Here is a 72,089-nt window from a genome sequence, read left to right on the forward strand (position 1 = left end):
ATTTTCTTAAAATATGAACATATAAATGTGAATATCTCGAACTAAATCACACACACGAAGAAGGAGAAATTGAAGTGATCTTTGTTTAAATGTTAGCTAAGTTTTCCACCACTGTCTACCTCTATCACTACGTCTAAACCCACTCCACTTGAGCCAAAATGCATTTCAAGGACAGGCCAGTGTTTTAGGGCAAACAAGACCTTGCCAATTTTCCATGCGTTATCTTTCATTGACTCCTATTAACTTTAAGGATGGTGTGAAGCTTCTTTCATGAAGAAATAGAGAGAACCCTTGGATTGGCCCTCTGTGACTTCCCACCTGGTCTCTCCCTGCCAGAATCTGAAATGTGCTCTTCAGTCTGCCATACAGGGGTACTTGAGGTCTCCAAGTCTTCTTCATGAACATCTTCCTTATGTTCTCCATGTTGAACCTTACCCCCTCCCTTTATTTATCTCTCCTTCTCTCCTGTCTCTACTCGTGACCTCCCAGGCCCCAATCCCTCCTTGGTTAAGTTTGTTCATTACAGAATGCCCAGACCAGATGCTTTCCCATCCATAAGCCTTTTATGATCATCCTGTCCTGAGGCAGGAGATCCTAACTATGTTTCATGATACTTCTTACATGGCTGCCATCATGTAGCTGACATTCATCCGTGGTATCTTACATGTTTATTGATCTAGTTCCTTACTTAAAACAATGAATTTCTGGTCAGCAGAGAATACATCTATTTAGTTCCTTTCCCTGTTGCTATGATATCTTGCGGGCCGCAAGAATATATTATAGAGATTCAGCTGTGTATTAAAGCTAAACTTTGACCAGCCAAGGGTCTGTCAAAAGGCAAAGCCATTTATTATGAATATTTGGTGATATCCAGCCTTTAATAATCCAGCTATGAAATCTGTGCATGCCCAGACCAATTGGCAAACAGTTCAGCTCCCCAGACCTGCTGAACTATTAAGTTACTAAGTCCCCTGCTGAGCTTAGGAGACAAGCTGGCTGGGAGACCATAGCTTTGTTTCTTGTGCTAATGAAGCTCAGACCATCCCCTAGCCTTAAGGAGGCCTAGTGGTTCCCCAGAGCAATTGACTGAGAACAAAAGGTGTTTTTACATATCAAGGTGAGAGGTAGAATAACATTCCTGAGGAGGCAGAGGATCCTGTGCCTAGGGAAAGAAAGGGCAGGCATTTTCTGAAGAAATGGACAGAACAGCATGGCAAGAGAGAAGAGAGGACCACAGAGGTTCCATAGAGGGTAAGCAGGTCTGGGGTAGAGTTTTCTGAGTGCCAGGAATAGAGAGTAGCAGAGATGGAGAAAGAGGATACAGAGGACGAAGATGTGGCTAGAAGAATAAGAGTTTAGTCGTTAGCAGGACTATGAGCTAGGGAACTGGACGGAACGGAAGCTATGGAAACAGGATTTCATCCCAGAGAAATAAAGTAGATGGATAAAGAACTTGGTATGTCTAGAGTTATTCCTGTCTTGAAGGTCTGGTGGAGCTATAGCTGAATTGATAGAATTTTGTCTTAGAGTAATAAAGTTAACAGACATAAGAACATAGTGTACATAGAAGATTTTTTTCCCCTCAGATAACCCACGCTGGACGTAGCTAAACTCCGGGACCCCTGGGTACCCTATAATGATAAAATACCTTGATCAGAGCAACCTAAGGAGAAAGGATTTATTTTAGCTCACAGGTCAAGTTACAGTCCATCATGGAGGGGAAATCAAAGCATGGGAGTTTGAACATGCTGAACACATTGCATCCACAATCAGAAGAAGAAGGCAATTTATTCAAGTGTGCTAGTGCTTAGCTAGCTTTCTCCACTGTGCACAGGCTCAAATTTTAAGTCTAAAGAATGGCCTTGTCTGGAATTAAGATGGATCTTCCCACACCAATTAACTCAATAAAGATAATCCCTCACAGGCACTGTCAGAGACCCACCTTAAAGATGATTCTAGATTTGTCAAGTTGGCAATAGCATTAGCCTCCCTAACTTCTCATTCCACCTTGTTCTTCTAGAACCTAGATTAACAGTTGGTACATGATGGGGTACAAATCTAGGCTTACTTGAGACAGCAGAAGTATCACATTCCTTTTCTACAGTTCATGAAAGGAGCTATTAAAAATCCCATTTTCCTCATCCTGAGAAAAGAATACCAACCCTTACCCTAACTCCTTCTTAAGGAAAAATAAAAGTATCCAGCTATTGCTATGTAAGCAATTGGGCCTGAGTACAGTTGCCTAGTCATTGGACTTTCTACTGAGAATGGATGACTCTGGGCTTTTCATTACATATAAAACTTCACCAGATTATTTCACAGATAATCAGGGATGATTTGAAAATCACTAGCTTGGATTATTATAATGTTCATTTGCAAGAGGAACTGGAGAGTGCAGCATCAGAGCTCTTCCGTGTTCTCTTTATGATTAGATGTGATGGGATCAAGTGAAAAGTGACATATAAATGTAAGGTAGGCAGTGGCTTAGTACTTTTAACATCATTTGACAGCTAAGAACCCCAAAAGAACATTGGTACAGAAACGTCTCTTTTTGATACATGCAAAATGACTGAGAGGCAGGAATTGAAGGACTAGAAAAGAAATGATTTGGAATGCAACTTGAAAGGCTTTTAATGTTGCAATCTATATTACCTTGCTCTGATTTGCCAACTACCACTAGTGAAACTGAATAAAAGTAGGGTTAACTGAATAGCCAAATTGCTAGATCTTATCTAGCATTTCCATCAATGGGATGGGAGTGCTTTTATTTGCATTTTAGACAGGTATCTTTCTCCATTCTGGTCACACAAAGCTGGTCTGCAGCTTCACACAACACAAGGTATTTTTAAAAGCTGGCATCATTTAGATTTCCAACCTATAGCACATGTGAAAGGTTGGCATTTGAATTTCCTGAAGTATTAATCTCTAATGAAAACAATGTCAGAGCCTTAAGCACTTTGGCATTTTCTGGACACATTATAAATACACAAGATACATTTTATCATGGGCTGTGTATAACAGCACTGGGACAAAGAACAAGCACCAGGGAAAATGGTTTGAGGCAAACATTTCAACACGCTTTCCAAGGCCATTGCAAAAAACTCCCCAGTCCTTGAACTCCCTGGTGATGATTTTAATAATAACAAGAACCATTTGGTAACTGGCCTGGGCTGCAGATTGCATTGGGCTTTGGCCAATATAAAATCTACTCTCTTGTTATTAAGCAAACAACATTCTAGCCTATTACAGAGATATTTAAAGCTCCCCTAATACCTACCAATCAGATCCTTAAATCTTCAAAGTACTGCTAAATACATCTGTATCAGTTCTTTTCTAGTCTTCCTTCTCTGGACACCTCTCCTCTCCTCTCCCTCCACTTCCTCCTTGCTGTCCTTTTTCTTCCTCTTAACCTTTCTCCTCTTCCTCATCCTCTCTCTCCTGTTCATCTTTTTATCCCCTCTTCTTTAAGACACTTAAGGAGCTTTCCATCTTTCTTATGTGAACTACCTGACTGCTGATTTGGTTACAGGAATCTTGTTCAGAGCTCTTGGTCAGCTAGAGATATCTGCTAGGAATAAAAATGGTACTCCAGGTGGACCCATCTTTTTACCCAGTAGGCACAACTGTCTTGTCTCTCCTTTCTTCATTATCTGTCAGGTGATGGTGGAACCAAAACAATTAGAGCAAGATTCCGAGGTCAAAAGTACATGTAGTGATTTGAATGAGAATGTCCCCCATAGGTTCAGATATTTGAACTCTTGGTCACCAACTGGAGGCCCTGTTTGGAGAGGTTTAAGAGGTATGACATTTCTAGAGGAAGGATGCTACTGGGGACAGATTTTGAGAGCTTAAACTTGAGCTGTTTCAAGTTTGGTCTTTCTGTTTCCTATTTACAGTTCAGGATGTGACCCTTGAGTTCTTGACCTGCCTCATTGTTTATCATCTGCTCTGTGCCTCCTCATCATGGTGGTGATTGACTCTTAATCCCCTGTAAACTCCAAATTGACCCTTCCTCCCATAAGCTTCCTTGGTTTAGGTGTTTTATAATGATAACTTAAGATAGAAGTTGGTATGAGGCAGTGGACTATTGCTGTGACAGACCTGACCATGTTTTTGGAGGAATGTAGAAGATGCTGGGGCTTTGGACTAGAAAAGTAGTTGGAGAGTGTAAGCAGATCTGATCATCCTATTAGGAGCTTGGAGTTATGCAGATTGTTGAGACCCAGCTCAAGGGGTTTCAGAGGGGAACAATTTTAGCAACCAATGTAGAGCTCATTCTCGTGCTATGTTATCAAAGACTATGTCTCTTTTCTGATCTTGTCCTGAGAACCTACTTAAATTTAAAAATAATTGACTAATTTCTTTGGCAGAGGAGATTTTAAGACAGAGCCTAATGCTGATTCTGTTGCAATAGTCACTCTTACACAAGATCACAATGAAAAAGAGAAAAGAGAACAGAAGGAAACACAAAATGTACAGTTTGGAGAAGACAAGGACACTAGCAAGCTTAATATAAGAGATAAGGCTTGAAATGGAAGAGAGGTTTCAATTGATAAGAAGATTAATGTCATTAATGCCAAATCTGCATTGGAATAAAGGGAAAGGTACCAAGAAAGAACCCACTCCTGGTACTGTGGTCTGTATTAGTCAGGGTTCGCAAAAGAAACAGGATTGATAGAATAAATATATATGTGGTTTATTATACTAGATTGCATTATGCAGTCTGAGTAGTCCAACAATGACTGTTTCACAACAAAAAGGCAGTCCAATAGATGTTCAGTCCACAAGACTGACTGTCTCTGCAGTCCCAATCTGATGCTGCTGTCTGGGAGAATTTCCGGAGAACCATTGGTTTTCAGTTTGCATAGGAATCCTGAATAAGATTTAATACAGACCACAGCATCAGAATAGACAAAGTTGCCAGCAAATGTGAGAGCAAGCAGATAAAAGGCAAAAGCTCCCTTCCTTCATCTCCTTTGTGTTGTCTACTGCTAGAAAGCACGGCCCAGATTCAGGGTAGGTCTTCCCACAGCAATCAAGAAAATCCTTCACAGGGTACCCATTAACCTGGGTTTTATTTGATTCTAGATGGAGTCAAGTTGACAACCAAAGTTAGCCATCCCAGCACACTTAAGAGCTTTAGTTTCACCTCTGACCTTTCTACCTTTTTAAAGCTTCCAAAAGAGACTAGCAGCCTGATGGTATTTCACACTTGGGTGGTCACCATGTATGAATAGCATTATGGAAATATTGCCCAGAATTCTCTTCGTTTATCAACATCGGGTTCAGTTTTAAGACAGATCACAGATGAGCTATTTAGAAATATATGCACTTATTGAACAGGAGAGCCTCAGTTTGTCCAAGTTGTATTTGTTGGCCAAGGGCCAGCTCGGCCAGCCCTGGTTCAATGTTTCCACTGGTTAATACCATGAGGCACTCAGCTGAAAGCAAGTGTCACGTGTGTCACCATGGAAGCAGTGTCTTCACAGAGCCGTACCCACGAATGTGAAATGTTTAACAATGAGCAACTTGTTTGAAGCTCCTTTTACTCCGCATATCCTTGGAAAAATGAAACCATGGGAGGCATAAGAATCTCTAAAGGGCCTTTCTACACAGATTAATGTGGTAATTCTCTCATTACTATGTTCTGAGGGAGAGCTTCCTGCAGCAGACTCTGTGCTGCACCCCCAGTTAGAACATGGATTTGCATTAAGTGTTTTAATAAAATGTGAAATTAAATGATCATCCCTGGTGTGCCTCAGTTCTTGGTCAAGGCGAGAAAGAAAATGTAGTTTCTGAGGTAGCTGAAAGTACGAAGGAGAATGTTTTGCCCCCAATGAAAATTCCGTTGGTCCAGTGACATGATTCCCATAAGCTTCGTCTTCTCCACTTTGATGTTCTGTTGTTTTGTTTTTGCTTCTGTGCTCTTTTAATCTATTGAAAGTTATGAATAATGTAAGCACTTCAAGCCGTGCGATATGGATTCTGTCAGAACTAAGCATTTTAATTCTCCTCTCTATCTTTTTATTATCTTTTTGCACACTTTAGCAAGATAATATTGCCTGAAAGCAATCATTAATGCTGATGCTTTTCACCACTGCTAACTACCTGTGCTTCTTCCTGTTGTGACTATAATAAAAGTGGAAACTTCTGAGCAACATCAATCTATGGATTGTTGGGCACATTAGGAAATGAGAAGGGAGAGGCATGGGCCAATAAAGGAAGATGGAGTAGGATGCTTTTCTGAGGAAACCAGTGGGACTTCTTTTCACATGGCTTATTTTAGAATAACAAAAGAGTCCTTCAACACTGTCAAGGCTGTGGTCTGTTTTTAAGCACATAAAATACAAAAAAAAAAAAAAATCCTTTCCATTAAGATAGCAGGGAGGAGTAGAGTAAGGATTTTTGCAAACTGATTGTTCATGGTAAGTATTCATTGTCCAGTTGTTTCTTTCATGTTTGGTTGTGAGCCTAGCCTTTAACAACTGAGTCATCTCTCCAACCCTGGATTCTTTCTTAAAGAAACAGAGAAATGCTGAAGCTGATAGGCCCAGCAATAGCTCCATGCTCATCTAATTTCTTCAATGGAGTCCCATCGTTTCTATCCCTCAATACTGAAACAGGAGGAGACCCATCTGCGACCAGTGACCTGAAATGACAGTTTAGGACAAGACTCACGATCAAGAATTCCAGGGTTTAAATCCTGGTTCTACCTCTTATCCCCGTGGATAGAGTTCTTAAATTTTCTCTCTTTTCGTTCCCTCATATACAACCTACCTCATAAATTTCGTTTTGTCATGCTCAGATGAGGAATAACTGAGAAAGCACTGAAAATGCAGTAGGAAAAAAGGCCACTGCTCAGCAAATGGCGGCTCTTGTTGGCCACACAACTTTCCCACTCACTCCATGCCTGTTTTGCTGAGTATTAATTTGATTGATAGTGATGCTACTCTATTCTAACATATATTTCAATAAATGATGGCCTGAGACACTCTACATCTGGACCATAATTTCTGAGAATGCAGTAGAGTCTAATTTATGTAAAAACATTGAATAGGTGGCCTCTCGTCTGCCTTGCATGTCTAGGCTTTTAGGAAGACAGTTCTTCATTTCGGAGTTCTTTATTCTCCGGGTCTGATGTTGCTTTGTGTCAAGTTCCATATGAAGTTGCTCAGTTTGCTCTCTGAAAATGGGTATAGGAGGAAAAGTAGTGGAAAGGCAGAAAAGCTGTCCACTATGTAACAAAACCTCTTGTAATTATTTCCTTCTCTTGGTTCCAGCATTATCCAGTGACTTGTGGAATTTCTCAAGAGAGGTCTGTAAAGTAAGCAAATGGATATGCAGTGTAGCTGTGAACAAGAAGCAGCATGAGTGGTTATGCTGTTTAGACTGAGTGTTAAATCAGGAGCACGCCCTTGGTGTGAACACACACACACACACACACACACACACACACACACACACACATACACACGCGCGCAGAGGTTCTTCATGTTTTCTGTCACGTTCATGTACCAACTGATGATTGACCAAGAAAGTCAGAAACTGTTCATTATAAACTCATATAAAAATGCAAAAGTCATATAAACTGCCCGGTGATGGTGGCTTTTAATACTAGTACTTGGGAGACAGAGGCAGGCAGATCTCTGTGAGCTCGAGGACAGCCTGGTCTATCTACACAGTTAGTTCTAGGACAATCAAAGCTACACAAAAAAATCCTGTTTCAAAAAAAAACAAAAAGCAAAACTAAAAATAAATAAATAGACCCTTTCAAAGAAAGCCATATAAACCAATGTATGGACTTTACATATTTGAATATAAATACTACATACTTTGGGAGGTTTTAAAAATTTATTTATTTTGTGTGTGCATGTGTGCATGGGTGTGTATGTGTTGTGCTGCATGTACATGCCCTGCATCATGGATAGACTCAGAGGACAACTTGCTAAGTTGGTTCTAATCCTCCATCATCTAGGTCCTGGGGATCAAAGTTGGGCTTCAGGCATGGCAGTAGGTGCCTTGTTCCATGAGCCATCCCTGCAGGTCCTTGGTTTTGTTATATTCTTCACTGGGGGCGGGGACCGAAAATAAACAAAGAGAGGCAGACTCCAGTGAAACTCCAGGCTTAGCCCAGACTGCTGCCATTTGAGCATCCACCCCTGCAGGTAATATTACTATGTACTTGTTTTCCCTTCTTGGCAGTAAAAACTGAGTCAAACCTTGTTAGAATCTTTAAAAATGTGTGATCTTTATTTCTTGACCCAACATGACAAACTAAAGGCACATTGTTAATCTTGTTTTATTTCTCACTTCAAAAACATTGACACACAATTTAGTTATTTCCAGGAAGTCTGATAGATTTCTCTTGTGTTAAAGGGTATTTCTACCACAGTCTTAAAAACACTGGGCAACATTACAAAATACAAATCAACAAAAGTTCAAGGTACCTTTCACATATCAATCACACATTGACAAGTTCCTCCCTTTCAGATTACAGATGGCAGAGAGCAAGTAGAGGGTTGCAACTGCTGATGTTCTAAACTCGGGTTTTCAGTGGACTCACTGAGTCTCTGAAAGGAAGGTTTTCTTCTTGTGAGAAAAAGTATCTCAATTATAATGCATGTTACATTGAATCTTCATAGATTATAATCATAACCTTTGTGATATTTCCTTGTAAAGATAGTTTGTTTGCTTACTTTCTGACAGTATTTGGAGCATACTTTTACTTATTTTAAAAGTGCCAAGAGGAAATCTCTGTCTTCCTTTCTAATGAAAATCTAGTTAATGCTCAGTTAAGTGGCCTATTCTTAAACATGGCAACTTCTGCCCATTGGTAAAGAACTCATTGGTTAAACCCACTGCTGCCACCTGGTGTCCATCGTCCGGCACTGCTTCAGCTTGATGCCTTTGTGCATCAGAAAGACAATCATGCTTTGAGGAGATAGAGACTGGGACAAGATACTAGAGACACAAAGGCAAAGGAAGACAGAGGCAAGGAGGTGGGGTAGAGAGCAGTCATTAGCAATGACACTTGTCATTAATTATTTAGGAAAACTTTGTCCCTTCCCACTGACTCGTATTTGAACAGCCTGGGTTCCAGGCATGGCTTTTTAATATGTTTGTCATTTGAATTCTTTGAAGGCTTTAAATTGATGAATACTAAGGATAATGCTGTAGCTTAAGGCAATCATCCATATTGATGAAGTTCACTATAAATAGATTTGTGCTGCAATAACCCATGTGAAAAAGTAATGTGTCTTTTTCCCCCCATGCCTATTGATTGCAAACCTTCTAAGGATGCTATTGTCAACTGTTCTGCCTTCATCAGAGGAGAGGAAAACCGCAGATCGCCTACTCATTTTGCTTTACAAGTCAGAGACAAGTCCAAAAAAGAATCCATTGCTGTATTCTAACTGAATTGATTAAACAACTACACTCATTTTTCTGGCATGAGAAAGCAAGGTTTTATTGAATAGAAACTACCTTTCAGAGGGTCCAAAATAATGATTTTAATGACATTAAAGGTCCATGCCCATATTCTAGAGAATATGCATATATCTAGTCATGGAGGGTACATCAGAGCCCACTGACTATCATGTGTAATAGAATTGTGAATTTGAGGAATTTGGAGATGGAGACTATTGGATAATTCTGTGTCTTGTTAACCAGAAAGCTGACAGGTAGATGTTCATGGAGAGGCAGGAATTCTCCTTTTGACAGATGGAGAGTTCTGCCAGGAACACAAGTAACTCATCAAAATCATCAGCAATACTGGGTAGGGATCTTTTGAGAATTATTTCTCTGTGAATCTGATCTGGATTTCTGAGCCTGCATCCAGCAATACCGGGTAGGGATCTTTTGATAATGATCTCTCTGCGAATCTGGTCTGGATTTCTGAGCCTGCATGCAGCCCTGTTGAATCTTTGCTGTTCTCACCTCTTTTCAGAAGCCAAAGCTTTGCAGAGTGAAATTGGGAGTCTGCCTTACTGCTGTGGCTGAAAGGAGTGCTAAGACATTCCTTTCTGAATTGCCGAAACGCAAATACCATGAGCTACAGCCGATGTCTCCTCATGGCTGCAGATCTGTGGGTCCCCATTTTCTTGCTTGCCTGAGACTGTCTTCAGCAGCTACAGGGAAATATGGTGGCTCATGTAATATATCAACCTGACTTGGTCACGGGGTGGCCATGCATTCAGTCAAACTTATTCTAGGTATGTGCATGAGGGTGTGCCTGTGGAAGGTTAACAACTGAGTTAGTGAAAGGAGAAAAGCAGACTCCACTCTCTAATATGGGTGGGCCTCATCTAGTCAGTTGGAAGCCTGAATAAAACAAATACGCCAGCCTTTGAGCTGGATTAATGTTTTGATTTTATTGTCTGAATATTCAAATTAGAATTATTGGTTACTTTGCTCATTGCTGCAAATAAATGCCAGTCAAAAGACAATTTAACAGAGAGAAAGATTTATTTTGGCTTACAGTCTGGGATAGCAGAGTACATGCTGTTGTAGAAGGTGCGGTGGTTGGAGTCCAATATGTTGGATCACATGACTCCATAGTCAGGAGGTAGAGAGATGAATGCCGGAGCTCTACTAACATTATCCTTTTTCAGTCAATCTGAGACCCCACCCACAGGATGGTACCGCCCACATTCAGGTTGGATCTTCAGGCTTCAGTAAACTATCTCTGCAAACTCCCTCACAGACATTCCCAGAGATGTGTCTCCCAGGGGAATCTAAATCAAGCCATACTGATAACGAAGATTCACCATCACAGCACATTGGTGCTCCTTAGTTTTCAAGCCTTCCAGATGTTTTTCTGAATCTACATGATCATCTCTCATGGTTCTCGGGCTTGTAGACTCAAGCTGGAAGGATGCCAGTGTCTCTCTGGGTCTCCAGCTTCTGCCTGTATATCTGGGGACTGGCTGGCCTCCATAATTCTGTCATAATTGTCTCTGACTCTTTAGTATGAAATACAAATGTATGCTTTATAACCTTTATCATGGATAGTTCACACCGAGACTGAGTTTTCAAGGCTGTCATAGTCTCATATAATACAGTCTAATGAAGAGGGTGACCTTCAATGTCTTATCTTTGTTTATAGTTAATGGAAGTTCACCAGTCCTGCCTGCACTAGAGAGAAAGGAATTCTTTCACATGGCTTTACTCACTGGGTGTTTCCCAAGGGTCTCTCTCCCACGGGACATTAAGAAAGAGAGAACCCAAGAGGTCTGGAGAAACACTAGGTTACAGGAAGCCATGGCCACCCCTATCCCTGAAGGAGAAAGGAGACAAGCAGTTCTCAGTAATGTGTGAGACTTTCAGCCACAGCCAAGGCCCATCACAGTGAGGTGCACAGCCTGTAGTGAGGTCCACAGCCTGTAGTGAGGTCCACAGCCTGTAGTGAGGTCCACAGTCTGTAGTGAGGTCCACAGCCTGTAGTGAGGTGCACAGCCTGTAGTGAGGTCCACAGCCTGTAGTGAGGTCCACAGCCTGTAGTGAGGTCCACAGCCTGTAGTGAGGTCCACAGCCTGTAGTGAGGTCCACAGCCTGTAGTGAGGTCCACAGTCTGTAGTGAGGTCCACAGCCTGTAGTGAGGTCCACAGCCTGTAGTGAGGTGCACAGCCTGTAGTGAGGTCCACAGCCTGTAGTGAGGTCCACAGCTTGTAGTGAGGTGCACAGCCACCATGACCCCCTGGTCTACCAGGAGTACAATGATGGTAAGTAGCTTTTCTTCCTTCTAACTTTCTGTCCACTGTCTGAGCCTCCCATGAGCCAATCTGACAGAAAGACATACAACAAAGGTCTAACAGATGTGATCCACAGACATCAGCCAAGGAGGGCAGAGAGCAAGGAAGATACAAGTTAAGAGAGGATTTGGGGACAAATAATTACTCTGAAAAGGATGTAGCTTTTGACTCTTCCAAATCTCATTGAGACTAGTAATGTCTAGGAGAGCAAATGAGAAAACCGTCTTTTATTTATATTCCTTCTTACTTGTAAGTAGTGTATATACAGGTCAGAGGACAACTTACAGGGGACAGTTCTCTCCTTCCCCCATGTGAGTCCTGATCAGACTTGGCATCGAGTGTCTTTAACTGCTGAGTCATTTCACCAGCCCAGATTTTCTCCTTATTCTATATCGAAAATAAATATTAACCAAAGGATCTACAATGGTGCTCAGAGAACCAAAAGGCTATTCTGAACCATCTGCAGAACAGCGCAGCTTGGCTTCCTTGTGGATAACCTGAGAGCAGAGTGCATGGCCGCTGTTCTAACTAGAACAGAAGAATCAGCAGCATGCAGCATCCTAAGCATGGAATCTCTTCTAACTAGAACAGAAGAATCAGCAGCATGTAGCATCCTACCCGCATGATGACATGAGGAGAATGTGCTTTATGGAAAAAGTGAACAACTTCCCCTCCCCCAACACAGGGACCCAGTGACACCTGGCAGTCCTTCACATTTGAATTTACAGCATAGTGTCCATTTATAAATGAGTTGGGAGCTATAGAAACAGGGGCATGCTCCCACTGGGGGTGGGTGTTATTTTAGGGAACAGTCTTTCATTAGGCAAATTTACAAAAGTTAAAGCCAGTTGACAACGAGGTCAGCATTTCCAGACAGCTGCTCAGGAGAGCGTATTACTGGGAGGGGTGTCCTTGGAGAGTAGGAGCTAGCTGCCTCTGGAAGGGCTAAGAAATGAGTGAGGACAGGAATTGAAAGGAATTAAGGCACACATTCTTCATTACGTCTGGGGTGTTTTCAGAATATAGGAGAATGGGTTGCAATTATCCCACAGTGAATTTAAAAGTAATATCAGTCTTAATAATACACTCATAGACTTTAAGTACATCACATAATTGAAAAATGCTAAAATTATAAGAGATGTAGAAAGCAGGGAAAGATCCTAGAGACAGAAGACCTAGGCAATAATCTATAGCTAATAAAATTTACCTGACTGTGAAAGCTGGTATTGTCTCAAACTTCTATTAACTATTTGTTCATTAGAATAAATTACTCTCCAGCCATGGAAGGCTCATCTGAATTCCAACCTCACATATGATCACTGGGTATGAATTCATAATGATGAGACAGGATATGGATTCACAATGATGAAATAACTCTAAGTCTCTCTTTAAAATACATAAGCTGAAAAATCATTAGCCACAGCGTTTCATCCTCTCTGGTCCATCCAAGCATGCACTCAGGCAGAAAAAAAAAAGGAACTCATTAGGGGATAGGTGTGAGGGAAAGTTTTGAAAATTTCTCCATACAAAATCTTATTTAATATAAGAGGAAACTTGTGGTTTTTTTTTTAATGAGACTCTTGAGCAGTAGATAAACTATAATGGGAAACTTGTTTTATATTAATAAAATATAGTGGGAAATTTATATTTGTTGAAGAGGACTAAATGATATATATTAGATAAAGAAAGTTTTTCAAAAATTCCTTTCACGTTCACTTTAACAGCGAAGAGGCACTATATAGTTATGTAATAGAACATTAAGGGGAATTTGGTACTTATCTTTTTAATATGATCATCAATCAAAATACTTCAGGGAATATAGCATTGGAAGTGTATTTTATAGAATAAAATTTGTATCAATTTCCTCTAAGAGTAGTTAAATTCTATTATGTAAAGGAGTCATTTTCCATTGAATAAGATGGGATGAGAACAAGCACGGTGGGATTTAGAATATCATCCCTCCATGGTTTTCCACTCTCTTTCTATGCGTGTCCCATCTGTGGTCTGTAATCCTGATACCACACGCAGTGTAGCCAGCCTCTTCCCAACTCTCTTTCCCTGTCTTCCTCATTTAACTTTGTTCCCTGAGTACAGTGGCACTGTGTGTGGAACCCAGGGGTCTGCTTCCATACATTGCATGTAAATTTGCACAAAAGGTTCTCTCTATTTGAAATGCCTTCAGTTTTTCTCGGTTGTCACTCTTTCCTGTCTTGTGAGCAGTCTCCCGTAGACCTGGTCTTGCCCACACCTCACCTCTAGCACACTGGGCTACCAAAGCTTGCTGCGTGTGCATTTATCCTGTCTCTCTCCACTGACAAACTGCAAGACACCCGATTCCTGCTTGGATTTACCTCAGTACCAACACAGAAACCCAAAGACTTCAGTAATTCTTTGTTTAATGAACAGATGGTTAAATCAATGGATGAATATTGGAGTTGATCTATTGAAAATCAATAGTCTATTTCATACACGCAGGAAAAGAATAATGAATTTAAAACTTCCTGTGCCCGTCTATAAATCTATTCCAATATTAAAAGCAAACAACGGGGCTGATACGTCCTTCGATCTCGCGTGTCTACCAGCTCCTGCTGTCCCAGAATCACATTCAAGCCTTACTCTGCAGACAGTTTTGCCAAACCGCAAGTTAATTGATAGTGATGGCACAGGTAGACGATCAGAAAAGACACCAATAGCTCATAAATGTATTCTTGGAGTAAATATGAGAGGAAGAAGCCAAACTCATTGTAAATCGGATATACCTATACCGCAGGTTTCAATCTTCCTTTCTTGATTTTCAGAACCAGCACAAGACGTGATGTAGTGCTTCGTCTGCGCCGGTAGAGGGCAGTCCACACTTCTTTAAGCGAACTGCGTGGGAGCCGCGGGAACTTGGCAACACAGATCCCAGGGTTTTGTTTGTTTGCTTATTATTTTTATTTCTTTAGCACAATCCTAAATCTCTTCAAACATCTCTACTCTTTAATCTATTTTGCTGTTATCATCCTTTCATAGACTTTTACAACCGATTTCAAACTGAGTATCCTCATGACATGACGTGCAGACTGGTGGAGGGGACGGCAGGCTGTGGGGCGGCCAAAGAGCGGAACCCAGTCCTTCGATGCCATGCCACCAAGTTGCTCAACCTTTCCAGTCCTCCCTGTTCTTCCCCTTAAAACACAGATAATGGATATTTGCTTCTCTATTCAAAACAGAAGCACCGGCTTTCACGTTTCTTCATGTGTGCAAACGTCTGTCCAACCCACGTCTTGAAAGGCGTCATGGCAGAAACCAAAAGTACATACCCTGAACAAACCTTGTCAGGTGAGCGGCATTTTTTCTGCCCGGAGTTTGGAGTGGACCCAGTCAGAGTAACCTGGAGGAGGCCGGGTGACAAGAAAGGGCCCGGCCTGGTGCAAACCTCTCGGGCCTTCTGTTAGCTGCCGGCTGGAGGATTAACAGGATTAAGTCAGAATGGCTGCCCTGTTGTGAAGCTCAGCAGGGCTCTCAGGATGAGAAATAAGAGGCATCCACATAGATTTTTTTGCTTGTTTGCTTGTAAAGGTTTCTGCTGCGGTCAGCTCAGGGTTTTCCGAGGAGGCCCGGGTTGCTTCCAGAGGCTGTAACAGTACCACAGACCAGCGGACTATAAGGAACAGAAATTTACTTCCTGCAGTCTAGAGACAGAAGTTTTAGTTCAAGGCACTGATAGACCCCTGGTCTGTCTATTTATTTGCTGAAAACTTTGTGTATGTGTGTAAATAGCTGTTTATTATTGCACTTTGTAACACCTTACCAACTGAACTTGCTTGGGCAATCCCTCTGCTGTAAAATGAAGACAGGAGACTGTCATAGACCCTTTATTAGTGTGAGAAAGCCCAGCATGATGACATCTTGAGACCATATAGGAATGAGAAATCTCAGTCCTCATCTTCCATATACTACTCATGCCCTTTCACGTTGTACATAGTGGTATGTCTTTTACTTCAAAAGAAAATATTTTCTTACAGTCTTTAATGCACTAATATTAGATGCAAATTAAACATGGTTGGACCTCATATCCACCTACTCCTGCAGAGGCAAGCAACTTTGGAGTGGAAATATTTGAATGAAAATTGAAAAAAAAAAAAAATCGTTTTTGTAGTGAACAGACTAGTTTTCTCTGCTATCATCCCCGGGGTGATTTGAATGAAAATGGCCCCCAGAGGCTCACAGGGAGTGGCACCATTAGGGGGTGTGGCCTTGTTGAAGAAAGTGTGCCAGTGGGGAGAGGCTTTGAGGTTTCAGATGCTCAAGCTAGGCCCAGTGTTTCTCTTCCAACTGCCTGTCAATGCACATGTAGAACTCTCAGCTCCTTCTCCAGCATCGCGTCTGCCTGTGTGACCCCATGCTTCCTGCCATGACAATAATAGACTAAACCTCTGAATCTGTAAGGCAGCCCCAATTAAATGTTTTCCTTTATAAGAGTTTCCATGGTCATGGTGTCTCTTCACAGCAATACAAACCAAACTATGACAATCCCCTAAGCACTACACCATCCCAACTATTGACATAGCATTTACATTGTACTCTGGATTATCAATAATCTAGAGATAATTAAAATAAGGATGTGTATATGGTGAATGCAAATATTATACCATTTTTATGTAGGATGTGGGAATCCACAGATGTGTGTCTGCATGGGGGAATTCCAGAGACAGTCCCTTGTGGATTCTGAGACACAACTGTGCCTTGAAATGTCTGAGTCCTGTACAAATCTTACATACTTCATCACTTTAAACATCGATTGTCATTTGGTTTCACGTTTTTACTTTTTGTGATGCCTTAGTTTTACTCTAATACATTCATGCAACTCTACCTACTATTGAGAATTTGTTTCTGATATTATAAATTGTATTAATAGATTGCCCTAGAATGAATTCCAGTTGATTGGTATATAATACTTTAAATGTGTGGTGCTGAGTACTGTGAGCTACCATTTCATGTAAGATTTATGCATCGATGGACTTGAGATGCCTCAGCTTTCTCTGTGAGGTCAGCTTTACCACTGTCAATATTCATGTTGCACTCATCCTGAAATTAATTAGGCATTTCCCTTTCTTTTCTGCTCTCCATAATTCTTTCTGTGGGTTTAAAATTGGTTGGTTTGAAGTGTTGGTATTGTTAGAGTTTCACTGGAAATCAAGCTGAGTGTGTACTCGGGGCTGCTCTTCCACATTCTTTGTTCTATAAAAATGGTCCCTTTAGACTTCCTGAATCTACTGGGATCTTAGTCATTATTCTTGACTGTCATGTTTAATTCCACGTAGTATAGTTTTATATATTGTCTATTATTATCTAAATATCTTCTTATTTATGATATTTTTCTTGTTATCATTTCCTCCTATTGTGTATCTGTGCTTCTTTGTCCTCTCACCCTCACGCTTAACTGGGTTTTCTTATCACTTTGTCTTTTGGATGACTTTTTCAAATTTTGATTGTTTGCTCTGTCTTTGAGGTCTATTTGTATCTTTTTAATTCCTCCATTGCTGTTTTGTTTTCACTGAATTTTTTTTAAATCAAAAACAGTTTTATTACATTTAAGTATTTGTGTACATGTGTGTATGCACATGCTTGTGCCATGGTGCATATAGAGGTCAAAGGGCAACTAGAGGGAGTCAGTTCTTTCCTCCATCATGGAAGTTTTGGGATCTCAACTTCAAGTTATTAGGCTTAGTGAGAAGATCCTTCCCCACTTGGTGTCCTTTCTTTTATTTTTACAGGTTTGACAGTCATGTTTGTTAACTCTTCTAGTAAAGTAATTGATATCTATTTAATGAGAAACTTGACTTGAGCCTCACCTCTGCCATGAGACTGTGATATGCTGAACTTTTACCGTGGGTTCCAAGAATTGTAATTTTGATTTTCTAATTTCTGTTTTGATTCAAATCTCCAACTCTCCTCCTGAAGGCAGATTGTAAAGTGGTGTTAGATCTAATGGTCTTTTCATTCATAGTTTTCTTTCTTTCAGTGTGGTCTGAACTTTGTGTTATTTCTGCATTTTAGAATTTTGACTCTTCCGTTAATGCCTACTATGTAGTCAAGGTATTCAGAATATTTCGTGCTCTCTGGTAACAACAGTGTGTGTGTTATTGCTGTACCACACAGTATACAGAGATGTACAGTGTGGCCCCATTGATGGTTTTCTTAGGTCTTCTCTATTCTGCCAATATTTGTGAACTTGATTTGGTTTTAGCTTGTGATATGTATGACAAAGTGTGTTATGATTTGGGGTGGTTTTATCTATTTTTCCTGCATCTCATAAATTTGTAATTTATAAAGAACATCTCTCAGCATTCCGGCATGTCAATACGATAATAATTGCTATGTTTCATGAATCATGGTCTTTAGCACTAGGTTTCGTTTCTCCTTTAAGCCATTTAGGGAGCAGTGAGGTCAACAAGATGGCTCAGCAGGAAAAGACACTTGCTACCCTGGGGCCACATGATAGATGGAGAAAACTGAAGCCTGGAAGTTGTCTCTGTGTCCTCCACATGAGTGCCATAGTATACATAATCACCTTCACATTTGCACACAAAATAAATATATAAAAATATAGTAAGATTTTGGGGCTAAATCCTTGCCCAACATCAATTATTGAACTATTCACTTTGTTCCTCTGCCTTCTTTTGTTTTCTTTTCTCTTATATTTACTTTTTTAAAAAATGCTCTCAGTTTCTTTTTTTCATGTATAGCCTTGTAGACAGTGCAAATTTGAATTTTGTTATGTTTTTTTTAATCTGAAGAAATTAAAGACTGAATTCCATATATTTACATTTATTTTTAAACTAGTATTTTTGTTGTCAATTCCAAGGTGTTTATTTCCTTTTTTTTCTTTTCAGAAGATATATTTCAATTTGTTAAGTTTCACATTTCAGTTCTAAGGTCTAACTTTATTATTTCCTTTTAAAATTAGTTATAGTCTTCTAATTTGAAGGTGGTGACTACTGGCTCCCTGCTATGAGCAAAAGTGAAATGACTAAGTAACTTCTTGTTCACCTCTTTCCTTTGCTCCAGCATATAACTTAAGGTAATGGCCGTTTGGACTGAGATCCCACTAATCCAGCAATCAGTGCGCATAGTCTACTTTTCACATTCTCTCCACTTTTTGCCTTATTTTGAGTCTTAAACTTTGTATTTCCAGACAATGTAAAAACTACAAACTAATCTATCTAGTCCATTTGATGTTTACTTAATTTAAACATTAAGCAATGCCAAATATGTGAGTCATTTCTTAGGTATCTGAATCTCATCTTGCAGTGTATATAATACTCTCTCTGGAATAAAGTCAGTTTTTAGGGTAAACAATAGGATGAAAGGAGACCCCCATTTGATTCCTGGGGACACATAGCAGTTTCTCCAAGTAGGCATCAAACTGACGAGGACTCCAAACTGTGAGATCATCTCCAATGGCGTACAGACACTTTCAAGAGTATTCTAAGTGGAGGTGATCACCATGGAGATAGTGGTTGTGTTAGGTAGAAGCATGGCATCCTATGTGACTGATTAAAAGTCAACATGCAGCTTTTTCCAGTTGGTAGTTGGAAGCTTTGGGAGTGAGGGAAACTGTCAGGCATCACTTAGGTATTATGTAATTGTCTCATGAGTTCTTGTTTGGGTTCCTAGTTTTGTTGCTAAACAGAGTGCTTTGTCTGCATGGACTGAGTGCTACACATAGAGTGGCTGCCTGGTCTGGTTGCTGTGTTAAGGATCAAAATTCTGTTTTCACACATGCTTGGGCAACACTTCTTTTGTACATGCTGTTTCTTACAATAGGGGAAATAAACTCTCAAGCCAAGAAAATGTTTTGGTCTTTGACTGCTCCACCTCTGCTTGCTTTCTTTGTAACTTTGGGTGAGTTACTTACTTACTCTATTATCCAAGAAAAACAAAAGGCAGAATTTATCAAGAAAACAGTATTTGTCCTCTTATTGTAAGAACATGGATTAATGAGCTAGCATGACTCTGAGGAGGTGAGTACAGGGAGTGATAAAGAATACACAGAACCCACAGATGATATTACCTGTCCACCAAACTCAGGTGACTCGAGACTCTGTCAAGTTGACAATTAACACTAAATGCCACAGTTGCTCTTTACATGGCTGTGACACATGTCTGACAGAAACAGATGAAAAGAAGGAAGTTCATTTGGCTTTTGATTTCAGAGGGATGTCAGGCTATCACAGTGGGGCAGGCATGGTGACCCAATGCCGAGGCAGCAGGAGTGTGGAGTGGAGGCAGCTAAGGCTGGAACCAAAAAGATCTAAACTTCACAGACCAACCCCTAATGACGAATTTCTACCAGTGAGTCACAAAGGTTCTACAACTTCCAAGAACCGTGACACCTTCTGGGACCAGGCACTCAAACGCGCGAGCCTATGAAGGACATTTCACACTGAAACTAAAGCGGTGATGTTTGTAATTCATGTAAATATCTGGCAGGTGTCTTGCTGAGGAGAAAATTGGTTAAAAACTGCTGATCCAATGAATCTGTCAGGCTTAGTCTACATTAACCATGAGAGGAACCAATGCTGAGCTGCACTCTACCCAACTCAGGCTGTGCAGGACTATCCCTGGCATTTATGAGAGTGAGACTGAAAGCTAACCTGGTTCTAAGGAGCTCTGTGGGGTCAACTGACAGGTGCATGTTGACCAGAGACCAAGTTCAAATAATAATATTGTTTGGTCCATCTGCTCTTCCTGGTTTTCCAGTATGTCTGATTTTTATCCCTTTTTCTTTCTTGGGTGCTTGATTGCCCTCACGTGGCCACTACCCTGGCTAAAAGTTAAATTATCATTAATGTTTATTTCTGAACAAATTATGAAGTGAAATGCAATAGGCTGTGTTCTTCAGTCTGTTGGAATAACAGATAACCATCCATCCTTGTTAGAGGTTTTTGTCAGAAATCACTATGAACTTCCTATGACTTACTTAGTTTTTCAGTCTCATTTATACAGCTCCGTATACACAATGCTTAATCAGTAAATATTTTTCCTAGCTATTACCAAGCACGCATCCAGGTTCAGGGAAGCCAATAAGTAAAGGTGATAAATCAATAACTTTCATTGGAGCCCACATCCCAACACTCGAGGTTGGGCTCAAACATCCAGTGATCCAAAGGTTATCAATGATCCAGAGTTATCAACCAATAACTCTGAGGATAAAGAGACATAGCCTATGATGAAGGGAGGAGCATCCATGAAGTATCATGGAAGACTCTTTGGATAAGTTGATATTTAAGTAGAGACCTAGAAGAAGGAAAGAAAAGAACAATAAGGATAAAGGTAAAATTGTTTCTTGTTAGAAAGGGAAAGTGCAAAGGGCCTGAGACTATGGGATGTTTGGCCTGTTCCCAGATGTGGCAGGGAAGCCATTCTGGTCACAGGTGTGTCAGGAAAGATGACAGAGTCTGTGAGGCTCAGAGAAACAAGACTGCGGGAGTCTTTGGAACTGTGGTACGAATTGTATTTATTCTAAGGCAAAAAGGCATGGGGACTGCCTTTTTCACTTATATTTTAAGATATCATTCTACTTTCTGTATTGATTTTTTAAAAAAGAATCAAGAGAGAAAAGATACAAGCTGAGAGTTAAGTTAGAAGGCCTTTACATTGGGTAAATATGAAGATACCTTGGCTTAGGTTAAAAAGTGGTCAATGAAGAAAAGTGAAAATTCATCTCGTTGTTGTGAGCAAAAAGAAAAGAAAATAAGAAGCTGCCCTTGTTGATTGGGATCCCCACAATGATAGGATGGGATTGATAATGATGCGGAAGGGGGGGCACCGTGTGGGAGTGGGTTAAGCAAGGATGAAGAGAGTACAATTGAGATCACAGAGAGGTCTGCCGACTAGACATCAGGGATATGTCCAGTACTGAGAACACAGAGAGGTCTGACGACTAGACATCGGGGGGATATGCCCAGTACTGAGATCACAGAGAGGTCTGACTACTAGACGTTGGGTGATAATGCCCAGTACTGAGATCACAGAGAGGTCTAACTACTTAGACATCGGGGGATATGCCCAGTACTGAGATCACAGAGAGGTCTGCCGACTAGACATTGAGGGATATGTCCAGTACTGAGAACACAGAGAGGTCTAACTACTAAACGTTGGGTGATAATGCCCAGTAGATAATCACACAAACTTGTCAGGGTTCAGGAATTAGGCCCAAGTGAATATGTCACATTTTGGAGTCAGAAATCTATACACAGGACTTATTACAAGGTGAAGGGATAGAGTCAAGTAGAAATGAAATTAAGCAAAAATGGAGATTGAGCCTCCAGCTCTTCCAATATTGGATTCTGTAAAATATGATGGATCAGAAAAAGGACTTGGGAAGGAAAAAAAAAGAAAGAAAGAATCAGAATCCAGCTAAAGAAAGTGCTTCAAAAATCAAAAGATTACCTTTTTCAAATGCCTAACAGGACCTAAACAGCTCTGCAATGGCAACAAGGCAGCTCTAGCGTATCTAGAGAGCATAGGTTTCAGTGAGTTGTTGAAGAAGAAAGAATGGCTTAGAGTAAAATCGTAGAGAGCTAGAAGAAAGAAAGCAGGAACCTTGGATACCAACAATTCAATGTCTGTTGAAAAGGAATTAATAAAAACTGGTAACTCTTCACAGATAAATGTTGGAGGAGTTTCTTTTTTCTTGAAGAATTGTAGCATATTTATAAGAGAAGGGAATGATGTCACAGAAAAACACTAGTGTATGGTCGAAGTGACGGAGGGGCTGTGGCTGGAAGGCTGTCCTTCCATAACTAAAAGGGAGGTAACCTATGTCATCACCACAGGACTAAAGTTAAGTTAAACTCAGTAGGAAAGATGAGGTATGTGTGTAATGCAAAGTGGTTGTTAGATATTATGATGGAAAATTGGGAAACTTTTAACTTCCTTTTTTTCCCCACAGACATACAAAGCAAGGATGTCAGGCAAGACTAAACAGAAAGGTGACAGTAGGTGTCCTTTTTCTACCATTTGAAGTATAACTTACAAAATAACAATAATAAGGAAAATAGAGTTGCTGACATGTTTTTTGTGTTTTGGAGGTAGAGAATACTTGTACAGACCAGACCACTTGTAAGTAACACAGCTCTCTCTAAAGCTGGTCTCTGTTTGAGCTTACTCTTTGAGCAGCAATGTAAAGTTTGTTTATCTCAAAAGGCAATCATTAAATTTAGAAAATAAGAAAAAAATAGAGTTTTGTTCTTAATAAAAATCACTTAAGATATGCTATAGGTTAGATGAGCCTGAATGATAGCTTCAGAAACTTGTCTCCTTGCGTGGTGACAGTAAGAACCAATGGGACCTTGAAGAAATGGGACCCAGTGAGACATAATTAAGTCACTGGTGATGCTGATCTCACAAGCCATCAATGTAGAATGTAATTTCTATGGAATACCAGTTAGATCTTAGAAGGGATGGAATGTTATGGAATGCCCCTCCAATTCACAGCCGTGTGGGTGCTCATTCTTGTGCACAATCCTGCTATGATATGCTCTGTCATAATATAATGCACAGTTGACACAATGCTGTTTAGAGTTCTAGGCACCAAAGTTTTGAGCTAAGTAGTTGTCTTTTTCTTATGTGACTCTCAGCTTCAAGCATTCTGTTGCAGTAATGGAAAACAGACTTTATAAGGACACAAGCCATGCAATAAACACACGTTCATAAAAAGCTGTACTAATGTGTTCATATTTTCACTCATACATTCATCATTTATTCTTGAATGAGCATGTATTGTGCCTCTAAAATGCCCTAGACCCTGTGAGCAGCCTGGGGAAATGACAGACACTAAGTCATAGTCACCAGATTGTAGTGGAAATCAGTGTGCTAAGAGTGATGGACAAAAAACAACTTCCCTTTATTTGATCATCTTTAGTGACCACCCTTGCTGGGTATCTTTGAACCTTACCCACCTTAGTTCTCTGCCCTGTTCTTCTCATAAGCACAATTTAATAATAGTGCTGCTTGTTGCCATGGCTATTACTGGAACATGTTCAAAATGCAAGAGCACACAGAACAGTGAGCAAGTTGCCTTGACAAAAAGCTAATGGGACAGCCAAACAGACAAAGCCTTAAAGGGTAAGTGGAAAATCCAATCACGCAGAATATCACAAAGTCCGCGAATGAAGTCCTAGAGACTGGAGTATGGATGAAGAAACAAAGAGGTACTTGCTAACAGCTATAGTCTTTTTCTTCAGATGAATAGGAATCACTTTGCTTGGGAAAGTTAGGGGTACTTTTAGTGTTGGGGGGTTGTTTTAGAAAGAAAAAGAATTGCATATTTACAGGTTGTTTCAGATGCAATGTTTAGGTAGTTCTGTGAAAGTGGATGAAAGAAAGTGAATGGGTAAGGTGTGCCATATTATGGTTGAGAGGTCCTGTGACTTGCTCTAGAACAGTGGTTCTCAACCTTCCTAATGCTGTGACCCATTAATATAGTTCCCCATGCCATGGTGATCCCCAATCATAAAATTATTTCACTGTTACTTCATAAGTGTAATTTCGCTACTGTTTTGAACTGTAATGTAAATAACTGATATGCAGGGCATCACGGCCCACAGGTTGAGAACCACTGCTCTAGATCATGGGCAATTATGGGAGAAAACATGAACGGTACAATTTTTGTTTGTTTGTTTGTTTGCTTGTTTTCTCCAAGTGTGCGATTGACAAGGCTTGCCGAATGTTTTGCTACACACAGTGTGGAGAAACACAATGGAGTGACGGTTTCAGAAGCTCCCTTGTGTATTCCTGGGAGAAAGGTAGAAAGTGACACGAATAACAGAAATTAGAATTCCAGGAGAAACTGAAAACTTACCTTTGTTTCCCATTTTCTTCCTTCCTTTTAGGAGAAAAGTTAATTGGACTGGAATCAGGTCCGATGTTTGGTTTGTGGGTGTGGGCTGGACGGTGGAAATAAACAAGGACACTGCTCAGGAGACAGACACTAGAAGTTTTCATTGCAAAGTGCCAGTTAAAGCCTTGAGAGATGATGAGCCTCCAGGTGGTAATATCTGCAGTGAGACAATGGATGGAGGATGCCAGTAACTGAGAGGTCAGCCAGATGAAACCGGGAGAGAAGGACTTAGGGAATTTGCAAGTATTCCAAGACAAAGCTCCTCTGCTAACCCTGAGTCACACAGTGGTGACTTTTTGAGTTCAGCTTCAGAGGACATAGCACATATAGGAGAATGGAGACAAAACAACAAGTGTATAAAAATAATAAAGATTGGTCACAGATATTATGTACCCCAAGATACAGAGTAATGATTAGGAAGCATCACCCTGAGGTAGGTGATAAAATGGATGAGGTTGGAGAGATTTTACACTCCAAACAGCTATCTCCTGCAAAGCTAGGTTATATATCGTGGTAGATGGCACACTTGTGGCCAAATAAGAAAATGGAATATGAGGCTGGAGAATAAAGGCCAATGATGCACTCGGTTACAAGATCCTGGTCTTTTTGTGAAAGAGAGTGTATTCTAAAATGCCAAAGCAAGAAATAGTCACTGCCTAAACACCCTCTTGAAACTGAAATAAAGAAGCAAACCCAGAATGCAAAGCTTGACCTGAGTCCTGGGCTCTGTACTAGGCGTGGAAAGAGGAATGTGTGGGTAGGAATGTCTGGCTATTTTCTCTCTGTGCCCAGCATCAGGAAGAAGCCACTGTGGATATGATTGTCCAGATCTACTGCATTTTGTTCTTTCTTTGGCAGGTTTTCTGTAAATGTAAAAGCAACAGTATTTGTGTGTCACCTTCTCTGTGGTTTTTAACCTCCACTACCTCATGGAATTGATAATATTATTTTGATCATTATAACGATGTGGAAAATGAGGCATGGAATGAGGTAGTGCCTTCGTTATCTAGCGTAGGTACAGGCTGAGTCAGGATTTAATCAGATTTGGGTATTTGATCTCTGTGACCTTCTGCAATATATCAACCTATTTGTTCAGTAAACAATGTCTGAGCCTATAGAAGATTCCTCTAATTTGTTTATTAGCTGAGTCGGTTCTCACTTAATTACACGTATCAATACTGAGAGGGACCATCTTTATGGGTTCACATTTAAAGTTTAAACAAAATAAGAAGCTTTTATTTCATAAAATTTAAACAATAATAAACACAAAAAATTGATAAAGGCAGAAAGCATTGTAAATAGCAGAGGACACTAAGTCCCTCTAAAATCCTGTGCAAGGTGGTGTAATAGGAGCATTGAGAATCCTCACACATTTTAAACACTGTGTTCGTGATTTGCCTGAAAGGAAGCATTAAAAGATGTTAGAATTGTCTCTGTAGGTTTCCCCATCATGATCTTGATGCCCCCTTGCTGATAGAATTCCTCTTCCCTCTCTTCGACTGGACTCCTGGAGCTCAGCCTGGTACTTGGCTGTGGATCTCTGCATCTGCTTCCATTAGTTACTGAATGAAGGCTCTGTGATGCAACCAAAGCAAGCTCGTGAGAACTCATGAACTTTAGACCAACAGCTGTGGAGCCTCCATGGGACCGGACTAGGCCCTCTGCATAGGTGAGACAGTTGTGTAGCTTGGTCTGTTTAAGGAGCCTCTGGCAGTAAGATCGGAATCTATCCCTGGTGCAAGATCTGGCTTTTTGGAGCCCACTACATATGATGCGACATCTTGCACAGCCTTGATGCAGGGGGAGGGGCTTGGACCTGCCTCAACTGAATGGACCAGGCTCTGCTGACTCCCCAGGGAAGGCCTTATGTTTTCAGAAGAGGAAATGGGGGGTGGAGAAAGAGAAGGGATGAGAGGGTGATCTGTGGTTGGTATGTAAAATGAATAAAAAATTTCTTACTAAGGAAAAAAAAAAAGATGTTAGGAGTTCTGTGACCATTTACAACATGCCCAGATGGGGGTGATGACAAGTTTATAAATCCTGGAGAAATGATTTTGCCATTATTAAATAGTTGAGGATCATAGAGAAACACTGATTAATAGAACAATTAATTAAACTGTCTTTAGATTATACACACAAAACCACTCCGGCTGCATTGTTCCTTAGGAAATATCTGGGATCCTTAAGAAGTCTTTGTGTGTGTGTGTGTGTGTGTGTGTGTGTGTGTGTGTGTGTGTGTGTGTTGTAAGTGTGTGTGTATGTACACACATGTGTGGAGTTCAGAGGTTGACAACACATGCCTTTATCATTCTCCACCTTGTTTTGGAAGATGATCTCTTGATGGACCTAGAACTTAAAGATTCAGCAAGCTCCAGGGATTCCCCTGTCTCAGTCTCCTCAGTGGTGGGATTATAGGCATGCACCACTACTCCTGGCTTTTTGTGTGGGTGCTACATGCTGAACTCGGGTCTTCGGGTTTATGCAGCAAGCCACTTACCACTGAGCCCCCTCCTCAACACTCTTTAGGAACACCCTGAGAAGATGTAGGGTTTTAACTTTATGGAAAACTAGAATATAATACCTTGGAGACATTGTATATTGTGTACATATTCAAATTAGAATATTAAAAATTGCTCTGGGAATCTCGGGAAGACAGATTTGAAGAGACAAATGTGAGGCGGGCAAGTGCTTTATAAAAGGGATGTGTGCTCTTCATGAAGGCAGGAGCAGAGCAGAGCAGGGCAAACGAAAGTGATGGGGAACAAACTGAAGGTCAGTGGACAGAGCTTCTAAATAGGCAGTCTCCTGGTGCCATTCCCAGGCCAAATGTCTAAAGTCTGCAACGGGTAACATTTTTTCTTCCTAGTGGAGAGGGGAAGTCAAGACATCTTGAATCTTTGTAAATTTATGCCCTGCTTTTAGGCAAATGGAGGGCAGGCGGTGCTCTGGCATTTCGGCTTCCCACTATTTTCAGCTCAGAGCATCTCTACCCACAGAAGCAAATCCCAGGGTGGCAGCCTCAGGTCTCCCACACTACTGTTTCCTTCATAGCAGGGATTACTCCTCAAGCTTTGCTTTGAAAGCATCTTAGATCTTGTATATTTATTTATTATATATTCATCTTTGGCAATATTTTTTTTAACTTTTCATCATATTTAATCATTGCACATGACACTTTGTTATGTAAGGAGCCTTTCATACAAATATGTGTATGTTATAGGTTGAGCACCTTGTGTACATTCTTTGAATATTCTCTCTGGAAATTTTTCATCATATGTTAAAAAAAAAGACCTTAGGCTGGCAGTTAACATCACTTGCCAAGCCCGATGACCTCTGTTTGAACCCCAGAATCCCCGTCATTGAAGGAGAGAGCTTCTTACTGAAATTTGACCTCTTGACTGTCACATTTGCACCATGGCGACACACCCACACACATACACACCAATAAAGAAATACAACTTCTGTTAGATCTCTAGAGGATTCCAAATTTACGGTACATCTGGAGAGAGGAGACGGGCCTCTCCATTGATGGTGGGGTGCTGTCCTTACTGGGACGTGCCCCTGCCCATGGGACACAGCAAGGGGTCTCTGGGTTGTGCGACTTTGGACTTCTTTCACTTTTCTCCCTGGCTAAAATGGTGACCAAGGGCAAAACAGACACAGAGAAGTTTTGTCACCCACAGAACTGAGACCATATTACTTGAATAAATGACATGTTAAGCCATGCTTGGCCATTATACTTCCTGCTGAGAGCTGTGACGAATCACAGACTTCAAAGTGCCACCATGGAGAAAAATGAGTTCCTCAGGAGAGACCTGTGTTTGTCTTCCTTGTCTAACTCATCGTTAAGAACAAATATCTAGCAGAGAAGACTGTTCACCAACTGACACTGGAACTTTGCCCTCTTGTTTTCATTACACATTTTAAACAAGGAAAATCTGAATTAGTTCTCTCTATCGGTTCCCAATCCGTAATTAGTGAAGTAGCAACTTGAATAAAAAGCTTTTTAAAATGCATAATGCAAACAAGAGAAAAAGCATGCCTCTTGAGCAGTAATAAACATCTTCAACAGCTTTTCAGAAGTGTGTTTTTGAAGCTAGAATACTTGATATATATATATAATACACACACACACACACACACACACACACACACGTGTGTGTGTGTGTGTGTGTGTGAGTGCGCTCGTGTGCGTGCGTGCATGTGTGTATGCATGTATGTATATCTAACAATATACATCATATCTACATGGCCTTAAGTTGACATAGGTAGTTGTATGTAAATATCTGACTTACATTTTGAAGTTTTGTAGCTTCCTTAGAAGGCATTGATTGGTAAGCATGTATTAAATATTAATTATGTATATCATGGTTTAAGAAGCTAACTTTCTGCTGACTGTATTTTCCAATGAAAACAGAACAAAGCTAGAATAAAGTAAAGCATAATCAATATATTTCAAACTATTAAATACACTGCTTGTTTGCTTTGTGAGACACATTGACTTGGATTTCTTTTTTCCCAACTTTAGATCCAAACCACTCTGCATATTTCAAGCAAAGGACTTAAACATTAATTCTTCTTGTTCTTTTTTTTTCTTGTAGCACTAATTTGCTTCATTAACAATAAGATCAGGTAAAAATTGACACCTAGAGCACTTACTGTTAAGGTGAGGGTTTTTTTTTCCTGGAACAATCAATTTCATTTTACATGCATTACCTCAGCAATCTCCAACATTGTTCAAGGATGGTGTTATCTACAGTTTGAAGATAAGAACAAAAAAGGAGAGGAAAGACAAGCAACTTTGAACTTGAGTTTATCTTACGATGCAACTGTTACCTGTCTTGTCTACCTTATTTGACACTATGAGCCAGATTCAAATTTCGCACCTGTTAAGTACCTAGAGGGATTATTGTGTATGTGACATCTTTTCCATCAATTTCCTTTGCTTGTCCTGAGTCAGCTGCCCTTACAGTACCATACATAAATACCACCAACTATGTTTACTGTGAGCAAAGCACAAGGTTTACTGCCCAGGTATGCAGAACTCTTTGTCAAAAGAAAAGGATAGTTGATTGATAAAAGATCTAGATTTTTTCATTTTTTTTTTGTAAAAACTGATCTTAAGATAGATTTCTCAGTGAAGGTAGGAGTGTGCCTTGACAAGTTGGTGAGAATAGCATCATCATTTCACACAAAATATATGGCAGGCATTAATTTCCAGTGTCAGATCAATTCATTGACCATAGCTATCAAGAGCAAAAGAGACTGGACAATTAATCCCTTTATGACACGAAATTGCTGTATCATAGAAGTGTAGCCTTCGCTGTTCACCCAGCAGCTGTTGGCTACTGTGCTTTCTGAGGCTGCAAAGAGCAAGATGCAGGACATCTCTGACTCAGCTCTTCATGCTTCTGCTCTTGTTGATGACTATTTTGTGGAAAACCCTTTTTTTCTCTCCAGCACTCTCCAGTTCTTCCAAAAGTGCTATTCCTAAGGTAGAAATATAAAAAAAATATGAATTTAATGCAATAGTTCTCACCCCCTACAATTTGATCAATATTCTCTCTGTTATGAATGTATCTGCATTATAGGTGTCTTCTGTCTAAACTGATCAAAGTTAGATATGCACATATATAATCTACATCTATATGTACAATATATGCATACCAGGAATGCGTATATTGACATATATTTCTATTTCATTTGGCTTTGGCTGGTTCCTGTCTGAAGCTGTCAGTCTCCTGAGGTTAACGTTTATCTGAATCCTACAGTTTATCTCCAGAGTGAGTCTGACAGCCCATAACTCAGCTTTAAGTTATCAAAGCAGGCTTCTTTCTTCTGTTTTATACCACAAGTTTCATCAGACTCAGAAGAGGCTCTCTAATGAGCTTAACTTAACTGTTCAGCCCAATATCCACCTTAATTCCTGTGGGTAGTGGGCATCAACAGGGACTCCTTAAGTTTAAGTGAATAAGTGAGCTCCTTTTAAAGACATCGTGGTGATGTCTAGTTGGCATTAATTGGTGGCAGCAAGTTTGGGGCAGATTGCATCTGTCGATATTAGTCATAGTCACCACTAGTCAACAAAGGTGGTGGAACGTTTGCCTGAGACTGCTCAGCAAGCCAACAGTACAGCGCCTTTACTAGTGGATCTAAGCGGCAGTAAAGGATGGAGGAAGCACACACGAGAGGCAGCTGACAGGAGTGAAAATCTCGGCCCCAGGGGATTTGAAGCCTAGTTCTGCTATGAATGCTCTGAGACTTAGGACCAATAGTTTATACTTTTTACTTAGTGGAGATTTGCAATATCAGCCCCATAAGCGTCGGGTGAGAGCACCTGATGTTGTTGCGTAAAAGCCACCAAAACAGTTTTTGAAACAACCAAATGGGCCAGAAAAGGTAGATGGTTTCTATTATTTCTCTCTCTCTCTCTCTCTCTCTCTCTCTCTCTCTCTCTCTCTCTCTCTCTCTCTCTCTCTCTCCTCTGTGTGTGTGTGTGTGTGTTTCTCTCTATGTCTCTGTCTCTTTCATTTTTGTTTTTGCTTTGTTTTGTTTTTTTGTTTGTTTTTTGATATCTCTTCTTAATTGAAAATAGCTTCTTCTCTCATACAATGCATCCCAACCACAGTTTCCCCTCCCTCCACTCTTCCTAGTTCCTCTCCACTTCCCCTCTCCCCATGATCTACTTCCCCTCCATTTACTTTTCAGAAAAGAGCAGGCCTCCAAGAGATGACAGCCAGACAGGACAAAACAAGATACCATAAGACAAGGCAGAACCCTTCATATGGAGGCTGGACAAGGCAACCCAACAGGAGAAGAGACTCAAGATCAGGCAAAGGAGTCAGAGATCCACCCACTGCCCCTGTTAGGAGTCCCACAAAAACAAAATTACTCTTTCACTTTGTTTAATTAAAACCAAAATACTCCTCCTTCTTCCAATTCTTTGGGACTAGTACAAATATCAAAATAAATACTCAAATTCAGTTGCCATCCTATGTTATATTTGAAAGTGAACTACTTCAAATTCTGCTAACGGGATGTTCCTTAGGACTCTATGCATTGACCACTCAGTTCTGACTCTTTTATGATGCTGTAGGATGCTTGGGTAACTTGCAGAAATCCTGAAGTCTCTCTAGGCACACTATTTCTGCTTCTCTGAGTACATAGGATGTGGCAGACATCTTGCTAAGTCTTTGTACCCATGGTGCCAACACATACCCTGTCCAGAGGTGAAGAGTGTGGTGGAGATCTCACAGATGGGAAATTACCACTCTGCCAGATGGAGAAAGTCTGAGGATCTTAAGAGGCTGGAGGGTAGACAGGAAAACTAGGTATGAGCAGCTGCTCATACCTGATGATAATTTCAGGATAGTCCCAGTTTCCCTCACATCTCACAAGTTCTGATACAGTCCTCTAAGCAGAGATCTTAGTCTTTAATATTTCAGCAACTCTGGTCCAAATCTCATCTTTCTTAGATCTAGATTCTAGAAATTTCTGAACTAAACTTCAGTGCTCGTCATCATCAACACTGCCCTGGATCAGGCTCATCAGCCACCGGGTTTCTAGAATGCCTTTGCAGACACTTGAGACACTGGAGTTTAGGGTTCCTTTGGATACTAGAGACACGGAGCTCTGGAATGCCCTTTGGGATGTTAATGCCATGGTGTAGGCTTCCTCCCAAATGCTTAAGGAATTTAGTGATTCACACCAAGAGCCATTAGACTAAAACTCGCACCAGAGTATTTTACCCAAATCGGTAAATGTTGAGCAGCATTAGACAAGTAGGTCCCTGTCACCCATCTGCCACAATGCCAAAAATGTCTATTAGTTTCCTACATTTCTTTTTATGTTTTAAATTTCTGTTGTCTCTGATAGATATATACATATTTGTTGAGTATATAAATTCTTATACACACACACACACACACACACACACACACACACACACACACACACACACACATTTGTTGAAACAGAATCTCAATTTGTAGCTCAAGGTGGCCTGGAGCTCACTGTGTTAGCTTGGATGGTCTTGATTTTGTGACAATCCTCCTGCTTCACCATCCTGAGTGCTAAGATTATGGGCATGAGCCTCCACATCCAGCTGAGTCCTTTAAATCTACAAAAGCACTCTGTCTTCTCTGTCTGTGATTTCTGGTAATTCTTTAACTTCCACAGACTCCCCACATGGTCCATGTATATATCTTATATCATTGATTACACAAGATCAATGTAAATGTGAGACTTTAGAACCTTATTATATTTATTCTTGTTACCTATTCTATTTAATCTTCAAATTTACTTTTAAATTCACACTCAGGACATGGTGGATTAAGTTACATTTCAAAGAATATCACAAGGCTTTTTAGTCACTAGAAAGTAGATTCAAGTCCCATCCCCACCGTACTTCTAACTTGTTTGCTAAAGTTTGGCTCAGTGAATTTATGATTTTAACTTAAAAGTTGTGTTCACGCAAATAACCTTTGATACTTTTGCTCTCTTGGTGTAGTTGTTTTAATTCTGTATAGATGTACCCTGATTACCAGTTAACGCAAAGGCCTCTTAAATGTCAGGAGGTGAGCAGGGATCTCAGGACTGCCAAGTATCTATAAGGGTCATTAGTTCAAAGGACTGCTAAGCAACCCAGCAACCCCCAGTGATACCAAGTGCCATTAAACAGATGCCCACCCTTGATAATATCTACTCAAAACCCAAGGAGTAAATCTTCTATGTAGCTCTGCAGATTTGAGTACTGAAAGACTAATGGACCCATATAAAATAATCTTCCAACTTCTGGGCTTAGGAAAGCCCTAAAAACAAATTAACTTTAATGTTTTTCCAAGGTTTGTTAACCTTGCTTGCTCAACAGCTGCTCTGCTTTCATAATGAAAGAGAAATGACATCTTAATGGCCCTAAGGTTGCCAAAACTGGGGGAGTGAACATGCTTTCTGTGCTCATTGGACTCTTCCCTCTTGGTGAAGTATGATTGTCAAAATCCAGAAGTCTCCGGACATGAGCATGGTAGCCGTGATGAATGCCACAGATATGCAGCAAATAAGATTGCCGTGCAATTTAATGTTCGATTTTGATGCCCTGGTCCTTATTAGAAAAGGTCACAGATTGTCCCGCTCTGATGATTAATGCAAGCTCTTGCATCTTCTTGGGTTATTTCTGCAATATGTATTGTCTGACTGTTTGCTCCTTGTTACACACTCTGCCAATGCTCACTACTCAAAATGAATTTTGATAGGTGTTAAAATGGGGTGTTTCAGCCTCAGATTTTGTAGATTTCCCCCTTTGAAGGGGAGAATTAAATCACTGGGTCCCCAAAAATGCTGAAAGCCTATTTCCATCAAATTGGCCCTAGAGTTTTCTTTAAATTTATGCTGATAACATAATCACTATAATAAACAAGTCCCTCTTCAGAAAGTCCTTAGAAAATGCAAGGCAGAAGTATTTTTTCTCAGAAACTGATTAGTTAAATCATGCCAGACCAATGGTAGTAGCAGTAATCTGTCCTTATTTCTTGTGTGAGGAAAAGCAGCATTCCTTAAGAAATAAATCCTCTTTTGCTTACCTGCTAATGCTAAATATTATATTGCTTGTAATTTTTTTTTGGGGGGGGTAGGAAAATGTTTCAACCACTCACTTTCTGGAGTCAAAGAGAATAACAAGTTTTTATATTCTCCCTCTGTATTCATTCAAAGAAATTATATTGTCCATGCACATTGAAATGCCCTGATATCTAAGCTAGCACAGTGGCTCAGCATGTAAAGGTACGTGCACAGTACCACCTGACAGTGCAGGCCTGGTGACCTGAGTTCAATCCCCAGAACCCATGAAAGGATGGAAGGAGAGGATCAACTCCACAAAGCTATTTTCTGATCTTCACTGATGCACCAACACATGCATTACCCCCCCCCACACACACACACACACTGTACATCATGGGCAGCACAATAATTAACTAAATTTAATTTAAATGTTTCTATCGTTCTTGTTTTTGTTATCCATGGTTCTCATTTCAGTTCCCCATAGTAGGCAATCTAGGACACAGAAAATGCTCAAGTTCTATTTAATATCAATTTAAACTGACATAGCACTCACCCAGCTCAGCAAATCCTTCAGCAACTTTTTACCACTGCCCTTCATCTTTGGAGACTGGGATTTGACATGAAGACAGAATTTTCTAGGTGCTGTTCACCCAGAAGTCTTAGCCCATCATTCAATGAATCTTTTTTCCCTGGCCCTTTCTTTCTCAGACCTACCTCTAGGTTTGCTCTTAAAGGGTTAGATGGCCACTCAGAGTTAGTTACATTTCATGACACTACCAAGTTCAACATTTGGGTTTAGCATTGTTTTGGATTCTGTCACTAAATGTTGATAACAAAGAACTGATCAGCTTGTCAGCAGTGGGTGTGCAGAGTCAATAGAATAGAGAGAGCCCAGAACAAGGAGAAAATGTAGGTGGTAGATTAAGACCTTTATTTATTTTTATTACCCAATCCCTTTTGCCAAATGGATTAAATCTGCTCACTTTGATATGTGAGCATATAAAATTTTACCCAAATTTAGTCAGATCCTAAAAAATAACACATTCTGCCAGTGGTTCTCGACCTGTGGGTTACTACCCTTTTAGTGAACCTCAGCCTCCAAAATATTTATATTACTATTCATAACAGTAGCAAAATTACAGCTATGATGAAACAACAAAAATAATTTTATGGTCGTGGGTCACCACAGCATGAGGAACTGTATAAAGGGTCACAGCATTAGGAAGGTTGAAAACCACTGTTACTCTAGTAACTAGAGTAAATAGTAGCATGGATTTACCCCTTGTTTAAAACCAACCAATGATATTTAAGGCTTCCTTTTCACAATGTATGAAGATTTTTATGAGAAATAATAAGGTGTGAACATGTGCTGCAGTATGGATGAACTTTGAAAACATGGCTGTTTGAAGGAAGCCAGAGAAAGACCACACAAAGAGCACACATTAACTTTGCCAGGAATGGAAGAAGTAGGTCCTAGGGCTTGACTGTTAGTGGACATCGAGTTACTGAGACTGCACTAGATGGAAATGCAGTAGAATTAGACAGTGGTGACAGATATACAACTTTAAGAACCTAATACAACTCACTTTAAAATCGTGTATATTATCAAGGTGAAGTATATGGTAGGTGAATGATAACTCAATTTTAAATGTTCTTGGCTCAGTGCCTGCTCTCCTGGCATCTGGGGTTTTTCTAATATTTCCAAGACAAAGTCTGAAGAGACTAGTTTTGACAACTCAGAACCCTGAAGCAGATGAAGAGCTGGGTATCAAGTTGGGCAAGTATGTGCATACCACTAAAAGATCATAACCTAGCACGTTCAACTGGGTTCTGTGTTTCTTTGTAACATGATTGTATTAAAAAACCCTCTTGGACCTGAAATTTTCACTCATCTACTCATCTTTGCCTTGACAATAGCTTAGTAAGGAGAATAATAGGGAAAGCCAATTTAACAGAATCAGAAAGTACTAGAATAGCATGGCAGAATGCTGGTATTTTGAGTCCTTGTTGTTTTGACTTAGCACTTAGCTTAAGTGGGAGCCATATCACTTCTGAATTTAATATGTCTAGAACTCAGGAATTCACATTTTTTAATATTTGTGGTAATTCTTTAGACTTAGGCTTGACAACTATTAAGAATTTTTTGTAACTTTGTATTTTGTTTGAAATGCCAAATAAAAAGATGAAAATGCTATTTTTTACAAAACTGCCAATGTTGATATTTGTAAGTCATTGTTTGGGGTTTTTAATCACTGACACTGCTCATGAGTAACTAATTAAATTAAGATTTCCATCTTAACAATTCTTTTGTATATTTGAGCACAGCCCAGAAATCCTATAACCATTCACCTGTAATGGTGTTTTTTCTATATAACACTCAACATATATATACATATATACATATATACATATATATATATATATATATATATATATATATAGAGAGAGAGAGAGAGAGAGAGAGAGAGAGAGTTGTAGACCATTATTCTCTGAGTACAATAGCACAGCTGTGACTATTCAAGAGCACCATAAGATTGGGCCTGTTGATCCTCCTTCAGAGAAGGAGGGACTAGAGAAGGACATTGGACCACTCCTTCCTATGTCTCTCAGCCAGCTATAGGTAATTCTGCCCCAACTGCTAGTGGTCTGTGGTCTTGGGAGGTACCACAGTATCTAGAGGCAGGATAACTGAAAAATGGGTTCCATGTACTCAGCTACGGAAAGTCATCATCTATAGTAAGGTGAGCCTTTACAGTGATGCAACTGCCTTGGGGGTCACATGAATTGTAAGTAGTCTCTCGCACATGTTCTGTAAGGCAAATAGTTCACTAAGCTGGACCCTGAGGAAATCATTCCTTCAGTCTGTTGTAGCTAGAGTTTTCCTGCCTGGCCCACAGTCAGGACAAATCTCTGACACCTGCCAGTCCCACAGCCGCTCAGACCCAACAAAGTAAACGCAGAGACTTGTATTGGTTACAAACTGTATGGCCATGGCTTCTTGCTAACTGTTCTTACAGCTTAAATTAATCCATTTCTATAAATCTATACCTTGCCACGTGGCTTGTGGCTTACTGGCATCTTCACATGCTGCTAGTCATGGCGGCGGCTGGCAGTGTCTCTCTGACTCAGCCTTCCACTTCCCAGCTTTATTCTCCTCCTTGTCCCGCCTATACTTCCTGCCTAGCCAATGGCCAATCAGTGATTTATTTATTGACCAATCAGAGCAACACATTTGCCATACAGAACATCCCACAGCAGTCTGTCATTGGTACCCTACCTGAGGTTGAGTAGATATTCATTTATCTCACTGGGAAAAGTTCACACAGCATGGTTTTATAATATCTGTGTGTGTTTGTATGTATGTATATGTGTATATAACATATAATATATATGATATGTAATATATGTTATATATCTCCTAAATAACTGAAGGTTTCTAAAATTTGATCTTCTGTTGTCTTTAACTTCTGAGTCCTCTTATATGCAAAAAGGTTATTTTATTTTGCCTCATATGCCCTATGAGTGCTGAAAATTGTATAGACTAGTTGATCCTTTTTTGTGGTGGTATTGTGTTCCCCAAAATATTGTGCACCCTAATAAACTTATCTGGGGTCAGAGAAAGAACAGCCACTAGATACAAAGGCTAGAAAATGGTGGCACTCACACCTTTAATCCTAGCTTTCCAGAGGTAGAAATCCCTCTGGATCTCTGTGAGTTCAAGGCCACATTGGAAACGGCCAGGCATAGTGACACATGCCTTTAATCCCAGAAAGCCAGCCTTTAATCCCAGGGAGTGGTGGTAGAAAGCAGAAAGGTATATAAGGCATGAGGACCAGAAACTAGAAGCATTTAGCTGGTTAAGCTTCAGGCTTTCGAGCAGCAGTTCAGCTGAGCCATTGGGATGAGGACACAGAAGCTTCCAGTCTGAGGAAACAAGACCAGCTGAGAAGTTGGCCAGGTGAGGTTAGCTGTGGCTTGTTCTGGTTCTCTGATCTTCCAGTTCACCCCAATACCTGGCTCAGGTTTGATTTTATTAATAAGAACTTTTTAAGATTCATGCTGTCAGGGACAAGGACAGAATCTTTAATTAGTGGAAAAATACAGACCCCCATAAGACAGGGAACTAGATCATCTTACAGTCAGGTTGCCTAGCAACAGGACATTGAGTCAGAGCCCTTGACCCTTTCACCCTGTAAACATCCTATACAAACATCCTGTTAGCTTGCCCCACCCTATGCAGATAACAGCTTCTTGCTCCCCCTACCCTGCAGGAACTATACAAACCCTCCTGGAGAAAAATAGTTGCACCTTGATCAGAATATTGTCTTGGTGTATTTCCTTTGTATCTCCTGTCCCTATCTTTCCGTCCTTAGGGTGATCGAGAACCCGTTGAAGCCCTGCTGGCCGGGGCAACTGGCGCCCAACATGGATGAAACCACCTCTTGAGGATTTGGAACGTCGTCTCATGCTACACTTTTTTATTAAATTAAATGATAATAGGACTTGGGGTGTGGATCAACAGTAGAGAGTTTGCCTGACATGCTCCAAGTCCTGAGTTCAATCCTCGGAATTAAAAAAATATAAATGTACATGTAAATAATGTGTTATGATCTCCCTGTAAAGCTTTGCTGAAGTTCAATCACCGTTGCTCTTGTTATGGAATGCACTTTCACACAGAACACACTGCAGCAATGCAGTATTAGGCACTGACTTTGAATGCATAGTATCTCATCCCTTTCTCATTTAGGTAAGTGCAAATGTGCTCAATCTTATACATGAGGGTATTGTTATCTAGTTAGTGGTAATGAGTAGGGTTTGTCATAAGAGTGCAAATTTCTTAAGAATTCATTCAAGTTCACCTCTCCCATGTCTTATGCATGCCTGGTTATTTGAGAAACCACAACTGCAAATGGGTTTGTATTATTTAAGGGGTAGTGACATTTATTTTCCTCCAGGAAGACATTTCCATTTATAACACATGAGATTTTCCCTACAGGTCCTTCCCATTTGGTTGTTTTCATCCCTGCTCCATTGGTCTACTTAGCAAATGACTGCCTCACAAATGGAATGTACATTAGCTCAGCCATTATCAGTCTTTGCTAAGCAGGAGGATTGAGCGGCCTCCACCAGCCTTGTCAGAGGTCTGGGAGCATGTCACTGTGAGAAGACATTTCTTTCTGGAGATTCATATCATGCCTAACTTCTAAACTCCCTAAACATAGTTCCTCATTTCAAGGAGATTACCAGTCTGTAGAAAGCAAGATTTTTTAAAATATAATACTATATATCCCACATCAATGTGGTGAATGCCCAAAAATAGGAGAGGGGGAGAGACAGAAAAAGAAAGTCATTCACTAAAACAAAAGTCAGAAACTGCTCACCCAAGTGTTCTAAGGATATGGAGTTTCCTAGAGAGACAAGGGGATGTTAAAGCAGCCAAAAAGCATTGGGACTGTCAGTCTGGCAGGAAACACCTCACAGGAGAAAGTCAGCTGAACTCACACACATTGATTCATATCAACATTTGAAAACCTCTGCTGTTTTGTGACAAGTTCTCGTGCGGGCCAGGTTGGCCTTAAACTCACTGTGTACTGACAGATAACCTTGAACTTCTGATCTTCCTGCCTCCCAAATGCTAGGGTTACACCGCATCTTACCTGGGTTGTACGCCAGGCTGGGTATTGAACCTAGGGCTTCCTGCACACGAAACTAGCACTCTGCCAGCTGAGCTACGACCCCAGACATTCAGTACCTCTCACTAAGGAGAGGGGCTGTGTAAAGCTGGAGAATGGACTAGGCCAATGAGATATCATGGATAACAAGGCTGCCCAGGTGGCCGTGGCTAGCAAATTATATGGCAGTCTCATTGCACTTCCTGTGTGGCTGGTGAGATGAAAACGCCTTACCCATCGTAGGGCATTTCAGAAACAAAGTCCTAGAGAAAGACCTGAGTTTACACAGGGACAACACAGTATTATGTTTCTGCTCATGAGGTAAGTTCCAGAAATTCAAGCATGCACTCCAATATCACAAGACCCTCCAACACACAAATGCCTGTCGGTAAGGGGTAATGTATCCTCTGCAGGTGTGGGAATGTAATCACCAATCCCCTCTGCAATATCACTGTTGCTTGAGTATAGCATACTCCTCCACTGAGAGGGAAGTGTGTCCACACCATCTAGAGCTAGTCAATACTTGCATATTACCGATGCTTAGGAGTATAGCATACTCCTCCACTGAGAGGAACGTGTGTCCACACCATCTAGAGTTAGTCAATGCTTGTCTAGATTAAGTCAGCCCTTGGCTAAGTATTGTGCCCTGGTGGTAGCTAGCTGGCAAAACTGTTCGGGATTTTATTTTAAATAAGGAGAGGAAAATTATTTATAGTCATTAGAATTTGCATGGCTTTTGTTCAGGAATAAATTATGGACTCTTGATAGGAGCAAACGATTTAAGAGGTTTGTAGACTTAATAAATACTGGCATGGTGTCCCAGTCTTCAGTCTGATTTAGGAACTGCAAAGGCAATCCTGACTCCTTTAGGGATGAAGCTGTGGTTCATTTCGGGTGACCAGTGAAGTGAAGGAGCTCGAACATTCTCCATGTGTCAGTTAACTGATCTTGGCAAGACCAGAGCCTTCTAAAGAGATTTGTTTTGTTTGAAGGAGCGAATATTTGGCTCTACTTCAGTGACATTTTGGAGCAGTCTTCTTAGTTGCTATTGTGACTAAAAATTTCATTCATCACCTGTGCCACCATCTTTGTATAATATGCCATTTTAAAGAGGCTGGGGGATTCCTAATGGGCCCTCTGAGACTCGTACTGTTTAGAGCTCCCTCACCGACCTCTGACATAAAGAGAGCAATGTGAACATCCCACCTCAGAAACCCGGTTCCATCATCTCTCTTCTCTCTGTAGTGAGTGTAGCTTTGATCTCTTCCTTCTACTGGGGTCTCTTTGGCAAACACACTCTGTCACTTCCACATCTTCAAATAGGCTTTTTGAGCAGCACTCCTCCTGACTTCTCCTCCACTCATAGACATGATCCTAGGCAGACACTCTATGTTCACCCCCTGGGCACCTCGTGTCCTAGTCAGCAATAGTACCGACAATGCCTATGATCTCCTCTGTGTGTCTTGCTATGATTTCTTCATGATGCCTCACTGCAGACCACACATTACTTTTAAAATCTCTCATTCCAATTTCTTACCCTCATTTCACCCTTTCTAAAACCCCCGACTGTTGTTTCCCTCTTTTCCTTTTGTGGTTCCACCTTTCCCCTCTATTATCCTTTAAACATTGTTGTCGACTTTCCCATCCTTTTCTCCAGAGCTTCAAAGATGTGCTTTCATCCTGGGAGCTCAGATCTGTATCATCAGGATGGGACCGCCATCTGAGTGTCATACCCATAATGTCCCTTGTTATGCGAGTGCTGCACCCAAGCGTCTCATAATCACTTCAAACTCAGCTTGGTCACAACCGACTTCCCACATTTCTAAGCAGTGGAATACTGCTTAGATCTGATCTAGTTCAACTTTGGGGAATCTCTCTTTTTTAAACCTAGTTTATCTTTTTAAAAATCTTAATGTGAGACATACATATGATGGATATATGTGTGTGTGCATGCTCATATGTGTAAATGTGGGCACATGAACGACATAGTGTTCATTTGGAGACCAAGACAACCTGCAGTCCAGTTGTTTGCCTCTACTTTGGACAGGGTCTTTTTGTTGCTCGAAGCTGTGTAGACCAGGCTATCTTCCTTGTGAGCTTCCCGGTATTCTCCTGCCTCCCATCTCAGCACAGGAACATGTGGGCTCACAGAAGCTTGAAGCCTGTGGAGATATTCTTCCCTATCACTGAGCTTCACCGCATGCTTTAGAAAGAGAAACAAGAGACTTACCTGCCCTAGCTATTAACATGTAGATCCTCCCACAGAAGGAGATCTGCCTTACTCATTTTCACATCTTCAGTACCAAGGCACAAGCATTTGAGAGCTAATTCGCCAGCAGTGCCGTGTAATGAGGTCTCCTTACAGCTTTGGGTTTTTTGCACTAACGGGAAGCATATTAGACCAGAGTCCCTAAGCTTGGTGGAAGACACTCTCTGGTGTAACTGCTTAGTCAAGGATTGCTTTCATTTCTCCAGGAAGCTATCAAAACGCAGCCATGCTGCCACAGCTCACCTCCTCGCAGGCAAGCACATGAACACAATCTCAGGAGAACACAGAAGTGGAGGAAAGTGCCTAAAAGTATGGCTGTGAGGGATCGCTGCAGTTACAGAGGAAACATGGTGGTATGCTCTAGGGAGAAGGAGCAGGTCTGTCTTCCACTTTGATGTTTAACATTCAGTAGGCTAAAAGCATTCTGTCTGTAGTCATGAATAACAGCCTTGAAAAATGTGAAGACATTTTAACATTAAGCCTTACAAATATAAAAATCTCAAAAGAAAAAAAGTGAATTGAAAATGTAAAACTCCTGCAGGACAATCTCATCCCTCCCTCCCCCTGGGAGCCCCTATGGTCTCTCATCGGCCCTGTCTCTTTGGATTTTACTGTTCTAACATGCCTACCACACCTCATGTGTAGAAATCAGAGGACAGCTGGTGGGTGTCAGTTCTCTCCTTCTACCATGCTGGTGTGGAGGACCGAACTCAGATGGCCAGGCTTGGCCGTAAACAGCCTTACATGCTGAGCCTGAATTTGACTGTTCTGGGTCCTTTCTGCAGGTAAATAAGAACAATATCATTCCTTTGGTTATTGCTTTATTTCACTTAGCATAATAACCTCAAGGTCCATCAAAGTTACAGTGTATGTCAGAATTTCCTTCTTTAAGACTTAATATTGTTTTTATGTGTTGTTCTCCTTTTCCCCTTCATTTGTCTGCTCATGGGCACTTGGGTTGTTTTTTATTTTTAGTTACTTTTAATAATGTCCCTCATGCACATGAATTCACAAATGCCTGTTCAATGTAGCTGGAGAGCTTCTCTCCAGGTCCCACCAAGCCCCTGCAGTCCCACAGCCCACTTATAAAATAAACACACAGGCACTTATATTATTTAAACTGTTGGGCCATTAGCTCAGGCCTACCATTAACTAGCTCTTACACTTAACTCAGCCCATTTCTGTTAATCTATATGTCGCCACGTGTTCCGTGGCTTTACCTGTTGTCTTTTCAAGCTGCTCCCTGGACGGCAGGCTGGCGTCTCCCTGACTCCACCTTCCTGTTTCCCCAATTCTACTCTCTGTTAGTCCTGCCTATACTTCCTGCCTGGCTACTGGCCAATCAGCATTTTATTTGTCAATAAATCATCCACAGCAGTTCAAAGCTCTTATTTCCATTCTTCTGTGCAGATATCTGAAAATGGGATCACTAGATCACATGGAAGTTGTGTTTTTATTTTATTGAGGTACCACCAAACATATACTACAAGGTGATATCACTTTATGTTCCCATCAGGTACCCACAACCCCCGCCCCCAGTGTCTTCACTGATGCTAAATACTGTTTGTCTTGTAGTAAAGTTTAATTTCCTTGTGGTCTTAATTTATTTTTCCCTAAAGATGAATAATGTTAAGTATGTTTTCACAGGCTTTTTGTCCATGTGCTGGTCTTCCTTAGAGAAATGACTATGCAAGCCTTTCATCAGTTTTAGTTGGCAGGTTGTTATTATTGTGAACTGTCCTTTGTGTGTGACATAAAATATTCATTTTAAAATTATTTCTCCACTGAATTATACTTTTGTTTGTATTACATGGGTCACAACAAGCTGTAAGGAAGAGCTGGTGAATTAGCCTATCTCAGTAGGCCATGCACCTAGTTTATATGTAGGGATTCTATTATTCTGGCAAAATGTGAGAATGGGTCATGGTTAGTGTGTAGCCAAGTCATATGTGCCCAAAACTTATATCTCACGGTTTCCATCAAAAAGCCTTTGTCCATAAGCAGAACTACCCGCTGAGAGAGGGAAATGGCATATGGCTTATGAATGGTATTTTAGATAGACAACCTTCCTGGTTTTGATATTAGCTTGTTAGAATATTACAAAGCACAATAATATGGAAATTCATATTTTTTACAATATTTCATGGATATATAAGCACCTGACTTAGAGCTCTTCTACATGGGCCAGGCAGTTTGTTTAGTATTTCTACTAGGTCAATACATAACTGGTTTTTCCTTTATATTCCAGTTTATTTTTGTGGTACTGGGCATCAAACCTAGGGACCCTTTCTCCATGTTAAGCAAGTGTTCTACTACTGAACTATATCCAAAGCTCATGTTTTTGTGAGTTTTATTCAGTTATTTTCATCTGAATCCTTAAACATTCAAAACTCTTGTTAATGATGTCATAGCTCCAAAGAACTTAGCAAGGTAGTATTAATAGTTTTAGAAAATTATTTCCCTCATATGTCTATGGCATCCACATTCCAATGATAAGTCCACCTGTGTCAGGATTTAATGTATTTTTTAAAAAAGTAGGGCAATGGTGGCACACACCTTTAATCGCAGCACTGGGGAGGTAAAGACAGGTGGATCTCTGAGTTCAAGGCCAGCCTAATCTACAGACTGAGTTACAGGGCAGCCAGGGCTACACAGAGAAACCCTGTCTGAAACACCATGCCACCATCGTAGTTAGGGTTTTTATTGCTATGAAGAGACATCATGACCATGGCAACTCTTAAAAGGGAAAACATTTAATTGGGTGGCTTACAGTTTATGGTGTGACATGGTGGCATGCAGGCAGACATGGTGCTGGAGATAGGAGATGGAGCTGGGATTCCTATATCTTGACTTGTAGGCGACAGGAAGTCGTCTGTCTCACTGGGCATGGCATATTTGAGACCTCAAAGGCCACCTCTACAGTGACACACTTCCTCCAGCAAGACCACACTGCCTCCAATAAGGCCACACCTCCTAATAGTGCCACTTCCTTTGGGGGGCATTTTCTTCTAAATCAACACACACACACACACACACACACACACACACACACACACACACACACACACATACACACATCCAAAAAATGGCATAAAGGCTGAGGTGGCTCAGCAGTCAAGCCTCATTTATCTAAGTTTAATCCTTAGAACTCATATAGTGGAAGAGAGACCTGACTCCTGACAGTTGTCCTCTGCCCCTCATGGTGTGTGTATACACACATGGCAAATGCACAGGTATTTAAAATAATGACATAATATATATATTTTTGGAATACGAGTATTGATCAGGCCTCAAAAGAAAAGAAGACATTACTCAATAATTGAAAGCATCAAAGCACTTATCAATAAGCACCCATAATATGTATTATTATTTGTTATTGTATTTTGTTCCATAAAGCAAATTCAGAGTTTACTAAGAAGAGGCTTCATTACAGATTTAAGTATAAGTAACTGAAGCAAGACACACACACAAAAGAAAAGGGCAGTTTCACATACCCATGAGCAGTTAGTGTGAGTAAGCATCTCATGAATCACTTATTATTGTTTAGAAAGACTTTGTACATTTCAAGTTGCTTTTTTTTAAAATGATCTCTAGGCTGTCACTGAAGGAGTTAAGATACCTACAAAAAATGCCATATGGGAACAGTAAAAACTCTGAGGGGGCTACAATCTCTAGAACTATAGATGAATAGAGCCAGCAGCATCCTTTCTCTTATACCTGTTGCCATAGAGACATCACACGCTGTTGTGATCCAAGGGGTCAAGGGTCTTGTGAACTGATGAACCACGGTGGAGAGTGGCTGACACAAAAGCAGCATGCATTCAAATGAGGAGGTTTAAAATACAAAGCCATGGATTTTATGCATTTCTGTATAGTTTAAAATATTTGAATTGCAAGTTAAAAATGTTGATCGTTCGAGTATCTACCTTTGAAGACTTACTCTTTTTACAAATCTGAACATTTGCAGAAAAGCACACATGAGAAGCTTTACAGTCCATTTACCACAGAGGAATTAGGTCAATTATCAACACCAGCATCATATTTTATAAAATAAATAAATAATTTAAACCAGCTGAAACAGATAAGCCATCCTGGAATAGAAAGCGTGGTGGCAGAGAACCCTTGATTCGCTGGCACCATGAAGACAGGCGAGCATCTGCACAGATTGATTCTGGATAGTTGTGACGCCAGCACTCACACTCACACCAGAGCTTGCAGGGAAGCCAGACTTCACACCTCCACCCTCAGTGTTCTAACATAAGGAAGAAAATCTGAAGTCATGGCATCCAAAAGGGACTTTCTGGAGATAGACAGGATGTTGGATCCTGCAGTATCCAATAGCAGCCAGGTGCTTAGGCCTAATGCTTTGTGTGTTTATGAAAGAAAATGCCGTTCCATGTTCTTAAACAAGTACTAAAAAGGTAACAATAGGCAAGAGAGATAATCCTTGGCCCCATGGATAAACAAAGCCTGGCAAGCCCAGAGACTCATGTTTTACTGGAAACACTCTTTGAAATGGTACCACAATGTCTCAAAAGAAAAGACTATTGAAAGAAGAATCTGTGACTTCATGGTGTGGCCATTTGTCTCCCCTAAGACATCATAGAACTCCAAATGACAATGTTGCGAACCAAGGACCAGAGACCTCTGCTGGAGGCATCACCAGCCTATTCTTTACTTTCTCCAAATGCCTTCTAAATCTTCTAAATAAGATGCTTGGGAATCCTTGGCAAAGACACACAAACCAGCATCACTACCAAAAGCCACGTTCCATTAGTGCATTGATATAGTTCTCAATTAACCACAGAAGAGAGAAAAAAAAAAAACATTTGAACATACCCTGATCTCCAACAGGTACATTTTATTTGAAAAGAAAGTCATAACAATATGGAGAACTGGGAACCAGGAGATACAGCTTTAGTCAACGAAGTGCTTGCCACTTGTCACCAAAGCATGAAGACTGAGTTCAGATCACTGGAAGACATGTAAAAAGCCAGGTGTACCACCTCAGTTATCTCACTGCTGCGGAAGCAGAAGCAGGAGAGTCCCTGGGGCTCACTCGTCATTTTGTCTAGCCAATCACAGAGCTCCATGTTACTGAGAGACTATGTCTCAAAAAAAAATAGAGATTGACAGAGGACTACACCTTATATGGATCTTTGGTCTCCACATGCACGCACCTGCTCAACCTATTCAAGCACCAGCACACGTATACCTGCGTACTACACAGAAAGAGCTAGAGAGACAGAGACAAAAACAGACAGAGGCAGAGAGAGGGGTGTTTTCTTTCATCACCCAAACATAACAATTGGGTATCTTAATGCAATGTCTTGCCATCGAAGCAAGCACCTGAGCCCCCAGATAAGACGAAACACACCATCTCTGGAGGCATCAGCTCAGGACTCCTTTTCAAAGCAACAATTTATGAATGACTGATGTGGACACTCAGAATTTCTTAATGTAAACACAATAGTCGCTGTTTACGGAGTTTTCAGATTTGCTCTACAAGTCATTTCCATAAATGTGTGGGCTTATTAATCCAAGTAAACTGTCCTTGGTATAAAGACAATAAGATCTCTACCAGACATCCAATATTTCAATGCCAATAAAGCCACACTTTGGAGAATGCCTTCTTCAAAAACACTGATTTTCATCTCTTGATTTAGTCATTCATTCGTTAGTTTTGATTCTGAGTGTATAATATCTCTTATTACTGTAAGGTATGTTTCACACCACTTAGAGAAAGGTCTCAATAACCATTTCTCTTCATCATCTTTGGGGCTTCTATTATGATTAGTGTACAGCAGCCACAAAAAATGGACATTCATTGTCTTCATTCCAAGGACCTATGATACATTCAGTGTTAGGATAGGGAACACTAACTATATTTTAGAAATGGGATTATAAAAGATAAATTGTTATTAACTAAGAAAAGGTTAACTTTAAGCTGAATGGTATTAAGAAGATGGCTCCACAGGTAAAGGCTCTTGCTGTGCCAGCCTGGAGACTTGCATGGATCCCCAGAATCCATGTAAAAGTAGAAGAGAACGGATTCATAAAGTTGTCCTTTGACCAACACACACACACACACACACACACACACACACACACACACACACGGGGTGGGAGAGATAGACAGACAGACAGACAGACAGAGACAGAGAGAAAGAACAAATAAATAATTTAAAATTTTTCTACATGTTTATCACCTTCCATAAAAATATGAACTCTAAATTCAAGAATGTTCTTTGCCATTATGTAAAGCTGTATATGTGGAGAAAGCTCTTTGGGCAATTTTGCTTTCCTAAGTGAGATCAGAGACATTCACTATGAAACATCTTCTCATTCCGAACCGTAGTGCTCAGTTCTTGTACTCTCAAAACATGAAGAAGATCCACTTTCTTCCTTCTGTCCCTCAATGACTTATTTTAGATTCTTGTCTTTGTTTTCTTTAAGTCTTTGTTTTCCAACATGAGCAAGACTACCTATTTAATCAGGAATATAAGCATATTTTCATTTTCTGAGATTACGTAGTCACAAATTCCTGGTTGGCATTTTGTGGTACAGTCTAGGAGGATGAACAGGAAAATATTATTACTTAAAATCTGGGTCCCAAGTACTGAACTATTAAACAATTCTGCAAAATTATATCATGTTTATTAACATGTTAATGTTTTTATGATATACTCTATAATAAAAATTTAATACAAATATATGTTGAAATATACCAAAATAATCCAACATGACATCACATATCATCATTCATATGTGATCATTGTTACTATAAAAATTGGATTTATGCAAAAAATTTATGTAAAGAAAGTAGTAAATTTTGTGGTTACCTAAAATGTACGGAAGTTTTGTTGCTCTCTGCACATAGTAAAATGGGTTAACCTACTGACAAATGTTTTCCACAGTGAAGGAAGCCTGAGACTCTTGTTGCTTGAGAATATTGGTTAATCATCTTATAAGTAAAGGAGAGTATAAATAATTTTAATTCTGTAGTACTTTTAATGAGAAAGTTTTAATAAATTAAATGGCATCACAAGACTGGGTTTTTGTATTTTTAATTTTTTTTTTTGAGACAGGGTCTCTTTCTATGTAGTCATGGCTGTCCTGGAACTCATTATTTAATCAGGCTTGGTTTCAAACATACAGAGATCTGCAAGCTCCTGCCTCCTGAGTGCTAGGATTAAAGGCATGTGCCATCATGCTCAACAAGACTGGATATTTTTTGCTTTCAAACATAAATTTCTTTAGCTGGAATATCAAATTATAACCATGTTTACATTTCTTGGTTTTGGCATATTCATCAGATTCTGTTATATAATTTTGAGTGCTCAGTAACCAATATTAAATTAACCACATTTATATAACAGACAAGAAAAATAGAAATCAATTTTTATTAGTTATTCATTAGAATTACCTAGCAAGAAAAAATTTCAAATGATCACACACAGATAAAAAACACCCAGCCTGGAAAGCAATTTCTTGAAGTGTCCTGAAGTCATGTGCAATTTTCAACTTCTTGATACATCAAGAGAACATATGCACATGCATCCATTTTGGCATTTATGGGACAAAAGTCCCTTAAATGTAAAATTTCATTGGCTGCTCAAATGGGAAAGTCACTTTGGTTTTGCTTAAAATTTTACACATCCTCTCACTGACATTTAAGATCAGTAATTGGCTGTGAAGTGCTCAGTGATGCTTTTAAATAAACTGTGGTATATATGTATGTATACATATATAATATATATTACATAATATATTGTTTATGCATATGATATATATGCATCACATATATTTTTATATGTCATCATTAAACTATATTGCTACTTCCCCACTGACTCATCCTAACCTTGGCATTGTAGTGTATGTATAAATTAACCATTGAAAGTGACCGTCTCTTTCTTTCTTAAAGATTTCTGAGGGGCTGGAGAGATGGGTCAGCAGTCAAGAACACTTGTTCTGGTAGAGGATCCACTTTTAGCCGCCAGTACCCATGTGTTGGCTTATAATAGTCCATAACTCCACTTTAGGGGATCCAATGCCCTCTTCTGACCTCTGCAGACATCAAGCACACATATGGTGTACAGGCACAAATGCAGGCAAAATATTCATGCACATAAAATAAGAGATAAATCTAAAATTGAATTAAACTAAGCCCAGTTCCTCCCAAACAAAAAGACTTGAAGATAATAAAATGAATATCAAGCATCTTCATGAGGCCCTAAGTTCAAATCCCCAGAATCCATGTAAAGCTGGACATGATATTTTGTATCTGTTATCTTAGTGCTTCTACAGTGAGATGGTGCTGTGGGATATTCTGTATGTTGTGCATCTATGTTGCTCTGACTGGTTGATAAATAAAATGCTGATTGGCCAGTAGCCAGGCAGGAAGTATAGGCAGGATAAGCAGACAAGGATAATTCTGGAAAGAGGAAGGCTGGGTGAGGAGATGCCAGCCCACAGACCAGAGGGCAACATGTAATGGCATACAGGTAAAGTCTTGGAAAACATGGCGACATATAGATTAACAGAAATGGGCTGAGTTTAAGTGTAAGAGCTAGTCAGTAAGTAGTAAGCTTGAGCTAATGGCCAAGCAATTTTAATTAATATATGCCTCTGTATATTTACTTGGGTCTGAGCAGCTGCAGAATAGGCAGGACACAGGAAAACTTTCAGCTACAAATGGCACCCATACATGGTGGTAAGAGTTTCCACCTAAAACCTGAGAGAGAGCGCTTAAGAAGAGATTATAAATTTTATAAATTATAAAAAGAGCACCTTCCTAGTTCATGTTGCTCATGGCAGGCCTAGGTACAATGATGTGTCCCCTGGCTATGGCAGGTTCATGGCATGTGGGTTGGAACTACAGCATGGTGGGTTCCTACCAAGTTACACAGAGGTTTCTACAAGCCATGCAACATGGTGCATGGTGGATAAAAAGATTTCAGGGCTATATGCAGCTGGATGGAAGCATAGATCCACTGCTTCCCACAGTCAGCAGTGAGCTTGGTTCCCAGAGCTAGCTGTAAACATACCACCGCCATGTTGGAAAACTGAGGTCGGTGGAACCAGCAGCCAAAGCTGCCATTTCAGTCCTAGTAATGCTGTAGTTTAAAGCAATAGATTCACAATAAAACAGATTCAGATGAAATAAGCCTCTAAACAGTTTACACTGTGTGTAAAAATGTATGTAGGCTTGAAAGAGAGAGAAAAAGGAATATAGACAGTTATATTAAAGAAATGGAAAGTTTTAAAAAATAAAGTCTTTAAAGAGAAAGTAAAAGTAATATAAAAAATAAGCCACATAAAGATGGAAATCACACAGAGAGTCTGGATTACATTGTCTTTGGGATTTTTAACTGCAGAGAGACATTTGATTGTAAAAACCGCTGAGTTAAATTAATATGTATATTTTAAAGGTATCTCGATTTCAAAATTTATGTCTAAGGGTATGTTGCTTTGGAAAAGAGGTTCTGCTTTTGTTTCCACAGAAGATGAGAACCTGTGGATTGCTTCCAGGCTAATACCGTTTGACCAGTCAAGACCCCCTGAAATGTCTCTGATGACACCATCGCTCAGATGATCCAACATCCAGAATGGTTTCAAGGCAACTGGCTCAGACAATTTAGCCTCACAGACTATTCCAGCCAGGACTTGGGCATAATTCTTAATTTTCTCAGGATCCCCATAAAAATACAGTGCCCTCTTTCAGCAGTAAGTAGCCTAGAAAACTATGCCCACATTCCCAAAAAATGGATTATGGATGTTTGTCTTTGTTTAGGTTGTTGGTTACAAATTATTATTGGTCATAGTCAATCTCTTTCTAAAAAAAAAAGAAGGGGGATACAATTTATAAAATTACAGGATAAATATTTTACATTGCTATAGATTTTAGTTTATTGATACAAATTTAAAGTTAATTTTGTTATGCTGTATGCATATTTCTACTCTCATTTAAGGTATTATGTTTATGTAACTCATTTAAATTGTAATGATAATTAAGAAATACAGATAAATAATTAGTCTTCTATGATAGTCAAACTTATAGTTATGTTAAGTTTTCTAGGTATACATAGATATAATTTAATTAGGTAGGTAATCTTCAAACACTTCAAAGACCTACAGAATATGGCATTTAAAATGTTTTAAAAACTTAGAATTTCTGGACAATGAGACACGTTTGATCCTGGTAGCATCAATGTACTTCAAAGAGAAAGATGAGTGTCGAAGACACTCTGTATAGAGTTTATCTTCTTCTAGGCAAAAGTAGCCATTTGGGCAAGAAACTGTTATTACCTGGACTGCTCAACAAAATGTTGTATCGACTGGACATGCAGGACCCATAGGCAAAGTGGTCCTTCAGGTTCCTACTTTACAGAGGAGACTGCCAGACATTCTATAGGACATAGAGAAAAGTGACTGAGAGACTAGGCCTATGAGCTGAAGATGGATGCCCCAATGCTACAGAGGAACTTTGCATGACTGTCCAGGCAGGCAGCTGTCTCTGTCATTTCCAGAAGTTTAAAAGTTTCTTGCAATGCATTTCCTGTTTACTTAGGTAATATTACATCCTTCTTGGGTCTTTGATGTAGTTGAAGACTAGATAGCTATAATTATGGTTTTCTTTGGTTATGATAAGAGATAAATTAGGTATGAAACTTTAGACTCGCAAATATATGATAGATAGGGTAACTTTTTTACTTTTGCCAAATGCAAATAGACTAGATACTGTAACTGTAATTCTTGCTTAATAACTCTTCTATTATATGTAATTTTACTATGTTAAAGTTGAAGCCTTCCTTTTTGATTAGACAGAAAAGAAGAGGTGCTGTGGGATATTCTGTATGCTATGAATCTATGTTGTTCTGATAAATAAAATGCTGACTGACTAATAGCCAAGCAGAAAGTATAGGATTGATAAGCAGACAAGGGGAATTCTGGGAAGAGGAAGACTGGGTGAGGAGATGCCAGCCCACCATCCAGGGAGCAGCATGTAATGGCACACAGGTAAAGCCTTGGAAAACGTGACAACATATAGATTAACAGAAAAGGGTTGAGTTTAAGTGTAAGAGCTAGTCAGTAGTAAGCTTGAGCTAATAGCGGAGCAGTTTTAATTAATAAAGCCTCTGTGTGTTTACTTGGGTCTGAGCAACTGTGGACCGGGTGAGACACAAGAAAACTTTCAGTTACAAGATGGGATAGGGGATAGGAGAATCCCAGAAAACATGAAGTCCTGCTTGCCTGGTGTGCTCAGTCCAGAGCAAATAACAAGTCTGTCTTCTGGCTACTGACATGCATTTCAGACTGAAATTGAGGGCAAGAGGTATGGATAACTAAGCAGTGCCTTTCCAGCATTAGTTTCACTGTCCATCATTGTGGCGCTCCAGCATTTCCTGCATGGTCAACATATTGTTAGAACTGTGTGAAATTTCTGTCATGGGGACAAGTTCCTTCTAGCTGGACCCTGGGCTACAATCTTTCTCTTCCCTCAACAGGAGATTCCTGGGAAAATCCCCATTCTTTGGGTCCATTGCCTCAATAATATTCTGGCCAAAATTAGGGTCACAGGTGTCTCTGTAGAACATCACTCCTTCCAGGAAGTTACTTTTCCACCTTTCCAAATCATGCAAAGAGGTTCCTGAGTAACTCATCAGAAAAAAGTTAACACTGGGAAACACTAAAATTATTAAATAGAGAGTAACCACCTGTCATGTTTATAAAAAGCTTTTATCAGATGCAACACATGAATATAATGTTTAATTAGCATACTTCTGATTATTACTGAACCTAGATACACATATGTGTGTGTGTGTGTGTGTGTGTGTGTGTGTGTGTGTATATATATATATATATATATATATATATATATATATATATATACATATATTGAAATTTTCTTAAAGTTTATAGTGTCATTTAGGTTCAAGAAATCCAGGGATGTTACACAAACACACACAGGCACATACACACAAACTCAAGTGCACACCTGGACTGATGGGTGGACAGTATGTTACTTAATGGAACCATTCCATATGATGCATTGTATGTTGAATATACATTTAGAGATAAACACAAAATAAGATTGCTCTTAGTGCTTGCTTTTCAGTAAAGAGTGTTTTTAAAATTTGTAATTTAGTAATAGCTAAACTCAAGAACAAAATTAATTTTTATTTAAGGAAAATATGTTTTTATTATATAGGTAAAATCTATATAATTTTTAAAGAAGTAGTATATTTTAAGAATTTTGTGTACTTTGCTATTCTGAAAGCAAAGTACAAGAGAACTGTATAGTACGTTGCTCCTGTTAATTACATCTCATGTGTTTAAATGTATCCAGACCAGAAAGAAATATTATCATACACACTTCTTGCAAAGAAGACAGTCTCATACTTGCAGCGTCATCTAAACTGCAACTTCACTTTAAATGGGAAATGCGTTACAGCAACAATGCTAAAATACACAACTCTCTTTCTTTTTATCTCAGCCTTTCACTGTGATCAAATAATTTCTAGAAAATCTAAAAGCAAATTAATATAAGGGCATGCTTAATAAATTGAGATGCATGTCTAGGTATCAGTTCCATGTTATTAATATATTATAATCAATTTTCAACTTCTCTTTAGAGAGTTATGGATATATTACTGCCCAGCTAAATCATCATATGTGTGTGCATTTTCACAGGTTAAACAAAAATACATCCTCACACATCTGTCAAGAGTAAGAGCATTATCCTCCTGGCAGGTGGAAGGAGACTGGTAGAAATGTCAGCAAAGGCTTTTCAGCTGCTCCCTTCAGGTACACTAGCAGGTAGTCACACTATCACAAATCAAGGTAAGAATTGAAACACAAAAAAATAACATTTATGAATTACATTTTTCTGTACATATGATCCTCAACCTACATTTTAAACTACACCAAATATCACATAGGAGCTTGTTAGTGTCACCAAGTTGGAAATTCTTAGAGTCTATCCCAGACCTACCCAGTTAGAAGGTCTGAGGTCTGAAGCAGTGACTCAGCAACCCATGTTTCAGCAAAGTATATAAGTGATTCTGATGCACACTGACATTTACAAAACACTAATCCAGCAACTGTAGAACTGAAGTGGTGCTTGCACGTATTATTTTAGTGATGGAGGAAGGCATTGAGCAGGACAGAAGTAAACATGATAAATAATGGCAGTAGCTATCACTGGGCAGTGAAATGATTATGATGCTTTGTGTCTATCACTGAACACATTTGTTTAGAGAATTATTATCAGCTAACAGAGCAGATTTTTATGGTGGCAATGTACAGTCTGCCTGCTTGAACTCGGAGACCCTGATTTGAACTCTTAAATGACTTATCATTATGACTTCTCGCCTGCATACCAATGTCTTTATTTTGATTATACAAAAGAGAAAACTCTCTACACATTAGTGAATCTTTAAATGTTTTGGAGAATAAAGATAAACTGTTATCGATTGAACACATGGGTAGCTTCACAGATGGAAATAAATATTGCCTTGCTTGAGCATAGAATGCAGGCTTGAAATTGGAAGGCAACTTGAATTCTCAACCACTTCAAATTTTCTAAGCCCTTTTATTTTAAGGAACATGACCTTTCAGAAAAGAACTTTTCCAATTCTGTCGTTCTCTAAAAGCCTAAAATACATAGTTCTTCTCCATAGCAAAATGAATCTGCAGTGAGGGGAGATAAAAGAGCAGCGTAAGAGCTGTGTAACACGGAGCCTAATGGTGCAGATGGAAAATCACCTGCTGTCACTGCTCAGGTGTGCCCTTCACTGGGCCACTGCAGAAATCAGGACTCCCACACAGCAGTGTTACCTCAGCTCCTGAAGGCTACTGTATTCTGGATCTCAAACCAGACCAGAGATGTCAAGGGATGAAGATTATCCCGAGCCAGCCCTCCACCAATGGCCAGCAGGGTGGATAAATGCCTCCCACTCCCCGTAAGTTGAGTGAATCTGAAGCAGGTATCTCATGTCTTAACAATTTCTGGAGTTTCTCTGTGGGATCACTCTTCAGCCTTACTCTGTCAGTATATGCTTTAGGAGATTCCTATTCTCTTGCTACTTTCCTACATCCTTTCCAGCATTCCCTGTAACTCTTAAAAAAATAATAAATTTGCCTTTGATCATTTGTCTCAGTGCCTCCTAATACATATATAGGAGACATGACCTATATTATATACAATATATTTATAAAAATGCATTTTTTAAATCTTGGGAATTTCATTCATTGTTATAATTGTAATTACAAACTTAAAATCACTTGTCTTATTACATATTGTTTCTGAAATGTTTGAGGAGTTCTTTGAGTTAATTTTTAAAATAATGTTATTAAACAATTACAAAATGAAAGAGAAATATACCGTGTTTTAGTCAATAATTGAACATTGGCAACAGTGATGAACAACAGTATAAGAGAGACCAAGTTCTGCTTCACACGAAAATAAGGCATTCAGGGGCCAGTTGACTTGGATTTATCCTGAGAGAAGTCTGGACGAAAGGGGTGGACTCTGAGAGGTTCATGGGAAAATGCTGAATAACCAGCTGAGAGGCACTTCACTGTTTTAATAACCATTGGGTCCCCACTGCTGCAAGCCAGATGAATATCCAAGAAAGATCTTTCACACTGCACATAAATGTCTTCTTGTATCATAATCTAGCACCATTTGCAATGCAATCAATGCCGTTTGCATAGAAAATAACAGCCAAGAGGAATCCTTTCCTTAAGAATCAAGTTTCAAAGAAAACAAATATGAAGAATATGGACAATTTTTTAAAAACACAATGCAGAAATGCTTACAATTCTGGAAAAAATGACTATCAACAAAATCTTCCTGCTGATGTGAGCATAACTTCTCCACAAAAGTGAATATAACAATATAATGTGCCAATTGAAATACAATACCCTCCTGATTGGAACATGTCCTTGTTTCCTACTATGCTATAAACAAACCAGGAGTTCATTCTGAGCCGAGTGCTGAATAAAAAGGTGAACAAAAAATACCCAGTAACTAAAAAGGTTTCTAATCTTCAAGTATGACAAGAGAACTCCGAGGCCAGTGGTCGGTCAAGGCTAAGTATGCCAGGAGTGGCCATTGTTATCAGAACAATCCACTACAAACTTGGGCAATTAACTAAAGTATGAAAAATGAGATTGTGAGAAAAAAGGAAAAGACAGAAAAAGGAAACTAGTAAGGTCCATTTTTAAAATCTTTAGAATTTGACATTTACAACCATTTTCCAAAATCCTCAAGACAACTTCCCATCCAGAGATAAAATTGAAATGAACTCTATCTGAACTTGTGCAAACAGATAATGAACACAATAATTTCTGTATTAGCCTTCACTACAAGATTTTTTAAATAGTTCAGCAAACATAAAAAGTACCTCATCTCTAAATAAGAAACCTTTTTCTAGTCTCTCACCGTCCACATTGTTTGTTTCACTGGCTATAGTCACAGTAGAGCACAGTCAGCAACTTTCCAATCTGTACCCCACTTGTCAGCCACACATATAGAAAGTAATGTCCCCATTGGATCTCAAAGGCACAGCATCAAATGAATTGGAAGTCTTCTTCCATGACATAAACACTGATCTATGACAGGTTATTTTGTTAGTCAATTAGTTGTTTTTTACTAAAGTCGTAAGCATGTACTAATTTACCATCTCCAAACAAAAGCTAAGTTACAGATAACTGCTATCCAATCACATGGTATTTTCACCAGCATATCTATCTTGATTCTCTCAATGGAAAGAGCCATCACCTAGACTTCTGTGCCATCATGGTTTAGCTTTCCTTTAAAAATAATCTGTTACCCTGGGGCTCATAGCACAGTACTACATTTCTAGCTCTTTGGAAGCCTGAGGCAGAAGGATCCCAAGTTGAAGGTCTGTCTGTGTTGCAATGTGAGTTTAAGGCCAGCCTGGAATACTTAGTGAGACACCCCCCCATTTCTCTCTCTTTTTCTGTAACGTTTATTGAATTTGTTCTTTGAAAATTTCGTACATGTACAAAGTGCATTTTGATTAATGTAACTCCCTCACACTTTGTAGTGAATTCAGATCCATGGTTATTCAGCATGTATAAGTGATACTACACAGAGAGCATTTACACCACCCTCTCTAACATGCAAAGTGTATTCTGATTGCTGAAACACCACTTTCTCTAAATTAACCTCTCACCTTTATTGCCCACCTCCTCCTTGCAACTCCTTTTCCATATTCATGTATTTTTGTTTTGTTTTGTTTTGTTTTGTTTTGTATTTTGAGATGCACTCAGTTTGACCAGGATCGTCTCTGATCATGGGTTTGGAGCTATCTATTGGAGAGCAGTGGGATCCTCAGCACATACACAATTCAAGATGATCAATGTCCCTCTTCAACAATGAATTGGTAGCCAATAGTTCTATATATAGGGGTAGAACCTGATGAAACCCTCCTCAATTCATGACTGGCAGTTGATAGGCCCAGCATTGTGTAGGGCCTTTGCAGGCAGCTAGAGCTGCTATGAGGTCATGGCTTCCTTGTCTTTGCACTGTCTGGAAGACAGCACCACACTGACCTTCTTGACTCTTACAATTCTTTCTGCCTCATCTTCTGCAATGATCATCCACCCTTAGAGATGGTGGTATTAATGTCCTGTTTAGTGCCAAGCACTCAATCTTTACTTATTCCCAGCACCTTGAACAGCTGTGGTCACTGCAGTTATTGCAAAGAGAAGTTCTCTCATTGAAGCTGACAATAATATTTGTCAATTTGGGGAAGCGCTTGCCTCATATCTAAGCAAGAAGTATAAATAAAAGAGCTAAGGGTAAGGCTTGGTGGTAGGGCACTTGTCTAGTACGAAAACATAAGGTGGTAATACTCTCTAGATATCAATCTAGCAGCACTTCATAAACTTAGTAATTGGTACACCTTTTGAACCTTCAGTTTCCTTCTTTTTAATGAATCTCCTAGAAAGAAAATCGCAAATGAAAATAAAGCAATTCAAAGGAGAATTGTTAAATAATCCAGGTATATCCAGAGGGAGTAATATGCAGCTGTTACAAAGAATGAATCTGAACTATTGCAACTTGTCTTTGAGAAATTTCCAGGAGATGTTTTTAAGTACGTGAGAAAGAAAAATACAAAAAGAATTTGTATAAGAAAGTATTTTAAATAATTTAAACAGTAACACTGCAAACAATTTGTGCAGAGAAAACGAATGGAGGCACATAGCTAAGTATGTCACTGGGTGAGAGCAGGTAGAATGCGGAGCTGATAGGTTCAATACACTCAATCACTCTCACGGTTACTGAAAAAAAATATCAGAAGGTGGTGATTTAATCCAACCACAGTCTTGAAACCATCAAAATGCAGGCACTACACCAGCATACTCTGAAGGCGGGATTCTCCAAGACCAGCACATGGCTTCAATTATAAAACAGAGCCCTGCCTCCTCAGAAGAAGGGCTTTCTTAAAAGACATAAGGATTTACTTCCCATCGCCCTATACTCTATTGTTTTGGAAAATTAAGTGGGCATTGAGCTTTGCTGTTCTAGGGACTAAAGTCTCTTGATTTATTATTGTTTACGCTGTATTTCTTCTCTGACTCCTTGTTCACTCTACAAAGATGAAATTCATGGTCAATTGCACCTGTCCATCAGATCTTCATGGTTCACTGAAAATTAAAATTCACTTAGCAAAACTGTTCCTTCTTTTCTCTAGATAATGATAGCAATAATCCCAGTTTTAAAAACGTACCTTTTCCTGTGTATTATCTATAAAAGATAATGAACACTTCTTGTTGTCTCTGGGTGTGTAGTATCTCTGTTGATGACAGCTTTGCTTTTAATCATTTGTTCTTATTAAAAAGCAGAAATAGGCAGGAAGAAGAAAATGCATGCCATTTGTGTCTCTATAGAGAAATCACTTGCAAAGCTGTCAAAGTGTCTTTTGACTGTTTAAATTAAGAGAAGTAGCTTTTAAAGGGAATGAATGGGAGGCAACAGGATGCTAGGAAATTCACTATGGAGAAGTCTCCCGCCTCACTTCCCCTGCACGAGATACCTGTGCATTGTGGGTATGTTTTGATGTCAGTATGCAAATTCCTTATAAATATTTGAAAATGCATATATCTTAAAGATAAAAATTGACAGAGTGAACTAACTGATATTTTTACTGTCTTTCATCAGTTCTAGGTTGCTTTCCACTCAGTGTAATACATTTGAAATTATTTGGATGTAAAAGTTGAGTCAAGAAGTCAATCTGAAACATTCTTCTTTTCATTGTATCAATTTATTATTTGGCAACTTCATAAAAATGTAGATAATACATTCTGGTCATACTCGTCATCCTAACCTCTCTTATCCTCTCCTCACTCCTACAATACCCACACTCCCTCACACAAAGTTCCCATGCCACTTTCAGAAACTTTTGTTTTGCTTTGTGACCTAGGAGATTTAACCAGGCCACCCTCATTGGCATGAGCATGGTACTGTCTCCTGTGGCATGAGTAAGTCACTAGAGGCTACATCACTGAAGACAAGAATTCCTACAAAGAAAGTGGTGTTCTCTGCCTCTGGTCTCCCTGTGTGCCAGAATTAGATGTCCTAAATGAAGAAAAGTTCTTAGTCTCTTAAACCCAATTGGCTTATTTTTCTCTACATATTTGTTAATAAATTTTCTCAACTTTTATGTTGTTAATGTATTATATTGTTTAACTTTATATTTTTCCTCTTATAAGGAACCACATATCCAAATGCATATTTGGAGTTTATGCATCACTCAAACTGGGGTAAGAAATGCCCAGATAGTTGGTGAAACAGTATTTCAGAGAATGTCTGTAGGAGTTCTTCTGAAAGAGCTCAGCCTTGACTTGATAGACCCAGCAAGGATGAGCCCTTGTCCATGTATATGAACCTCATCCAATCCCTGAAGTTTCTGAATAAAACAGAAAGGCAAAGCAAAGGTAAATTCATTCTTGGAGCTGGAACACCCCTTATTTTGCCCCTGGACACTAGTGCTCCAGGGTCTTTGGACTTCTGGTTTGGACTGAATCAGATATTGTTGTCTTATCTGATTCTCAGTCCTTTAGTCTTTAACTAAAGCTATACCACCAGATGTCCTGAATTCCAGCCTGCAGATGGCAATGCACTGACTTGCTCAGCCTCCATCATCATGAGTCAGACCTATAGTAACACTCCTCTGTATATTGCACACAAGCCTGTCTACATAGCCCTCTCCATCTCTGTCCATCTTAAATCAATAGCCAGTCCCCATAGCCATATTCCATCTTACGGGTTTAGTTTTTTGAAATCCCATGACTAATACTGTCAATTCCTTGATGTTTGTTACAGCAGTTTAAATGATCTGAAATCTAAAATTTGATGATACATCTAAGTTTAGCTTTGAAATTTTTGTTTGCATCTTATTTTCTTTACATCTATCTTTTTGGGTTTTTATTCGTTTGTTTTATTGATGCCGTGATTTTTGTTATGTGAACTGTGGCTTTTGTTTATTTATAGATATTGCATTATAATCTAAGGTTTTTTTAAATATAAGTGGTAGTTTGGTTAAAAGAGCATTTATTTCATTATTTAAAATTATATATTTTTTTCACTTCAAAACAAGATAAAGTACTTAGGATATTTTTTATCTTTCTTACAATTTTCCCACATTTTTCTTGTTTTTAGTTTTCATTTAGTCACATTTGTTTTGCACAGTCATGTTTGAACTCGAGGCTTGCAAATTCCAGGAAAGCACACTGATGCTAAACTATATCCTAGACCTGCTTTCATTATTGTAATCCAAAATGTTTAGTATTTTATATAAAAAGAAACAGGTTATTTTTAAATGATTTCCATGACAAAGTAATTCCTTCTTTTTCTATCAAGTTTTTGCATTGAATTATTCTGTTCTTTGATTTATCATGTATCTTAAAGTAATTTCTAAGGGAAATTTACTAAAAATAATTTTTTTTTTTACTTTCATACCTAAAGTTGTTGAATACAAGCGGCTATGGCTCAACTTTCTCCCATGGCACTTAAACAGAATGGTTCTAGTTTTCCTTGAAAAACAAAATTGAAGTTTTTCCTACATAGGAATTTTGTCCAGCTGTTTTTCTACAAGACATTTTTTTGTCTTTGAAGAAAGATAGTATTTCAAGGTATGAATGGTTTTATTCCTTTAATTTTTTTGCTTGTTATAAGGTGAGTATTTTGTGTATGTTTGTATAATGTATGCATTTTGAGTATCTGGTAGTCAGGAATATTTTCTTTCATTATATCTATTATTTCTTTTTTTACAATGTTATCTTATTTTAAAAATTATTAAGAAATATAAACTAAATACAAATTGGCAACTAGAGTGACTGTTAAATTATGAAAGTCTGTTTAGAATAAATACACAAATCTTTTCAATCTTTTTATTTATTTATTTTTTAATCTTTTCAATCTTAAAGCCTGGTTAATTTCTAGAACTGTTAGCTCATTTGCTGTGATATTAATGGTTTGAGTTCCTAGATTTCTTATATACAGAGTCTAAAATAGAGCACAGGTTTTCACTGTCTGTCAATTATTCTATATGGATAGCATTCTCCTTAGATCCTGGGAATTTTCTCAAGTACGCCAACTTGCCCACACTACCAACAATCATTCTTTCTTTTGTTTTGAGTTTTGACTTTCATTCTTATATAGCCCAAAAAGGTCTTTGTTACATTGTTTGTATCCATCAACTTTGTCCTGTTATAAAAATATCATCCCTTAATTTATTTCTATAGATAAAAGTATAGTACAAAAATGTCTGTATAATTCAACAGAACATCACTGATTAGTTATAACCCACAAAATAAAAACAAACAGTTTATCTAACAGGTATGGATTGTAAGGCTGTCACGAGTTGCTTCTCACTAATGTACTGAGCCCTGCACTGCACACTGCCTCGTTCCTTTGTACTGAATGCATTCTAAACTGCATATAATGATATTTTTATTGACGATATGTCAGAAAAGATAAATATTACATTTCTAATCTGCCCCCTGTTTTTTTTTGCAAATATAGGGTGGTTAAAAACCAGAAGCTATATTGAGAATTGTGTGTCCTGCTTCAGGATACAAAAGACTGCTAAATTTTGGAACTGGACGAAACATACCATGCTTATTACAGCCTTCATTGATAAGTACTTCTGCAAACTCTTCAGGAGCTGTGATGAGATGCCATTTATCCTTAACACCTAGTTATAGATCTTAGTTTCAAGTACCATGTGTTCAAAACTAATATTTGGCTTATTATAAGGACTCTTTATATTCTTAAATATTTTCAACTTCAAGTTGTTAACTTTATAATGTCCTGGAGGATAGTCACTTTGTAGTTGCATTATATGTTCCTACAACAGTGACCTGGCATCATCCACACAGTGTCAGTGACAAATTCATAAGCCTGTCAGTCAATCGGCAAAACAATTATTATTAATCAACAGCCATGCCCATTTTTCTCCCTCTTCCTGGAAGTACATAGAAGCTGATGCCATGGTAAAAAGCTCTACCTTAAACATCACTGGAGCAAGGGTGATTTCTCCCTCTTTGTAATTTTGCTTGGCTTCCTGCAGAGATACCACTTAAGAAACAAATCCCTCTCAGGTATATGAATAGACTTGGCTCCACTTCCCTGAGCCAAGTATAGAAGAAGGCCCTGACTATTCTGGTTGCTGTCCTTGCCCTTGGGACAATTGCCATTCTATTTTAACCCCCGTCCTTTCAAGTGCTTTGGAATTTAAGAGGACTACACAGTCCCTTGGTGTATTGAAAACTGCACATATTCTACCCTCCCTTTTGTTCTTCCTCCTTGCCTGGGAACATTCTATCTAGCCTGTCTCCCTGGTTACCTGTGAGGTTTGAGGCAGACTGTCAAAGGAAAACAAGGGTGGGGAGAATAATTAATGATGCTTTGATGCCTGCCAGCTCCAAAGTAGTGTCAACCTGTGGACTTTCAAGTGTCCTTTAGTTACCTAACAGCACCAGCTGCCTGCACGCCCTCCCGCTCGCCTGCCGGCAGGCTTCTATGTTCTCTAGAGATGACCGCACATGATGCAAATGTCTGCCAACTTCTGCTGTGTTCAATCCATTCAGGTAAACCTTCTCCATTGAAGAGTCACACTAGGACTCCACAAGCATGTGTTGGAAGAGAATGCAGTGATAGTGGTAGTCAAAATCTTTCTGTGAGAGGTCTGAGATAACCACAAGTTTTCTTGTCTTTCACCTCAGCGAGCAGAGGGATTCAGAAAACTTCATGGACCAGCAGTGTTCCTTCAATAAAATTCACAACTCTTTCACCCCATCTTTCAGTGGGCTGGGCCGTGAAGGAGCAAAAAGGGCTTCCCTGTTCTCCAGCACTTGGCTGTTACTTTGAAATACAAATAATAATAAAAAACACATACAATGAAAAGGGACTCTACTGAGATTATGTCTACGTGGTATACATAATGTATGTTAAAGCTTTTGGTCTCCCTCTTCATGTTTGGAAAACTCCAGTCCTGAATGTCAGTCCTGAATGTGAGTAAGGATCCATATGTATACAGTGGAGATAAATGTAAAGATGACAAAATAGTCTGCTGTGATGGCATACGCTTTTAAACCCAGTACTCAGGAGGCAGAGGCAGGAGGATCTCAGTGAGTTCAAGGACAGTCTGGCCTACATAGTGAGTTCCAGGACAACGAGACGTGTATAGTGAGACCCTGTCTCAAGAAAACAAACAAAAAATATAAGGAACTTCCCCTTCTACTCTTAAGTGGTTATTATGTATTTGGGACATATGAAAAGGCCATTCAAAAGAAGAAAACCACAGTGATATTTAGTTTCATTTAAAAAAGTGATAAATTTCTTCTGGGAAATTTTTCTTTGTTTCTATAGATAATGAAGTGTTTGTGTGAATTCTTTGCAATCATGAAACTGTTTTTATAAGCACGGAAGTGTTTATTTTTAGAAACTCTGGTTTAAGAAGTCTCAGAGACATCAGGGGGAACTTTGTAAGATAAGAAACCACATATCTCAAATTACAAAAACACAGAACAGTCCTGGTAGATAAGATGTCACAGGATATACCTGGAAATGAACCACTCCAGGAAGATATTTTCTACTTTGAAAATCTCTGGGGAATTATTCCCTGATAAACTGTCATTAATTCAGGACTATCACATACTAGTATGTGATTGTATCCTTACCTAACTCTAAGGAGTTTCTGTGATGTCTTTAATGAGATCATAGCTATACTGTGGCCCATTCTACCATTCTGCCTTGCATGACATCAACTATCTTGGAAGATATGCCTTTTACTTATATAAATATTTTGTGTTAAAACCTCTCTTTTTTCCAGAAGCATGTAAGCCTTTCATGGAGCCCTTCCAAGGGAGGCCTCTGGGATCTCTGACTGACACTCCCAATAGACCAGATTTTACCCATTCAATATAAAGTGCTTTGAATGCATCATTTTCACAATGATTCAAGTCTAATATAATTATGTATATAATTAAAATACGTTACATTTATTTATGATATCTTAAATGCTGAAAATTTTTGGGGGCCACAGTGTAGCTATGATCTTGTTGTAAACATCGAAGAAACTCTTTAGACTGCGTGAGCATACAATTATACATGAGTATGTGAATCAATGTCTATGTGTCAGGGAATAAATCCACAGAGAATTTCAAAGAAGGAAATATCTTCCTGGAGGGGTTCCTTTCCAGGTAAATCCTGTAGCATATTGTCCACCAGTCCTGCTCTGTGATTTTGTAATTTGAGATATGTGGTTCTTTATCTTACAAAGTTCCCCTGATGTCTCTGAGACTTCTCAAACCAGAATTTCTAAAAAAAAATTTAAAAAAAAAACCTTCCATGCTTATAAAAACAATGTCACAATACAATCTGGGCACTGAAAAACCAGTTCAGTCTGGATGTGGGTAAGCTATGGGGTTCTAGTCTGGTCACAAAGGCTCCAGGAAGCTGGACTAGATCAAAAGCAGCATAAGAGCTTTTTTGTTTTTGAACCATCTAGAAGTTATCCATCATCTTTTTACACCTTCTTGAAATCCAAATAGATGTACAGTGAGTCAGTTTCATACACCTCCGACAGATAATCAGGACATACCTCTCCATCTTCATGTTGTTATTCAGTATTTTTAATGTACTAATTTTAGTCTCATGAAGAAAGATACTTCTGCATCAACCTTTAACACACTGAGGAGAGGGGTTCTGTTAGGGTTTGCATGTGAAATGCTTGCTCTCATGGCCCCAAGATGTTGCTGCTGTATTGAGAAGTTATTGAGCCTTTACAGGACCATAGAGGCAGAGCCTGTGGGTTATAATCGGGGCCAAATCTGACCAAACTTTCTGCTGTATGATCAGCACTATATAACAGAAACTGCCATACATTCTCCACCCACCAAAGGGTCACCGGCTCCTATGACTTCCTCATCATATTAGACTGTGTCTCCTCAAACTGTAGGCAAAGTAAAGATTTTCTAACTAGTTCATTAAAATACCTTTGACAGAGTTTAGAAACTATAACAATAGGCCAATTCTAATTTTTAATCAAACTTCTTTCATGACCTAGCCATAGGATTTGAGGTTAAATCCCTAAATTGCTTGTGTTGTAGCTGCTTATTTTGTAAGATGGGAATGATGTTTTGCTTAGGGTTCTTGCCAACATTCTATGGTGCTATTCACAAACTTCCAAGTGTCTGGCTTGGTGAATGGCAGGTGTCACTAATGACAGTTCCCTAAAGGAGCGACATAATTCTTCAGAGGCAAAATTATTTGTTCCCTTCTTATTTTTTTTTTTTTTTTTTTTTTTTTTTTTTTTTTTTTTTTTTTTTTGGTTTTTCGAGACAGGGTTTCTCTGTGTAGCTTTGCGCCTTTCCTGGAACTCACTTGGTAGCCCATGTTCCCTTCTTATTTAAATGTTGTGGTAAGAACTTAATGAAAAGAAATCCTGCAAAAATATTGTTATTCTGCTCCCGCTGGGTGGTAAAATGTCACCCAATTTGAACTGTATTCCATTTTAGTACTTACAAACATAGATGACAATAATTTAAAAGACAACACGACTGAGCTGGTTAATCATTTAATGCCCTACATTGAATCACATGTCTCTTTGGCTTCCCAGATGTGCTTGCATATTTATCCAATGCTTTTTTCTGTGACACTTCATAATATGATTCTATTTGCTCTTCAATACAATCTTATTCAGTTATCATATTTTCAGAGGGATAAAAGTAATACAGTGACATTTGGGGAATAAATGACATTTTCATATATATATCTAAAGCTATATTTTTTTCTTTTGAATACAATAAGAATCCTAAATTACTTTAGTCAGCATATATATATATATATATACATATATATATGAAATTTCCATTTGACTTTCTGAAAATATTATATTTTCTTGAATGACAACCAATTTCTAATTTTTCATGTTAACTTTTTTCCATTTCTTAAGAAAATACTAATAAAAATGGCAAATCCTTTTGTCTAATCATATTGATCCAAATATTGAATGCCTTCTTAAGTTGTTCTTAAAAGCTAATAGTCTCCAGTCTAGACAGATTCTTCAGTGATTAAGTAAACTATTCGGTCAATGTCGTTAAATAAATTGGGTATGACCGACTAATTTTGATATCGCCTAACTCAGCTTACTGCCTTGTCCAAGCATTGTAGGCACTAATAAATATTTATTGATTTGAGTTTTTTGTTCTTTAAACTGAAATGTACTTGGGTTGAAACTAAAACAAATAATTGAGATAATGTGTGTGAAATGCCTAATACCGCCTATTACGTCTTTTGACAATTCACATACACCTTCCTCTGATTAGTGAGTTTCCTTTGTTCCTCTTTTATTATCAAGCATGGATTTAGCTGTATAATGGCAAATTGTTTTCCCAATATCTATTATCTGTTTTGTTTTAGTAATTGCACATTGAGTTCTAAGTCATCTCCCATCGTCTTTGTTTTAAGCACCCCTCTCTTGTGAAACAGTATTGCACATTATTTATAAATGACTTCAGCAAAAAGCAAGAGAGAAAAACCATGGATGCCAGTGAGAAAATGCTTCTTACATGCAAGCATTACTCATTAATAAGTGAGCTCACTTTGAAAAGAAAATCGTTAATGTTTTCACTCCTATGAGACAATAACTCTGTGGGAGTTATATCTGATCAAATAATGATTAGATGAACTGTAGGAGGATACAGATTAGCTATGAAATTATTACTTCTGGGAATCTGATTTAGTGCTTACTAATTTTTAAATATGAAAGCACAAAATCTAGAAGATCAATAAGTCTGAGAAGACAAGCAGTTAAGAGATCTCACAATGTGTTTGTTAGCAAAGAAGATTTTTATACATGAAATATTATTATGAAATTTATTAAAATGGCTATATGTTAGACTGTTTTTCTTGGCTCTTTATACTTCAAGTTCTAGTGAGCCATTTCTACAAACTCCTGATGGGCACAGAGTTCCATTATGAGATCTGCCTTTGTCTTTGTTGTCAAAACTATAAAATATGGTTTATGTTTCTTATACCACATATAGGATGGATATTCAAAACTTCGAGTTGAAGGTTTGTGAAATGCTATATATCCCTTCAAGATCTTTATATAGTTTGGTTTCTAAAGTGGAAAACATATTGTTGGCATTTATAAAAATGATAGTGATACTTTTTTGTACAATTAGAGGCTAACAACAGTGGATACATCCTCTATTCTCTGATTCACTTTACTATTATCCATGAGCAATCCTTGAGATACAAAATCCTACAATGAGCCTACAGTAATAATCTTAGATCCACACAGCTGAGATTTTGCCATGGGCTCACGCATAATATCCTCTTGGGTATTTAGGGCTAGTCAGAGCCAACATTGCTATGTGAGTGGGATAGCCCTAACCCAGAACAAGGGTTCATACAGGCCTCAGTATTGCCTTCTGGGACACTCTATGGATACTCACCAACACTCTGCCTACCACACTAAATTGATCAGATATCTTGTCAAATTCAAAGACACATAAGTATAGGCTCATCTGTCTGTCAAACCTGGATACTAGGACAGCAACAGGCAAGTGGATAGGTTATTCCGGCTTTCTGGCATTATGTTTCTTTCACAAGATCACAAGAAATGGACTGTGAGAACAGTTTTAACATGTTGATTTGGGGACAATTTTAATCAAGTGAGATGCAGGTCAAGTCAGGGCCCCTGGCTGTGGATAATCCACACACTGAGCCTTGTGAAGGCCCATGTGCACTTCTGGCACTTTCGTGTTCTGACCAGTTTTGCAGCTGGAGTGTGATAGAGTGCCAGGTACTAAGTGTGCTTCGAATGTCTGGTGCTCAGCACAGCCTCTGGCTCCCCATTCCTGGTCAGGGCTTCCTGGAAGTGGCAGAGCTTATCGGCAATCACAGCTTTGGAGGATGCCCTAATCTGAGTTCTGAGCTGCCTGGGATCCACAGAGCAGTTGAGTTTTACAAGGGCTCTGCCAGCTGTCCTGGACGAGGGAGGGCATCACTTGCACTCTGAGACAGCCCTCTTACTTTGACCAAGGTCCCCCTGTGCTGTGATCCCTTTTGAAGGAGGTGCATAGAGACCAGTTCACATTCCAGGAACACAATGGTTAGAGGCAGGCATGGGCTAGATGATGTGTATCCTATGTTTACATTATATAATGTTGAATTTGACATGATCATAAAGGCAAACTACTGTTCAGATATTACTGCATACAGTGGGTAAAACTTAAATTTTTTTCACCTTTTTTAACAGAATATTTTTATTGATTATTTGGGAATTTCACATAATGCTTCCCAATCACCCTTACTTCCCAATTTTCACAGGTCCACTTTCCCACCATTGTGGTCTCCCCACCCTCCCAAAAAAATTTTTAAAGTTCAATTTGTGTTGTCCATATAGACAATGGAGCATGGTCAAATTCCTAGTGGCCAGCCCCTTAAAGAAAAGTGAGTCCTTCCCCACCCTGTCCCCCACGTGAAGCCTTCAATTGTGGAGAGCTACACTTCAACATCCTTGTCACAATTTTGAAGAGTTCTCTTTGCTGGCTTCCCATCTAGGTTGTTATTTTATTTGGGGGGGGGGTCATCACAGAAGCCTTCTACGTCTTTTTTCTCAGCTGTAAGTCTGCAGCCACGCTTCAGAAGAAGCTTCCTCGTTCTTTATGACCATGGACCAGTCTTCCAAATGGTATCTGGTGACAGCATGGACCACAGACATCTACCTGGCCTCCTGCATCAGCATGTGCCGTGGACCTCAGCAATGTCTCTGGTGGCAGTACGGACCGTGGACACCAACGCTGTCCCCAGTGACAGCCAGGCCACCAGTCATCAACGTGGCTTCAGGTGGCAGCACAGACTAGACCCATTGTCATGAGTCTGGCTCAAAGCCTCTGGTCTCTGAAGCATACCAGACCATCACCAATACTTGCTTGGTCACAGCCATGCTTCCAGTCTTCATCTTGGGGGCGATCATGTGCTTACAGATCTGGTTCAGCAGCACCCACTCCTCTACACAGTCCAGTGGCTCAGACATGGAATAGGTGCTGGGGTTGACCTACCCAAAGTGCTGGATCTGGGCCCAGATGGCAGCTGAGTTGGGCTACCCTGGGCAGCCAGTTTTGATCATTTTAATGAAATAATAACAAGCAGCTTGGTTTGATGCTCTTTCGCACAACACTAGGATTCATGAAAATGGTGGTGTAGCATCATGAGCAATGACGTGACCAACGCTAAATGTGTAGTATTACAAATTGTTACCTTAGTACAAATGAGCTGTAATAAGCCATGGCCTTATTAAAAATAGTAATGGTATTGCCACCTTTTTCTTGTGGTGAACGATGTGAAGTTACCTAGGGGTTGGACAGAATACAAGGACTTAGGAACTGGGTATTCAGCTTACATCTCTCAAATAAGAAGAAGCATATATTCTCTTGATTTTCACTCATTAGTTCATATCTTCTAAGCGTTATGAAGTCATATATTACATGTCCTTAACAACAGATTTTAAAATATGGAGCAGTTAAAGCAGACAAATCCTTAGAAAATATTTTTTTCTTACATCACAGGCTTCCTCATGGTACCCCTCAGGCTCTAAATTTTGGACCTATTTTAAACTATTTCTTATGCAATATGAAAACTTACAGCCAGTGTTTGTTCAGCTTCATCAGTGTCAAGTACGTTGGGAAGAAGTTCAGAATCTCATAAATCAAAATCACCTTTTCAGTCAGTTCTCAGGTATGAGACATTGTTCTTAACATTGAATTCAAGCTTCTCATTGGATTGCACCCTGAGAGTGTAGTCCTCAGTTCTCACTGGGTACCAGAACCTCCTAGGGAGCTTTTAAAGAAACACTGTATCATGGGAAATGGATATTCCCATGAGGTCCCACCCCTACAAGAGTAACTACAGGCAATAAATGGTTTTAGGCAAGGGGAGTCATTTTTCCTTACCAGTATAGTCATGAATACATTATTCTTGCCCCACTAAATAACCTTCCATTTATGCCTAGAAAAACAACTCTTATAAAACTCAAAGGTCCAGATACAAAGAAGACATGGAGGTGTGTGTGGTGGGGGGACTTGTTGAGGAGAAGGGAGGGGATGAAGGAGAAGAATGGGGTATATAAGAAAATGACTAAAAGTCATTATATAAATATATGAGACTGTCAAACAGTAACTTTTTAAGAAATCAAGTGACCAGTTTTATTCTTCAGCTCTTTGGCTTTGTTTAGGCTCATGGAAGAGAACCCTAGGTATAAAAGGTCAGTGTGGCCCCCATTGGCTTGTAGGGAGTGGCACTTCTAGGAGGTGTGTCCTTGTTGGAGTAGGTGTGACCTTGTTGGAGGAAGTGTGTCACTAAGGGCAGGCTTTGAGGTTTCAGAAGCTCAAGCCTGGCC

General features: G+C 39.3%; 1 long non-coding RNA gene across 1 annotated transcript; it reads left to right on the forward strand.

Annotated features, from left to right (window-relative positions):
• Window positions 1–23,873: 23,873 nt before the first annotated feature.
• On the forward strand, window positions 23,874–46,120 carry LOC128112564 (uncharacterized). The gene is made up of 3 exons (XR_008219031.1): window positions 23,874–23,953; window positions 24,635–26,311; window positions 38,571–46,120. It is a non-coding gene; the product is annotated as an uncharacterized LOC128112564 (long non-coding RNA).
• The last annotated feature ends 25,969 nt before the right edge of the window (window positions 46,121–72,089 follow it).

The sequence above is a fragment of the Peromyscus californicus genome, unplaced genomic scaffold, assembly GCF_007827085.1.
Source record: "Peromyscus californicus insignis strain IS unplaced genomic scaffold, ASM782708v3 Scaffold_17__1_contigs__length_78620276, whole genome shotgun sequence".
Lineage (NCBI taxonomy): Eukaryota > Metazoa > Chordata > Mammalia > Rodentia > Cricetidae > Peromyscus > Peromyscus californicus.